General features: G+C 41.4%; 3 protein-coding genes and 15 non-coding genes across 23 annotated transcripts; 2 read left to right on the plus strand and 16 right to left on the minus strand.

Moving 5' to 3' along the window:
• Positions 1–4,794: 4,794 nt before the first annotated feature.
• mtpap (mitochondrial poly(A) polymerase) lies at positions 4,795–19,235 on the minus strand. The gene is made up of 9 exons (XM_071485674.1): positions 19,048–19,235; positions 18,241–18,413; positions 17,911–18,144; positions 16,248–16,472; positions 13,911–14,122; positions 11,386–11,612; positions 10,390–10,482; positions 10,202–10,275; positions 4,795–5,417 (listed from the first exon to the last, which is right to left on the minus strand). The coding sequence occupies exons 1-9, from the start codon at positions 19,196–19,198 to the stop codon at positions 5,079–5,081; spliced, it is 1,728 nt and encodes a 575-aa protein (XP_071341775.1). The 5' UTR covers positions 19,199–19,235; the 3' UTR covers positions 4,795–5,078.
• Positions 19,236–19,791: 556 nt separating this feature from the next.
• map3k8 (mitogen-activated protein kinase kinase kinase 8) lies at positions 19,792–26,955 on the plus strand. 2 transcript variants are annotated; one of them, XM_071485675.1, is made up of 8 exons: positions 19,792–19,920; positions 20,595–20,963; positions 21,115–21,285; positions 22,239–22,500; positions 23,375–23,481; positions 24,404–24,556; positions 25,771–26,017; positions 26,155–26,955. In XM_071485675.1, exons 1-8 carry the CDS (start codon positions 19,918–19,920, stop codon positions 26,277–26,279), a joined length of 1,437 nt encoding a protein of 478 aa, XP_071341776.1. In that variant the 5' UTR covers positions 19,792–19,917; the 3' UTR covers positions 26,280–26,955. The 2 variants fall into 2 exon arrangements, with proteins under 2 accessions (XP_071341776.1, XP_071341777.1); XM_071485676.1 differs by having other exon boundaries at positions 21,118–21,285; positions 26,155–26,427.
• Positions 26,956–30,335: 3,380 nt separating this feature from the next.
• On the minus strand, positions 30,336–30,407 carry trnaa-ugc (transfer RNA alanine (anticodon UGC)). The gene has a single exon. It is a non-coding gene; the product is annotated as a tRNA-Ala (tRNA).
• Positions 30,408–30,839: 432 nt separating this feature from the next.
• Positions 30,840–30,921, minus strand: trnas-aga (transfer RNA serine (anticodon AGA)). The gene has a single exon. It is a non-coding gene; the product is annotated as a tRNA-Ser (tRNA).
• Positions 30,922–31,193: 272 nt separating this feature from the next.
• Positions 31,194–31,265, minus strand: trnag-ucc (transfer RNA glycine (anticodon UCC)). The gene has a single exon. It is a non-coding gene; the product is annotated as a tRNA-Gly (tRNA).
• Positions 31,266–31,864: 599 nt separating this feature from the next.
• trnaa-ugc (transfer RNA alanine (anticodon UGC)) lies at positions 31,865–31,936 on the minus strand. The gene has a single exon. It is a non-coding gene; the product is annotated as a tRNA-Ala (tRNA).
• A 466-nt stretch (positions 31,937–32,402) lies between these two features.
• trnas-aga (transfer RNA serine (anticodon AGA)) lies at positions 32,403–32,484 on the minus strand. Its single transcript has one exon. It is a non-coding gene; the product is annotated as a tRNA-Ser (tRNA).
• Positions 32,485–32,756: 272 nt separating this feature from the next.
• On the minus strand, positions 32,757–32,828 carry trnag-ucc (transfer RNA glycine (anticodon UCC)). The gene has a single exon. It is a non-coding gene; the product is annotated as a tRNA-Gly (tRNA).
• A 600-nt stretch (positions 32,829–33,428) lies between these two features.
• Positions 33,429–33,500, minus strand: trnaa-ugc (transfer RNA alanine (anticodon UGC)). Its single transcript has one exon. It is a non-coding gene; the product is annotated as a tRNA-Ala (tRNA).
• A 432-nt stretch (positions 33,501–33,932) lies between these two features.
• trnas-aga (transfer RNA serine (anticodon AGA)) lies at positions 33,933–34,014 on the minus strand. The gene has a single exon. It is a non-coding gene; the product is annotated as a tRNA-Ser (tRNA).
• Positions 34,015–34,286: 272 nt separating this feature from the next.
• Positions 34,287–34,358, minus strand: trnag-ucc (transfer RNA glycine (anticodon UCC)). Its single transcript has one exon. It is a non-coding gene; the product is annotated as a tRNA-Gly (tRNA).
• Positions 34,359–34,958: 600 nt separating this feature from the next.
• trnaa-ugc (transfer RNA alanine (anticodon UGC)) lies at positions 34,959–35,030 on the minus strand. The gene has a single exon. It is a non-coding gene; the product is annotated as a tRNA-Ala (tRNA).
• A 432-nt stretch (positions 35,031–35,462) lies between these two features.
• Positions 35,463–35,544, minus strand: trnas-aga (transfer RNA serine (anticodon AGA)). Its single transcript has one exon. It is a non-coding gene; the product is annotated as a tRNA-Ser (tRNA).
• A 272-nt stretch (positions 35,545–35,816) lies between these two features.
• On the minus strand, positions 35,817–35,888 carry trnag-ucc (transfer RNA glycine (anticodon UCC)). Its single transcript has one exon. It is a non-coding gene; the product is annotated as a tRNA-Gly (tRNA).
• A 600-nt stretch (positions 35,889–36,488) lies between these two features.
• Positions 36,489–36,560, minus strand: trnaa-ugc (transfer RNA alanine (anticodon UGC)). Its single transcript has one exon. It is a non-coding gene; the product is annotated as a tRNA-Ala (tRNA).
• A 1,147-nt stretch (positions 36,561–37,707) lies between these two features.
• Positions 37,708–43,133, plus strand: LOC139625569 (uncharacterized). 5 transcript variants are annotated; one of them, XM_071485681.1, is made up of 8 exons: positions 37,712–38,312; positions 39,965–41,096; positions 41,347–41,547; positions 41,673–42,019; positions 42,097–42,358; positions 42,476–42,536; positions 42,653–42,727; positions 42,833–43,133. In XM_071485681.1, exons 1-2 carry the CDS (start codon positions 38,237–38,239, stop codon positions 40,582–40,584), a joined length of 696 nt encoding a protein of 231 aa, XP_071341782.1. In that variant the 5' UTR covers positions 37,712–38,236; the 3' UTR covers positions 40,585–41,096; positions 41,347–41,547; positions 41,673–42,019; positions 42,097–42,358; positions 42,476–42,536; positions 42,653–42,727; positions 42,833–43,133. The 5 variants fall into 5 exon arrangements, with proteins under 5 accessions (XP_071341783.1, XP_071341782.1, XP_071341779.1 ...); XM_071485678.1 differs by having other exon boundaries at positions 41,673–42,005; XM_071485680.1 differs by having other exon boundaries at positions 41,673–41,984.
• Positions 43,134–43,550: 417 nt separating this feature from the next.
• On the minus strand, positions 43,551–43,632 carry trnas-uga (transfer RNA serine (anticodon UGA)). The gene has a single exon. It is a non-coding gene; the product is annotated as a tRNA-Ser (tRNA).
• Positions 43,633–44,352: 720 nt separating this feature from the next.
• trnas-cga (transfer RNA serine (anticodon CGA)) lies at positions 44,353–44,435 on the minus strand. The gene has a single exon. It is a non-coding gene; the product is annotated as a tRNA-Ser (tRNA).
• Between the last annotated feature and the right edge of the window lie 25,274 nt (positions 44,436–69,709).

Below are 69,709 nucleotides of genomic sequence, written 5' to 3' on the forward strand. Positions count from 1 at the left end.
CAATGTCAGCTGGGATTGGTTACAGCGACCCTGAAAGGATAACCAGTGTGGCTAATGAATTAATGAACAAGTCTTATTAAATTTGATTTTAGAGTTCCATAATTTCTCAAATTTCCCAGGAATTTCATTTGAAGCTTCCTGGAAAGAACAATTTGGATCATTTGAATTTTCTATCAAAAAATCTGATCTTTGTGTACATGTGTATGTACAAATGTGTGTTGACACAGTGTTACAGGAGTATATGATTGGAATTATCTAACTGGAAGTGTTCAAGGTGAACACTGTCTTTATTTTCCTTTAAGTTAGTACAATGTTATATAATCAGTTCCAGACTTTCATGTATGCATTAACATAAGTACAGCAACAGTAAAAAAAAAAAAAAAAGCTGAACGTTGCTGTATCAAAGTCATGCTATTCATTATATTTATCCCAAGTGACAACAGTGTGTGGGAGCTGATTTCTGTTACTTTCATGTTAGCTTAGCAGATATTCCAGTCAGTAAATGCACATGAAAAAATAATAAATTTGTCAAGTACACACTTTAACATTAATTATATACTATATATGATGTGTTCTATACTATTCTATTATAATAGCCCATTCACCCTGTAGTAAGCACTTTGTTCTTTCCAGGACTCTTCCTTGGAAATAATCATGAAATTACAGAGCTGTAAAATAAAGCCTTACCATAAATAAATCTAGTTCAAGAACTAAACTCTCTCACTCTCAGTTCCTGCATCCAAATATGTGAATCACATCAGTTTCCTGACACAACAGAAGCTTTGAAAAAACAACAAAGTGCATGTTGGTGGGATAAATGCGGCACCCAGAGCTCTGGGGACTTCATGTGTCACATGTATATATGTGGCATCACACATGCATTCTCCAGTCACAGAGTAAAGGCACCCAGGAGAGCTTGGTGGAGCGCTGTAGCGCCGTTTCTATGGATACCCACCCATGTTCTCATCGCAGTGGTACAATGGTCATGTGTGCTTGTGTGTGGCCATGTGACAGTTCACCTTCCATCACAGCATGCAGCCACTGTCTCAACAGGGGCCTGATCTGGCCGGTGCTGAATGGACGTACAGACTCTGCTGTCCAGAGAGAGAAAGAATGTTCCACCCACCACGGCTGCTGACACCGAGGCTTCGGTCGCCAGTAACTCTGTGCCAGGGTCCAATTAGGCAGCCATGCATGCTACACTGAAACAATGGTGCTGTTGGTGGGTACAGTAAGTACCAGGCCTTCCCATACACCGTAAACACATAGATTATCGAGTTGGTCGCCAACAGTTTACCTCATGTTTTCATTGTGGAGGGATGTGGAAACGCAGAGATACAGGCTGCTGCATTTTCAACCGGGGCCACTTGATTGTAGCTTTCAGTGACCACATTTTTCAGCCCGTTCACACCTCTGCAGACACACAGTAGAAACTCTGCAGCCAGAGATACACACTGTGATAACCTCAGGGGCCTCGATGTGCGGCAAGTGCATTCCAGCGCTCCCTGCTCCCTCTTACCACATCCCAAGCAAGGCCAACTGTGGTGTTGATAAGTGGGAAACCTGGGAGTAAGAGGGAGGTTGGGTCCCCAAGGGGCCCGGCAGGACACTTGTCCCTCAACCATGGAAACCAGCATAATGACTTCTCACAATGCTGTGGGGACAATTCATGGAACTGCGAGGGGAAGTGCTTTGGAGATTGCTTTCTCCACACGGCTCACGGATCTTTGTTGAGCCGGTGGAGGTAAGTGGAAGGAGTGGCATGTTGATCAGAGAGGTTGATAAAATAGCTTGTGAAAGTGCTCCAACTGATAAGGCTTCCACATCAAACACCATGTTGTCCAGAAGAAAAAACATTTTCCTTGAATAGTAACAGCAACTGTGAAAGAGGGTGCTCAAGATTTTAACATTTTAGGTGGCATTCAGCCTCACATGCACACCAAGATCCCCCTCATTTCTTGTTTTCCTACCCCGCCCCCTAAACCATTTCTCCTCAAATCCCTCCCATATTTTTCAAACCCTCGGGCCACCTTTTTACATTCTTTCAGGCTCTGAAGGCACATTAGCAGCCAAGAAAAAGGCAGCAACATAAAATCTGGCCATCGCCCCGCTGAACCTCTGGACTTCCTGCAAGAGGGCCAATCCATCTTGGACTTTTCGTCAGTTTTCCTAATAAATCAGAACCCACAGTGTGCCGCCTGCAAACACCCTGGAGGGAGGTCACTGCTGGGCAAGCTTGCCAAACATAACCTTGGTCCCTTTGGAGTCTTAAGTGCTCTATCACTGGGAGACATTCGCATAAAACCTTGACTTTGTAGTTGTTGGGATGAGCTTGAAAAAAAAAAAGATTAACCTTGACACTGACCTGTGGCAACCTTCTGAGAAGTGGCAGTGGCAGAGTTTCTATCTGTCCTTGTAATTGCCTCATAAACTGTCTATAAATTTAACAAACGACTCAGCAGATTCTGAACCACCAAATACAAATCAGAAGATCCATAGTGCTGACATTCAGCTCCTTCAAACGAACCCCACAACACCCAGCAGTCCCATTTCATCAAATTCCCCTGAGGTGTTGATTTCCCCACCCACTGCCTCTCTAACCGCCACGTTTCATAACCGCTTTGTCGCTCCACCAGAGCAGATCCATCAGTCAGAAACTCACTCATGGAAATAAACAAAATCCGCAAAACCTCAAAGAACTCTGCCACTCAGAAAGGAGAGGAAAAAGATGGCTGAGATAGGGAGAGAGAGAGGTGCTGTCCCATGGGCACGTTGCATTTGAAAGAGAAATGCAAGCTAGAGGAGCAGAGGCAGGGACAGTGAGTGAAGTTCAAAGCCAGGGGAGTGCAGGGCGGTGATGGGCTCACTCCTTTCCTCCCATCCGTGCCGTGCCCCCGTGGCAAAGGGTGCACTGGTGGTAGGAGGGAGGGGGGAGGCAGTTAAAAGTCTATCTTCTCATCCCCCCCTGACCTCCCACAGCAATAAGCAGAAAAACAGCTGTGGGCTGCACACTCCCTTCTCCTCAAACACTGTCCCATGGGCCTGAGACACACATATACAAACACTCACAAGACATAACACATTTAGGTCTTTTCTCGTCCCTTATTCTCACATACATAACTTACATTATATAATTTTGAAGAGAAAATGAGGATGTGAACAACCTTTCTTACCAACTTTGGCTTGGACCACATTTCGGGGGATGTGATTAGTAGACATAAGCATCATGTAGCACTGGAAACTGAATTAAAGGGCTTCACTCTGTCTAGAAGAAGTTAAAGTGGTATGTCTCCTTTCACATATTCAACATGACACATCAACCAGTCGGTTTTCACAGAGGTCAATCCATTCTACAGACTTCACCACAGAGCTGGCCCACTTTGGTTCCAATGAACTGGGCGACCAATCTGAGGTGGTGTCTACTTCGATATAAATGTGACACACGCGAGCACTGTTATATCACCATTTTAGATCGTTTGCTGCTGAAAAATTTAATCCAGATGTAGCATTTGGCAAAATGCCTTTTCAGGATTCTTTGTTCCTTTTTTAAAATATTTGTTTTAAAAGTGATAAAACATGGAGCATTAATTAAATAGTAAAAAATGAGGTAAAATGGAGTGTAAAAAGAAGTATAACACTGGAATCTTTTCCTTAAACCTCCATTTGGTTTATTAAAAAAAAAAAAAAACAGAAAAGCATTTTAATGTTTTCCTTTACCATCGATCAGTTAATAAATGAAAACATTATTTTATTCCTCTACTTATCTTTCACTAGCTTGTTTTTAGTTTAGTTTTTCACTTAGCTTAGCTTCACTGGAGTCATTATGTGTTTTTATGACATGATGTGTGGTCAGCAGTCTCACATGGAAACACTGTTAGCTGAATATGTTAAGCACTAGCCTTTTCAGCTAACTGGTTGAAAGATGACAGAGAACTGTCATAAACATTAACACTGGCATAAACATCATCACCAGCCAGTGTTTGTCATCCACATACTATATACCACGTACCACAGTTGTCACTGTTTGAAGTAACTTGCAATTACAGGACTTTCTTGCTAGTTATCTCAGCTAAAAACACTGAACATCAGCCTTTTCAGTTATAGCTGACGCTAACTTGACACAAACTCTACACCAAAGCAAGTAAAGCTTCTCATCCTTGCTGCAAACTGCTGTATTGATGCTATATGAACTCTTGTGACAGTGTTTAGTTTAGTTTAACTTGCTTTGGTGTAGATTTATAATGACAGCTTCAGCTAGATATCTATAGTGAAAAGGCTGGTGTTTAGTGTTTTTAGGTAAGCTAACTTATAAAGTCCTGTAATTGCTGGAGTATGCTGTTCCACAAAAGAGCCACTGACAGATAACTAGAGGAGTCAAATAAATAAAGCTTTCATTTCTTTTATCAACTTACTGGAGATCAAAGGAAAACAATAAAAAGCTTTTCTCTTTTTTAAACCAACTCATTGGAGAATGATGAAAAAAGTACTAAGTATTATATTTATTTTTTCTCTATTTAACCAATTTTGCTGATGGATTCAGTTATATTTTTGCTGCATCTGAGCTTTGACTGCCTTTCGTCAGTTTTGGGGCCCCATTTTCACCAACCGCAGTGTTTTCAGTCTGAAATAAAAGCTTGATTATTTTGTACCATATTGTAATATTAACAATATACAAAAAATATCCATAGTGATTTTGTTTGTGTAAACATACATTGATAGTCAGTCTATGTTACACACATTTGGAATAAAATGAACATGTGACTCCACAGTCTTCTGCATCTGGTAGGACTTGCATCAGTTTCCACAGTATTGCCTTTAATTACAACAGAGTAGGTAAGTCTACAGTAAAGTACACAGTAACCACTCCCTTATATCAGGTCCCAAACATATGCACATGCTGCCTCAGTAACACCCTCAAGTGTTCATTTTGGGAACTACAGTCCAGCAGATGTGACCACTACAGGAGATGCTCCTGCTCTTTCCTCGCATCCTTCATGAGACATCAGACAGGAACACCAGTGCATTAGATGAAGAAACAGTGACAAGATGGAGCGTGTTTCTGAGATTCTCAAAGAGTCTTAGCTCGTCTTTTGCTGATTTTTATTCTTTAAGGATTCTAACAAGCTCTTAATCCTCTCACTGGCAGGCTCCCGTTTCCTTTTCTTGCGACTTTTGATCCCTGCAACCTGTGAGGGCTGGAGGAGGGAAGCCAGTCCCCAGGGTGTGGGAGTGTTGCCTCCCTTGAGACCTGTGGGTGTATTGGTTCCATTCTGTTGGAGTAGCCAGGCGCTCTCCTGACACAAAGCTACAAAGCGGTCTAGTTGGGCGGTGTTGACGTTCTTGCTGACGTTCAGAGAGGTTTCGAACGGGTTCTGGATGTGCAGCGGGGCCACCTCCGGCTTGTTCTGCTCTTTGCCCTGGACAGTGAGGGAAAGGGAACAATGCTGGTAACACATATCTGTGAGGAGCAGCAGCCATAAGCGCAGGCCTGTATGTACTGTATGTTATGGTCCATCTATCTTATTGGTCATGGTTTTAGCTCTTCCCTGCTCTATTTGGGGCATCCTCACCACAGGCTAGCAGATGGCAGAGGGAGAGACATGGACATGGCTCTGGAAAACATTTGGACTAGAGTCATCAAAAAGGAGAAGAATTTAGGAGGGGCATGAAAAAAGGAGTTAGGTTGATATGAAAACCTGGTCTACACACCTAACATGTTAGCAGTTGAAGCAGATATGGCCTATTCTTGTGTCTAGCAGTTGTGGCCACCAAATGAACCATCAATATATGGGTCAGAGAAAAGTCAAGAACCTTCCATGGTACTTTGCATGCTGCATCCTGCCTAGAGCCTGACAGTAATGGAGCTGAAGGGATAAAGCGACGGAGCAGTAGGGGGACGGGAGGGACAGAGGACAGCAACATAAAACCATCAATCAGAGGAGTGGAGCGAAATGGAGAATTGTAGCACAGTAAAGCAGATTTATGGCTCTTGCTCCACCGGTGAAAGCCTATAGGCACGGGTCACGGCCACAGTCTACCTGCAGGCTTCCTCCACTGTGTCAGACTTGATATTAGTCTCATATATTAGGCTGCGGGGTCTCTCTTTTCCAGCAACATCAATTCATTAAAATCCAAGACCCAGCAAAGCCCCCGCAACTCATATACTGTGCCACCATAGCATGAAAACCTACTTTATCAAATAAATTACTAGAGGGAAAAGTAATAGGTGATTAATAGGATATTATTCAATGTTACAAATTTTAAGAGGTAGGTTAATTAACTATCCTGTACGACCACAGAAGAAAAATTAGGCTTGAATACTACCTCTCTTATAAACTTTGGGATACAGCAAGACTTGGAAACAGACTTGGCTTGATCCTCTGCATTTTATTTATTTATAACTAGAATTACCGCCTCACAGTTGTATGCCCCTGCCAACCAGTCAAGTTACAGGAAATATGATCACAATCACTCCTTCCTGAGTTACAGCATTGAATAATGTGCAGAAGTTTTTTTGCACAACATTATGATGTCACAGCGAAGTTGACCTTTGACAATTTGGATATAAAATCATTACTTCATCATTTTATTATCCTGTTAGACATTTGTGTTGAATTGTATCATTTGACCTTTGACCACCAAATTCGAATCAGTTCATCCTTGAGTCAAAGTGAACATATTTTCCAAATCCGAAGGAATTCCCTCAAGGTGTTTCTGAGATAACACATTCATGAGAATGGGACAGATGTACGTACATACAGACGGACAACCCAAAAAATTATACCTCTGGCCATGGGTGTCACATGTGCAGAGAAACAAAAACTCAAAGATCGACCCTGGATGCTCTTTCGCTGCCTACAAATTGTGCCTGTGTAGTAATAGTAGTAAGTATTTCACAGGCACAAACATAGATGGAAATGGGTTTAAATAGAACAAATATATAATGTATTTGTTTATGCTTAGCATGATGGAGCTCCTAATTGGGATCTTAGCTCTTGGGCGCCATGACCCGTGGGGCTGGCATCAATCACATATGACAGGGACAGTTATCGTCTGTGTGTGTGTGTGGGAAGACACTATCCACCAAACGCTGCCTTTATTACCAACAGATTTCTCTGCTGGAGCTCAGCTCTGATGCTGGGAGGAAAAGTTGAAAGAAGGCTGAACTGGCTTTCCGTTTGTGCTGGAGCTCTTTGTGAACGCCTTTTCATCTATGGTCTGGTTTTTCAGTGATGCAGTGGCTTGATTTCTGAGTGAAGTTATCAGCCATACAAGTAGCAGGACAGCCGATGTGTTGGACGGACCGTTTTGTGAGTAGAGTTGGGTAGATATTGGATTCATGAGGGGGCTGATATAGACTCATGAGAGTTACCAAAAAAAGACCTTTCAGACAAAAACAATTAAGGATACCTTAAATGTGTTAAAGGTCCTGTATTTTACAACTTCCCAGTGTTTACAGCCTCTCTTCTGATTCGCTGACTGTTCTCTAAAGGTGAATAAAAATATAGCAGATTTCAGGTAAACACAGGTGGACATGGCTGAGAGCGGTGACTGCTTTGTTGTGACATCACAACAGAAGTCCTGACAGCTGGTTTTAAGGTTCAGTTTCTGAATACAGGCTGTGTGCATTTCTCTGTGGACTGAGGCTTTGATACTTTTACAGTATTAATATAGAACCTAGACCTGCTTTATAATAAAAAAGACATGGGCATCTACCTTTATACAATATGGGACCTTTAAAGAGGTGTGAATAAGACATTTACTGAGTTGGACCTCGTCAGTGGTGGACAACGAAACTATGGGGGCACTGATTCTAAATAATCACAATCATACCTCTGACATCTCATTACCTATGGCCCTAACATATATGGCTATAGTAACACACAAATTCATCCATCTAGGTCTATTCATGAGGATAAAATCCCATTTAGTGTCAGTCACAACAGCAGCTGCTGTCCTGTTATAATGTAACATGGAATATGTAACATTGCTAGCTTCATCTGCTAACATTAGGGCTGAATGATATGCAGAAAAAAAATCATATCGCAATTATTTTGGCAGATATTGTGATTGTGATGAGTCACGATTTCAGTTGGAATGATTGTTTTTGTATTTCATTTTCACTGAAAAAAAAATAAATGATGATGTGATTTTTGCTGGGCCCTGTACCAAAGAAGCATGTTCCCTTACATGTGGAGAATATGATTTTGCCAAGGTATCTCTGTGGCACAACAATACCTATAGTGCTAACAATGCACAACAACGTTGAAAAATTGATTTGGAAATTACACTGATTTTTGAATATTCTGATTTTTGATTATATATCAATTAACTGTGCAGCCCTAGTTAAAGTGATGGCTTTTTGTCGCTCAGACATAAGTGTGTTTTAGGTTAATGTCCCTTGCAGCTTCATCCATTTATGGAGTCACATTTCCTGCATATTAGGCAGCTGACATGTGAAAGGAAGCAGTGTGAGTTGAACAGATATGATGGCAGAAGGGTGTTTTCTGTCCCCTCACAGAGTGCATCAGTGATGGACTTTAAAACTTATTTTGCCTTCATCAGTTACCATCATGAGCGTGAAGGATGCACATCAGAGCCTCTCACAACACATGAGATGCATCTTCTCATCAGTTTAATCATTTATCAGGGCATTCTGCTACTTGTTTTATTATGGCCACCAAGATGTCTAATATAAAGAACAATTTAAACCTGTTTCTGCTTGTGACATTGATTGGGGTGAATGAAGACCATGCGCAGAAATCATTTGGTCTTACAATTATTCTTTATAGAGGAAATTTTGCTCAAGATTTGACCTCTTCTTCTTGACCATTTCCACCTTTTCTATGCACTTTGGAAGTTGGGCAAGTTGTGCCAGGAATCCCTTCTCTGTTTTACAATGTCTGACAGTGCACAAACATTGAGCAACATGATGCTGAGTCATCTCATTTTTATTGTTTAATTCCTATTTGCTCACATGCTGTATGTGGACTGTTTGGTTTGGTATTTATTTATTCATCCGTGAAGTTGGAAAGAATGAAAATGAGTGTTGGCCTCTTTATTGTTGTGGCTTTCCTCACTAGCCTGCACCACCGTAGTGTTCCATATTTTGAAACAGTTCACTGTGCAAAGACGATCACAATTAAGTGACAAAGTACAGTACTATTAAAAAGCAAACTCTAAGTGTGTTTAATTTTTTCTCTGTGCTTACCTAACCCTGTTCCACTGCAGCCTTTACATTAATCTGATGGCAGTCAGATCACTTTACATTTGTGTCATGTTGGATCTGTTTCAGAAATGTTATTAGATCTGACCGAGCAAGATTTCCTTTGTGACTGTTGTATAAAGGTGGTCTGGACGTTTACTCAAGACATGAGACCAACATTTACATAAATGTCTGTGAGGTGCAATTATATCAACTTGCCCTTAACAGAAGAAGGCTATAGCCCTAAAACCTGGAAAATAGTTGAACTTTATTATTTCCAGTTCCCTGATCCCAAAGTCTCTGGGTTTTTGGTTAGATGGCTGAAATAAGGTCTGTGGTTAACACAAGCTCAAGACATTTTCACATTTTATTCTATGACAGAAATAGGTCTGTAAATACTTGAGTCCTGATTTCTTTAAGCTATTATGTGTCCTATAAGAGGCCGGTAGCTAACAAGTGTCTAAATGAGACTACAGAATTTGTCAGGGATGTTAAACGTCATCACAGCGGAACCGAAAACAGATCTACTCATCAGTCCACCTTTACAGCCTCATTGTGTTTATACGCACACTTTTACAAACTGTTACTAACTTTGTAAGAGCAAAGGCTTTTGTAAAATAGGTCAGAGCTAAATCAAACTTCTAGTCGTAAGTTTAGTGGTGGTGATGTTTGTTTACAGACTAACATTAGCTTTTTACTTTTGGTGATTGTATTTAGGCTTCAAAAATCATAAAGTGGTGTTCATTAGATTATCCTGCAGAGGAAATCGTGTCAGGACTATGAAATGTTGTTTGACACAGAGCTTGTTTTCTGCAGTAATCCAAAATGTCCCATTGGCTTTTTTTTTCTCGAGGGAACCAGGGTCATGTTAACATTGAGGTTAGCCTACAAAAATATGTCATCCCTGCAGCTAAATAATCAGATAATGTAAAATATCATCAGTGGGTAAATTTTGTGGTTCCATGTGACTATAAGGATTTAAATAATCATATATACCTTTCTGATATTTATGGACATCCTGGTGAATGGAAACGTGGCGTAGAACTCAAAGAATCCACACAGCAGTTGCTCTGAAACAAGGACAGAAAAGTCACATCAGCATGAAGGGCCTGTTACCAGAAATGTTGTTATCAGTCAAACTGAATTGTAGCCCTGCAGCCCTGACTCCACACTCCTGTGCTCACCTAGTGTTTCAGTGTTGCTGTGGAGCTGGATCTTGCTGAAGTCGCTGACAAACGTGCAGTCGTTCCCCTCAATCACGCTCTTGTCCGCGGGACCTTGTGGGACGAGAGCGGGGATACAAGGTAAATGACTGCCTTTACACGCCGATGATGGCCATAAACAAGACACCGATGGATGGTGACTGTGCGCTCATGGAGAGGAAAACAGAGACACAGAGAGCTGGGGCATGTACATGGATCGTGTCCTTGCTTGGCTGGTTTACGTGCCCAGCGGTGCCCTTGTTACTCGTCTCCTTCACCACAACGAGACCGGTGTTGGTGTGTGTGTGTGTGTTTGTGTGTTACACGGCTGTTTAAATATCTGCTTGCGTGTATGTGTGCGTCCGGAGGAGGAGGGGTCATCGACCTTCCCAGAGTGATGGGTCTTTTATTGTCCTGTAAGCACTCTGTGTGATAGTCTCTGCTAAACGGGGCAGAGGAGGAGGAGGGGGAGGGGGAGGGTAGGTTGCTTTTGGAAGGCAATTATCAGGCAGCCAAGGTGACAGAGAGAGAGGGAGAGTGATGGAGGCGCTGCAGTGGACTCACAGCCAGACTGGTGTGTTGGTGGGTACGTTATCACAGGATAACTGGTTCCATGTTTATTAGAGATGCATACATGGTAATAAAAGACCCTTAAGTCAACTGCATGGCCAAAATAAAAAGCACTGGGATTGTAGGAAGAAAACGAAACAACTGCAGATGCTCTGAGGCTGAAGATGAAGGACACACTTCTTTAGGCTGCTTGGTCATACCTGACACTAAAATGCTGCTGTTAGTTACAGTTTTTTTCAAGTCAGGGACAGATTAAAGAGGCCTCCAATCATCCTGCACATCTTTTAAGGATGTAGAAAAAGCAAGAACAGCTTGATCATGTACCAAAACAAAGCTCCTCGAGGGAGAATAACTACAGCGCCTGAAAGGAATGACGGGACATCTCCTGAGTGAAAGGTGGTGCCGTACCTGCGAGGTCCCTGAGGTGGTCCAGTGTGGGGATTATGGGAGGGCTCCTCCTCTGCAGGAAGAACAGCACCATGACGGTGAGGGAGAAGTTGGTGATCCAGGCTCCGGGGATGCTGCTGGTGACCCCGTGAGCTCGGGCCCAGCAGCGCACAGTGAACACGAGGCAACGCACCCGAGGGTCCAGCTCTCCGTACAGGTAGAGCAGCTCTGTGCTTTTCATCGCCACCCTGAGGAGAACACACAGAATTACTACTACCACAACTACTAATACTACTACAGAGGATTACAATTAGGATTACCAAAATTATTTCTATTTGCTAAATGCCAGAATAATGAGAGAGATAATTTTTTAGACAATTTTTTATTACTTTCTTGAGAGTCAGAAGTATAACTTGGGTCAAACGTTTTGGATATGCTTCCACAAGCTTCTCACAACAGTTTGCAGGAATTTTGGCCCATTCCTCCTAACAGAACTGGTGTAACTGAGCCAAGTTTGTAGGCCGCCTTGCTCGCACATGCCTTTTCAGCTCTGCCCATACATTTTCAATAGGATTGAGATCAGGGCTTTGTTATGGCCACTCCAAAACATTGACTTTGTTATCCTTAAGCCACTTTGTAACCAGTTTGGCAGTATGCTTAGGGTCATTGTCCATTTGCAAAACCCATTTGCGCCCAAGCTTTAACTTCCTGACTGATGTCTTGAGATGTTGCTTCAGTATTTCCACATAATGTTCTTTCCTCACGATGCCATCTATTTTGTGAAGTGCACCAGTCCCTCCTGCAGCAAAACAACCCCACAACATGATGCTGCCACCCCATATTTCACAGTTGGGATGGTGTTCTCAGGCTTGCAAGCTTCCCCCTTTTTCCTCCAAATGTAACGACGAACGATCTTTGTCCCTGTGTGCATTTGCAAGCTGTAATCTGGCTTTTTATGTTTCTTTTGGAGTAATGGCTTTTTCCTGGGAGAGTGGCCTTTCAGCCCATGTCGGTACAGGACTCGTTTCACTGTTGATAATGACACACTCTTACCAGCTTCAGCCAGCATCTTCACAAGGTCTTTTGCTTTTGTTCATGGGTTGATATGCACATTTCGGACCAAAGCACGTTCATCTCTGGGACACAGAACCCGTCTCCTTCCTGAGCGGTATGATGGCTGGACATTCCCATGGTGTTTATACTTGCGTATAATTGTTTGAACAGATGAACGTAGCACCTTCAGGCATCTGGAAATTGCACCCAAGGATGAACCAGACTTGTGCAAGTCCACAATTCTCTTCCTGATATCTTGGCTGATTTCTTTTGATTTTCCCATGATGTTACACAAAGAAGCAGTGTGTTTCAGGTGTGCCTTAAAATACATCCACAGGTGTGCCTCTAATTAACTCAAATGTTGTCAATAAACCTATCAGAGGCTTCCAAAGACATGACATCATCATCTGGGCTTTCCCAAATTGTTTAAAGGCATAGTAATCTTAGTGTATGTAAACTTCTGACTTTGAAGAAAGTAATAACCATTGTTTGAAAAAATCCTTCTCATTATTCTGGCATTTAGCAAATAGAAATAATTTTGGTAGTCCTAATTGACCAAAAACAGGAAAAGTTTAATCTGATTTAATGTTAGATGGTGAGAAAAAAAAAGGTTATGTGCCTTTTTATATAGTGTATGTAAATTTCTGGTTTCAACTGTATGTCTATTGAAGGCTTGTTACAAAATACCTGCAGCTTGCATTAAACACTGTGCCTACATATGTGATTAAAACAGTCTTATTATAGTCAGTGAGCATCTGACTGAATAAGATAGTTCAAAGCTAAAATGTATACATGTGTGTCTATGAAGTTTCCGCAGTTCAGAGAATGAGATACTGTATTATGTTGACTGTCAGTGTTCAGTGAAATTAAAACTTCAAGTCAAACCAAAACCACCAGTAGAGAGCAGCCTTCAGTTTGCTACTGACTGACTTAGTCACTGCTGCTGTTGGTTTTCTCTTTCCTCTCACACACACACACCTCACGCAGGAAAGTGCTGCGCTTCAAAGATCTCAGAGTACGATATAAGAAAAGTCCCCCTCACATCCACCCACAGCGGGTGGTTCAACTCCATTTCCTTAGAAACTGCCGTGGTTTTCTGTACGTTAGCAGGTGTTTGCGTTATTTGTGTTGCCATCAGCCCAGACCGCAATTTCTTTATGGACGGAAAGAAAGAAGTGAAACACAAACAAGCCCCCTCGTTGGCCCTGCTGCTCAGTTTCATTGTGGTAGGCATGCAATGATTGCAACATGTCCTGCCAGAGTTTGGTTTCTGTTTGGGGCTTTTGAAACGCCAGTGGGGCCAAAACAATATTCAACAATTTAAAAAGTAGTTTCTGTGAAGCAAGAGACCTATGACCAACTGACATTTCGAGACATGACAGTCAAACTGCGTGAAACTGATCAATATGTTACTAAAACCTTGCAACACCAGAATCTCGTGAAAGAATCTTTCATCCTGTTTTGCTGTGGTGAAGAGGTGAAAGAGTGAATACCTATTGTTGGTTGTGAGGTCACACTGAAAGCCAGAGGGCTGGTGGGAAAAGCGGACCAGGGGGCATCGGGCGTTGAGAATCTTCTGCACGCCGATGCACCCCGGCCCAAATTGGTCCACACACTTCCCGATGACGGACAGGATGCTCTGGGTGACAGCACGCTCCGAGTTGGCCCTCTTCATCTGGTACTCAAGCAACGGACCTGATTTTGGCTAAAAACAGAGTTTAGAGATGTTTAATGACCCTAAAACACTCTCCTCTTGTTGCCTAGCGCACTGTATTACATTACAGTATTTATGCACTATATTGTTCCCTCAGTAGTGTCTATAGCACCAACACAGTTTTTACAAAATGACATGCTTTGCCTTTGATGGATAATTTAAGTTACATTGAAACAGCACATTTCAGTCATAACTCATCATGTTATTTATTCATAATCGTTTCAAATCTAAATTTATTGATTACTATAATACTATGGGACACAATGCATGAGCAAATGAGGGAGTGATTTCGGACACAGCTGTTGACTGTCTTCTTCCACACAGAGGTCAAAAGTCACGGTCATCTACAGAGCAGCATCGACTTGACCTGGTCAAGGACACATCAGCAGGGATTCTGACCCTGGGTCTGCTACATGAACTACTGCACCTCAATAATTCAGAAAAAGCTTAAGACAGTACAACTGATGACGCTCTAACAATTATTTTCATTACCAATTAATCTGCAGATTATTTTCTTGATTAATCAGTTAATATTTGGTTTGAATATATCTAAAAATATATATATTTTTAAATCCTGTCAGAATTTCCAAAAGCCCAAGATGGCATCTTCAAATGTCTTGTTTTGTCTGAAAAGTCCAAAACCTAAACATATTCAGTTTAGAATGATATGAAACAGAAAAGCATGAAGTTGACTCAGTTAAGAAACTGAACAATTAATGTTTGTCTGAAATATGACTTTAAATATCATTTGATTATAAAGTAGTTGCAGATTAATTAATTAAATGTTAAATCACTGAATTTATACAACATTTTGAGCATCAAGAGCAATTTGGGATTCAGTGTCTTGTCCACAGACACTGAACACTGAGAAAATGATTAACTGCTTAAGCTCTACATGAGACGGCAAAACACTCAACTATACAGCCATAAAAACAAATCACTTATGATCCAGATACATTATAAGTATAAGGAAGTGTATTATTCAGGTAATACTTGACTTCAACCCCTCATTTTATTTTATACATTTATAAGCACTATAAAAACATTTATTAAATGCTTCATAACATAATGTTCACTATAGGTAAACTATCATACATCCTCCTATGAGGACATTTGATATTATTCATGTATATTTTTTATATTATTATTACAGTTATATTATTATATATAGTTACTGAAAATGTATTAATTACACTATCTGCTTACAACTACATTATAGTATGTTAACAACAATTTAAAAGACATGTATACAAATTTATAAATGTATATACTGCTTTCAAAAGCTGATGATGATGATGATGATGTACAAAAACTCATCCCTGTGTCGATTATTGAGATGCCCTTTTAACACTTTCTCCTACCACCTTGTTACTTTGTTAAGAAAAGTGCCATATAAATTAAGATATTATTATTAGTAGTATAGGTATTATTAATTAATTGTATTTAATTTTATCTCTTAATTATTGACATAAATCCTGTGTTTTATTAGTATTTTAATCTTTATATTTCATGAACTGTGCTATATAAATATATTTGTGATTGATGTTTTTTAATTAAAAACATGTGTTACCATTCACCTGTTCCTTCTTACTGTGAGTGTCTTTTTGCTGTGCGTCATCTTACTAACAGGAAGGAAATAAAGTCAGTGAACTGGGAGCACAGCAACACTGACACTAATTATTATCTTATTTTACCCAGATTACAATTGATTTTGGCAATTTCAAAATATTTTGCACTGCTACTGTCATTAACTAATCACAGGCAACAGTCACTGAATCTAAGAAAATCCAAGATGATGTCTGAGTATTTAAGTACAAACTTCAAAGAAATGATTGATGCAAAGCAGTCATGTATGTCTGTGGTGTTCTCGCTCTGCAGAGCTCACTAAACTCAAATGGTAGCATTTGCTTTGTGCAACTTGGTGTGGTCAAAAACAGTAGTATACCAAAAAGCTTACATATTTTTGTAGTTGATGGGTTGCCTCTTTGCAAGATTTAATGAATATTAACTGTCTGATCAATTGTGAAAAGATAATATTTTGTCTGGCTTTTCTAATATAATGCTCCTCTGTCTACAGGTGACTAAACCAACCCACTAATGGATCCCCCATTCTTACCATCTTTACATTCCTTCCACTTATGCCATCCAGGTCCAGAAACATGTCCAGGTCAGAGCCCAGCTTCCCGAAACCGTTCACTGACGAGCCAAATGGCTTAATGGTGCATTCTGGGAAATAAGCAGCTGCAATGTCCTTGAGCAGAGAGCAGACCAGAAAACGCAGCCTGCTGTTCTCCTCTGTGAGCTGATAGGCTTCTGTCAGGGAGGTTATCTGCTGGTCGATCTGAGGGGAAATAAGGAGACAAGCAAATCCTTGAGGCGTGCAGCTTATCTTTTATACCTTAGGGCATCTATTTAAATGCAGCCCCACATGTGAAGTGCATTCACCAAGTGTTCAGACCTCTTCACTATTTGAACATTTATGTTATGTTGCAGCCTTAAGCTAAAATTGTTAAAATTCATTTTTTTCCGCATCAACCTACACTGAATATCCTACAATGACAAGTGAAAACAGACTTTTAGACAAAAAGTGAAAACTTAAAAGTAACACTGACATAAGTATTCAGACACTTTGCTATGACACTTGTAATTTAGCTCAGGTTCCCCCCATTTCTCTTGATCATCTTTGAGATGTTTCTACACCTTGATTGGAGTCCACCTGTGGTAAATTCAGTTGATTAGACATGATTTGGAAAGACGCACGCCTGACTATATAAGGTCTCACAGCTGATAATATATATCAGATCTCAGATATCAAGTCATGAGGAGGAAAGGCCTGCCTGCAGAGCTCAGAGACAGGATTGTGTCGAGGCTCAAATCTGGGGAAGGATACAAAAACATTTCTGCTGTATTGACAGTTCTCAAGAGCACAGTGGCCTCCATCACTCTTACATGGAAGAAGTGTGGAACAACTGGGACTCTCTTAGAGCTGGTCCCCCGCGCCAAACTGAGCTATCAGAGAGAAGAGCCTAGGTAATGTGGGTGAGATCCTTCCAGAAGGACCATCCCTGGTCACTATGTCAGAGTGAAGACTGAGGCCTCTCTTCAGAGAAAGTTTGCAGAAAAAAAAGCACCTAAAATGACTCTCAGATGCTCTGGTCTGATGAAACGAACAGGGAGAGTTGAGGGAAAGCTGAACAGAAAAGAGTAAAGCTATCCTTGATGAAAACCTGTGCTCAGGACTTCAGACTGAGCCAAATGTTCATCCTCCAACAGGTAAATGACCCTAAACCCACAGCCAAGGCAATGTCAAGTGGCTTAAGGACCACAGGGATCAACAAGAGCCCTGGCTTGAACCCAATCAAACATCTTTGGAGATACCTGAAAATGTCTGCCCATCGGCGGTCTCCATCTCTAGCTTGTTTTGTCATACCCAAAAAGACTGAAGGCTGTAATCACTGCCAAAAAGTGCTTCAAATAAGTACTGAGAAATAGGTCCGAACACTTATCTCAATGTGATATTTCAGTTTTTTCTTTTCAATAAATGTTTTAAAAATTCTAAAATTCAGCTTTTGCTTTGTCATTATGAAGTGTAGGTTGATCAGGGGAAAACTGAACTTAAACAAAATTACCATGAGGCTGCAACATATAACCAAATGTCAGAAAAGCGAAGGGGTCTGAATACTTTTTGAATGCACAGTATTTGTCTTTTAAATTGAGTATAAATCACTGGATTGATCCTTTAATCTAAAGTGAAATCCTAGGTATGATACCCCACTTACAGTCTCCTCTCTGGACAGTCTCTGTATGAGCTCATTGATGGGAGTTGTGGTTTGTGGTTGGCACTGATAGCCTGACTGCTGGTTTGGTGAGTCTACTGAGCTGACGTTCCTCAGTGACAGCAGTCTCGATTTAAAAGGCACCATGGAGTCATGGCTGTCGCTGGGGATGGCGGCTTCTTCAAGTAAGGAGGCAACACTGTCCTGGTTGGCAAACTCCACTACAGCATAGATTCCCTGGAGGATAACACCAGTATTATCACCATTTCATCATCCAGCCAAGTCATAGCATGACAGTGTAATTTGTGTTGGAAAAAATGATCAGACACTTACATAACTTTCGTAAAAGAAGTGTTTCTTGATATCTCCGTGTCTTGATAAATACTTGAGGAATTTTTTCTCATTGGTTCTGGAGTGGCAGCTGATGAGGACAGATCTCTCTGCTTGTTCTTGTCTCTCCGCCTGGACAACATATAATGACTTGCGTCCATCCTTTTCCTTTTCATCTGACGAGGTGGAGCAAAATATTCATACTTACATTAATAACTTTTACATTTGTCTTATACATTTATTTATTATCATTGTTCATTCCTGTGTGGTTAGCATACTGTCAGACAGTCTTTGCAACATTGACTGGTGAAGACTATATGATAAATGCGTGAGCTTCATTAGCCACAGAATGCAACGCCAAACTTCAAAGAAAAACTGACAACTTTACAGTATGTGTCACTGTTAACAGGCAAATGTATGCATACCACAAATCACATACAAGAATCCCATGTGTCACATTAAAAAGTCTTACGAACTTCTACAAATAACTCTTTAATTCGGCATACATATAATCCACAAGGACAGGATCTTTGAATGACAGAAAAAAAACACTTCTAAAGAAGACTTGACTGACCTGCAACTCCCCTGCAGACAAACACAATACCGACATTTACCGACACCCTAATGATTTCTTATGTTTATAATTTTCTAAGAAATAAGTTGCGCTTTTTAGAAGTGAGAGAAGTCTAACCAAAACATACAGATTTCTGAATGAAGTTTGGAATGGCGGTTACTCTTCAGCAGACATCGGTATACACCAGAGCTAGCATGGAGGTGAGCACTGCTTGTTTGACAGACTGATATACTAACCACTCTCGTCTTTTCGAGTCGCCTCAGCTTGCGCAGGAACAGTGTTTGTTCCAACACCTCTGTGAAGACATGTCTCGACCTTCTGTAAGCACTGAACCAGCCAGCTCCGTCCCCTCATATGTAACCTGCACACTGTTAAGGAGGACGCCATTGCTATATGGAAGAAACGAAAGGGCGCATGCGCGTGGCTCTGTTACCATATCCTGCCACTGACTGCATACACAGAAAAACATGTTTTTAGATACAGTCGGACTCATTTTGCCACTAAAATTAATTATTAATTATTAATAAATATATTTGCATGGATGGTTGTTCATACTTTCACTGTGTAGCTATGATAAAGTCGTAACTAACCTGATTTCCTATGTGACTTATTTTATGTCTAATTACCTTAAATGTCTCCAATATGTTCGTTTTACGATAAATAAAGATCATATATATTTTATTAATGCCTATGGGATTTCAAATTGTCCAATAGCTTATTCATGTATTTAGTTAAGATTTGAGTCTGTGACATGATCCCCTGCCTTTTTAGTGACTTATATCAAGTGTTTCTCTTACAAAAAGCATCAAAACACGTTTTTTTTTTCCCGCACGAAAATACCCAACATTTCTTCGGAAGGTGTTGCCCTGTGTTTCAGCACACAAGACACGTGAAATTTGTTTTCCATCTGACAAAACACAATAAAAGGAAAACGAAACCTACTAAACATGACATTAAAGGCTGCTGTCTCCACCTACGCTCCGACCGGCTGCACTTCCTGTGTTTACTTCCTTCTAAACACCGTCCGAAGTCTTTCTCTGTCAGTCGCTTTTGGATGCCGGAGATACACAATGGAGAGACGAGCTTAAGCTTCTGACGCTAAGATCATGGCAAGTACTGTGTTTTGTCTTTACTACATCTCACCAGATGTTGTACAAAATAATCTGTATTATCTGCTGATATCAAAAATGGCAGCTAAATATTTTAGAGATTGGTTGTAATATCTGTAGAACATCCCGAATTCACGCTGTCGTTATCGTTTTCGAGTAGAAGGTATTCTTTAAGGTTCTGCTAAAGAAATCTACCACAGTGGCTTATTTGTTCAGTTTTAGCATTGGGTTTGGTGGGGTGGGAAATCCCTCTGTCTAAAAAATAATTTGCAAATGTATTTGATTTGCATGAAGCAATTTATGAGCTAGATTCTTATTCAAAGACCATTTAAGAGCATTAATGAGCTTTTTTTATCTGTTATTTGTTATAAATAGATGATCAGCATTGTGGGTACTTTATAAATGTAAAATAAGATCCAAGCTTTCCCGAGGGGCTTCCCAGCATTTCTGTGAAACTCCCTCATTTGCTAGGAAAACAGTTGTCTAAGCCCCTCCCAGCTGCATATCCAGCCAGCTGAAGCGAAGCTTCATGCTTCAGTGTAGTATCAGTATGCATCCTCTGCCCCAGATGAACTTTCTAAAGTCATCAACTGGCTGATGACTGGTGGGATTTCATGCAGTCTGAGCTAAACAGAAAAAATGTCCATAAGCTAACTCCTGATATTTCATTTTAGATTAAGCAGGACAAGTCAAGCATCAAGATGGATTACAAATATGATAACGGGATAGAACTGCTGTTGGCTCACATGAACATAGAGGACATCATCAACGCTGCAGAGACTCTGTATCAGCTTGAGGAAGAGGAGGCAGAAGAAGGAGGCTTGTTCGAAGAGGAAGGTCTCTCCCAGGAGGAGATGGATGAGAACGAGGAGGCAGGGGACTCTGTGGGCTCGGGGAGTGAGCAGAAGGACTATTCTGATGGGGTTGGCAGTGTTCGGTATGGGACGGTGACAGACCTCCTGTCCTTTGTCAACCTGCTCTCTAACATGCAGGCAGCAGCCCTGCAGCACCTGCCTCAGGAGATGGGAGTCCTGCTGAATAAGGTGGGAATCAATTTTTCTTTTTGTCCTTTAACCATGACTCCATACCAAGACTGAATGTTTGTGTGCATGACAATTGGTCTATTACTGTGTCTACATTTTGATATCATGAACCAAGAAAAACTTGTATTTGTTAACTGATCTTTCATTGCAGAAGGAAATGGCTGTTAAAAAAGGCCGCTACCAGATCAACATGGATGTGCTCCTGTTTCCATGGAAGCTGACCTACAAGAATCCCGGCTCTGGCCTCGTGCCCAAGGGCTCATTTGGGAAAGTCCACTTGGCTCAGGACATTACCACCAGGAAGAGAATGGCTTGTAAACTGGTGAGTGCTGCTGGGCAATGCCTGGAATCCGTGCTATGTTGACTTCTCGAAACTATGGCTATAGGTGCCAAACATTTTACCTGCCAAGTACTGTGTGTTCACAGAGCAACTATTGCTGTGTTTGTCCTGATGTCAACATGACATTTGGTATATCTTTTCATTAAGTAAAAGAGGAAGAGTGCACTTAAAAGAAGAACTGTTTTTTTTGTAACAAAAGGGCCAAGATGAATGCAAGAATGGAAATTTAACAGTAATTCCCTCAACTCCTCGGGATGTTTGAGGTTAAATTTAGATAAAATGTGTTTATTTTTTCCCTACATGGAAGCTATTGGCACACAAGGAAGGAGTACTTTCCTACCTGGTCTGGTGCAATCATCAGAATGCTATGTTGACACAGTGTATTGTACACACTGTTACCAGTACAATGAAGGAGGCTTAGTTTACAGTATGTGCTTGGTATCTGAGTTACAACCAATTTCCTGCATATCAGCAGACATCTTCAGAAAACAGCATCAACAATTAATTTTCACTGAAAAATTGTGTAACAAAAATGCTTTAATTAGTTTAGTAAGAAACAGGCTTGTTCGCTTTCTTGCCAAGAGTTACATGAATCCGATCCTAGCCTGGCTTTGTCCCATCAGCCACCCCTAAAACCACAAATTGTTGTTGCTGCATTTCTGTTTGTGTATGGAAAAAACAGACCAGATATAACATGTTAATTAGTGATGTTTAGAGGTGCTGATAGCCAGATTTTGCTACCTGTATGCTCCTGTCTGTATGCTAAATATAAAGCTATAGCCAGAGGATGTTAGTATAGGTGGGCCCAAAGACTTGAAGGGGTAACAAGCTAGCTTAGCTCTGTGCAAAAAATTGGTGAACTACTCCTTTTGAATAGAACCACGGTGATAGTTTGTAATGATGAGTTTATTCACATCTCATCTTCACCCTCACAGATCCCCATGGAGAACTTCAAAGCGGCAGACGTGGAGTTCCAGGCCCGGTTCCGACACGAGAACATCGCCGAGCTCTACGGCGCTCTGCTCTGGGACCAGAGCGTTCATCTGTTCATGGAGGCTGGAGAGGGCGGCTCAGTCCTGGAGAAGGTGGACAGCTGTGGCCCCATGAGGGAGTTCGAGATCATCTGGGTGACCAAGCAAGTCCTGCGGGGCCTGGAGTACCTGCACTCTCATAATGTCATCCACCACGACATCAAACGTAAGAACAAAATTTAAAAAAAAAAATGTTTGTGCTGTACTGTGCTAAGCAAGTTATCTAAGATTTCCCTCTTTACGTGAAAGTCAAAGCCACGGACAGAGGCAGCTCTTATTCATAATTCTGGGTACCAGGCAGGTTTAAGGTGAATCAGTACAGACAGCCACAAACCAAAAAGACCACAGAAATCTCACACTGACAATCTTACACACTCTGACTGACAGAATTTTCTATACATTTCCTGCTCTGTATGGTTGACTAATGCATTTTTAGGAAATGTGTAAAGGCAGCCAAGTAACTCTGACTGAGACTGAGACAGTGAGTGGGGCTCAGTTGAGGTTTGATACGAGGTAGTTGGACCACAATGGCGTTGCTGTGATCAAAGCATTCTCCACAACCATTTGTCATCCGCGTGTCCTCAAAACTGTTTGCTGTCTGGAAATTCCAGCCCACTTCTCATGCTCTCAGGGTTAAATGTAGGGTCCAGAGTGGCAAGTGACTTACGACAACGGCCGGTCTGGCCTTCTGACATGTTGCTATGGTTGTTACTGTTTCCTGCCTGCGATAAAAATATGTAATTAGGCCTCAGTGAGGATTTTAAGCATGAGGATGAGCCTTTTCACAAAAGGCTTGCCCTCAAATTATCTGTCAAATTCCTTTGCTAGACTTGACCTTTTCAAGGAAGGCCCCAGTGGCCTTGTCTCAGTTGAAATCAAAGAAAACACAGCGCAAGCCACAAATTAATGCTTATTACCTCAAATGCCAGCCTGCATAGTGAAGCATTAACACTGAAAACACTGTACACAACAGCTCCTTTTAACAGATGGTGTCTCTGCAACATCTGAAAATCACAACTTCTCTTTTTTCTTTTTTTCAGCCAGCAACATTGTCCTGATGTCAGACAAAGCAGTGCTGGTGGACTTTGGCCTAACGGTGCAGATGACAGATGATATTTATATTCCTCGTGACCTGAGAGGAACAGAGGTGAGAAAATAAGCCAGAGATCTGATAAAGTCTTACAGGCTGCAGGTGTACGTCTGTAAGGGATAAATTGCTTACTCCAATCGATACTTGTTTGTCTATCTCTGTATTTGTGTGTGCGTGTTTACTAGAAAAGGCAGCAGTCTCCTTGACTAATGACTCATGACGCAGGGATTTTGACAAAGTAGTCTGAGACTTGTCAGCACTTGTCTCTCTCTCTTTTCCCAAATGATTATAGAAATTCAGTAACTGGCACCAGAGCAGTGAGTGCACTCACTGACTTCAGTGATGCTAATAATAGTCTGCTTATGCTTGGCGTTCTCGGTGCATATGTTTTAATTAGCACTTGGGAAAGTTTGGGCTAACCCAAGAGATTTCTCACAAGTCTTTTATACCATCACATATTTTCCCAGTTTTCCATGTTTTTTACCTGTTTGTATGCCAGTCCATAAAATTTTTTGTATATGCACCCTGGGCCTCTCATGGCCTGGCTTGTGGAAAGTCCCTGGGCAGACACCCAGTGATAATAATAAGTAGACAGACAGAGCCACTACACTGGGCTGCTCAGGCTTACATTAACGTGAGAGACCAGCCTGGAATTTCCAGCAGAGAGAGACAGAGAGAGAGAGAGAGAGAGAGAGAGAGATGAACTATGGTTGTCTGTTTGTTTTTCACACTCCAAAGGCCAGCACACTTCTGCATTACCCTCACCTTGACAAACAAAACATGGGTGTAAAGGTCACTTTGTACCTTTTACACTTTTTACTTTTTAAAGGTCACTTTTTTAGTGCAAGAGGCCGTTTCCTGTTTGTTGTACCCCACTGAATTGGAAACCAACAAACATATAAACCACTTTCACACTTTCTCCTGCCATTATGCAGCATTATGCAATACATCTCATTCATGTAATCCTTCTTTCATTTAGATGTATATGAGTCCGGAGCTAGTTCTGTGTCGAGGTCATAACACCAAGACAGACATCTACAGCCTGGGAACCACCATCATTCACATGCAGACTGGTAGCCCTCCATGGGTCCGCAGATACCCGCGCACTGCCTACCCATCATACCTCTACATTGTAAGTACTCTACATTTTTATTAGCCATGCTAACAGCATGGATCTATGCATAGTTTATTGCTCTAACTCTGCAACTACTGTATGAATTGCAACAGAGCTGCAACAGATAGTTGATTAATATAATTGACTGTGAAAATAATCATTATCTGCTGCTCTAGATTGTAAAGAAATGTGGTAAACATTGATGGTCCCCAGAGGGTGAGGCCCACTGATGAGGATGCAAAGCTTCAATATACTTCTCTAAAATGATCACATGTAGTGTTTTATTTTTACAGTAAGTCGTTGGTTTGCTAACATGCTAAATTGATACATTGACTTCAATCATAATAATACATTAAAAAAACTTTTCCTTTAATAACTGGACATATAAAATCAAGGGGTGTGTTTTGAGGTTAAAGACGGATATGCCTTTGAAGACTTATTCAAGGGTAGAGGCGCATGACCTGAACAATTTCTATTTGCAGCAGAGTATTTGACATTTCCTTCTGACTTTTTCCCTGACGCCACCCTCTAGCCAATTTCCACATACTTCACCACAACTGCTAAGTATCAAAAGCAAGTTCAGGATGCCAGCTTTTATCAATTTAACAGCTTGGCTAGATTTGCAATGAGCACTACACCTGCATAGCACTACTAGAACAGCAGTCGTATGTATTATTTACTGGATGTGCCAGGAGACAGAATCATGTATCTCGCTGCATTTCAAAAAGTGACTCATTTTTCCATGACCTTATTCAGGTCTTCCACAGTCTAGATTATCATGAGATAAAAAAGGTTTAACGTGACTCTTCACACTGTGACCCATGGCCTGTTTAGTCAGTCACTACTTCTTTCTTTTAAAGGTTTTCCATTACATGTGCTTTCAAGAAGTCCTGTTTCTGTTTTTGATGGTTATCAGCTCTGTTAATTTGAAACAGTTACTCACTTCCTTGTGAAACTGCTGTCATGGAGAAGTAATGTTACATAGTTGTCACGTCTGCAGACTGAGCTTTGCAATTTTTCCTTGTTCCTTTTTACCATAATCAAACTTGATTTACAAGCTACTACTCACAGTGACACTCAAAAAAGAAAACTGGGTCACAGCTGCAGGAGGAGTTCTTTGTGACCAGTTGTTTTTGTTATTTGGAAGCCTCCACCGCCTTTGTAACTTTTGTTTTTTTCCTTTCATGCTGCTGTTTTCTCACACCAATTTGGCCTCATCTGTCTCCCAACAGATACACAAGCAGGCACCCCCTCTGGAGGACATAGCAGAGGACTGCAGCCTGGTCATGCGCTCCTTCTTGGAGCAGGCCCTCGAGAAGAACCCTGCTCTACGGAGCTCTGCATCCAAACTGCTGAAGCATGAGGCCATCAACCCACCAAAGGAGGATCAGCCACGTTGCTGGAGCCTTGACTCAGCGCTAGAGGAGGCCACACACACCATACTACGGCAACAGAGCCAGCACCCAGACACCACACAGGGTAAGGACCTTAGATGCTGATAGACATTTATGGATACATTGCCACCAGCAAAAACACATGATTGGAATTGTTTCCAAGCATGAATACTGAGCACTAAATATGCTCACACTACATTTTCTACTGTTTTTCTTCTGCAGAATCGTCTCTGTACTCTGAGGACTCTGGCCACATGAGAAGAAAGGGCTCCTTGTACATTGACTTGGGGGCCTTGTCAGGTTACTGTAAACTGGTCACAGGGCCCCCCACCTCAGAATATGGCTAACACCGGACCACAACTCATCATTTTTGTGGCTGAACTGTTGTTGAAGCTAAGTGATAAATTACCTTCAACCTTCTTTGACAGTCTGACTCACTCCTCACTGTTAAGGACGGACAAATAGTTCAAACAGGAGTGGAGCTGCAGGCGACATGGCTCATCGACAAACTGAACATGTTTACAGGAGTCAAGATGACTTGAAATTAATGGAACCAGCTCAGCCTGAAATGGACAACACTGCAGGACAGTGGTTTAATGAGATCCATTGTGAATAAATTAGCATTAGCTATTGGTATAATTTCCTGGACTTCCTTGTGGGATGTCTGTACATGCTTTATTTCAGTGTGGTAATTAACACAGGAATAAATTAAATGTATTCTGTTTTTTTCCATGAAATGATCTCTTATAGTCTTCAAAAATAAGTTATTCTATCACTAAAATTGTGAACTTGTAAGCTATCTGTTAAAAGAATGTGTGCACTACGCATATGTAGATGTATGTGTCATATGTAGTTCATTATGGACTTCCTCTTGTTTATTCCTGTGGAATATTAAAAGCATCATTATGCTATACAAATTACGTTTCTGCGGAATGCATGTGCTGTCTGATTTGTTTTTTTGAAACTGCCCAGAGTTTGAAAATGTATTAGTCATTATGCAATAAAAGAGCAATAATCTGAAAATCATGTTGTCTGTGATATATCATTACTCAGTAATTGAAATTGATTATACATTTTGGATTTGCCACTTCACAACTGGGGGAGATTGATGTTAAAACATTCAGTGTATCAGTGATGATCCTTGGATGGTCATTTTTTAACTAAAACATGGGCAATGACTAAAAAACATTCACCTACAAATATCAAATAGCAAGGGGCTTTTTTCTTGAATCCTCTCATGATTTCCGACTCAGAGTTCATTTGCAAAGATTTGATATTTGACACAGATAATACAGAAGATCACTGATGAGTTTTAATGGAAAGAACAGAATGCATTTGAGTTAGTTAGGGAACATGGTTTCATGGTGACAGATGAGTGGGTGGGGGACACTTAAGTTCCCCGTTCGTGCTCTGGCTGCCTGTCTCTCTCTTAACAGTACAAATAAATATAGAAATCAGACCCAGCCGAATGTACAGCACGACCTCTGCATTTAATACACCCATGTAGACTCTGGTAGGGGACTGTAGGTCTCATGTTGTGAGACAGTTGTGTTTTAGATCAAAGGTCTACAGCCTTGCTAGCTTCTCTTTCAGTCAAATGCTAACATCAGCATGCTAACATGCTCACTTTACTATGCTAACTTTTGCTATCTTCTTATTGAAATGTTTCACTTTCACATCTGTCTTGTATTCCCAGCTTTGTTGCCAATGGCTGAAAGTAGCTTTACTCAAACTTTTATACTACTTGTCTCCACTCAATAATACTTATATTACACTATACTAAGTATAAAGTACTTCATACATTTATCTGACAGTTCATTACTTGACTCTGCTTATGCTGCAATTTGCAAGAAATATTCATACAAAACTGATCTGATTAAAAATCTGATTACTTTCTAAAATGTGATGAACTGGTCAGTGAAAAAAATGCCCTTCTTACCAAGTATATCCATCTGCAATTTGGCATTTGTTTTATTTATTTTGTCAGGAAAAGTTGTATATAAAAATACAACAGTGCAAATATTTAAAGCTATACTCAATACAAATCAGCTTTTCTATCATTCTAATGCAACTACCTGCCTCACTTTCATGTTTCAATAAACAGACACTCTTTCTGATAATTTTTAAAGAAGTTGATTTAAAGCTAAAATAGATTTAAGTTCTCATAATTCTGATTATAGGAAATAAATATCTTTATGAGAATGATGTTTTTGAATGTTAAATTGACCAAGAATTTATTGTTAACTAAAATAAAAATGCTATTCAAACATTTGTGTAAATAATTATGTAATATACAGTGCATTCAGAACATGTTCAGACCCATTCAATTTTTTCACATTTTTTTATTTTGCAGCCTTACACTAAAATTTTAAACTTTCTCATCAATCTACACTTAATACCCCATAATAATGAAGCAAATGTATTAAAAAGGGAAAAAAAACTATGACACTTGAAATTTAGCCCAAGTGCCTCCCTTATCTCCACACAAGATCTCTGGAGCTCAGCCAGAGTGACCATCAGGCTCTTGGTCACCTCTCCTACTGATCTCTGTAGACAGGCATGGCTTGGTTTTTGCTCTGATATGCACTGTCAGCTGAGAGACCCCGTATAGAAATGTGTATATCTGAGCTAAATTTCTAGTATCAAAGGGTAGCAAACAGTATATATATTATATAATATATATATTATATTTTAGTTTTTCCTTTTTAATAAATTCCTAAAAATTCAGTTTTTACTACATCATTATAGGATATTGAGTATAGATTGATGAAAAAATATATATATTTTTAATTCTAGCATAAGGCTGCAATATAACAAAATGTGAAAAAACTGAATGGGTCTGATTACTCAATGTATATAACAGTGGGACATGATGATACCGCTGTACTTTTAAGATTTTGAATGCTGGGCTCTACATGTAGTGGAATACTTTTACATTATTACCACTTTTACCTCAATAAAGAATCTGAGTACTTCTTCCACCACTGTCCATTTATAGATATTTCACATGGCATCCAAAACATTTCTTGCATGTTTCGTTGCTAAAGGACATTTGAAGTCCAAGATGTTAGTAGGTAGTGATTACATTTTCCCAACATGAAGCAAAACTGCATGACTGAAAATGTTCCTGCAACATATTCTACAGTATTTCAGCAGGAAAGAGAAAAATTGTGAAAAAACCCCAAAGTAACATTTCAGTGGAAGCTGCTTTGTGTGGGCTTTGCTGGATTCCCCAACAAGCAGCAAGGTCACATAGATTAGGTGTGAATAAAGTTTTAGCGAAGCCTTCTACTACGTTACTTTTAATTGTTCATAATTAGTCATGGGCAGTATCTACTACTGATTTTGCATCAGGGAAACCCATGTAGTTAAAATGTGTGAAGTGTTCCTCTCCTATCTGCAGCTCAGGCCCACTCTTCCTTTTTCTAAAAGTGTAACATGTGAGTGGGTAGCGAGCTTTGCTGTGGAGGGGGTTGCCTCTGAGTCTGATCTGAAAGCCAGCACTTACAGTCATATTCATTGGTTTCCACTGAATGTGACAGAATACCACCATCTGCTGGTGACAGCAGATAAAACTCTTTCTCAAGTAGTTGTATTAAACTGACAGAGGCTGCTGAATAGATAAAAACAGAAGCATTTTATATGAGGTCTGTTACAGAATTTTTAGTGACCACATTTTTAGCTTCCAATTTATTCTGACCTTGGTCTGCTGTTAGTCAGCTGCAGAGAAATTTCACCTGCTGTGCCTTCCATTTCTATTCCTTCTTCCTTACGTGAGCTGCTGACTCAGCAGAAATCATCCAGTCTTCTCACATGTCAGCTATAGTAGTACAGTTGTTAACATAGACACCCTCCATGAAGACCTGTATTTGAATTCTGGCTGCTAAGAGCATGAGAGGTTTATTTTAGAGGAGCTGTTCACATGTATTGAACATTAAATATGTTGCCATACATCTATCTGCAGGTAAGTGCAGCCCCTTCATGTCTTTTTCAAATGCCTAGGGCCAATTTAAAGTGAAAATCTTTTTAAAATGTTAAGTTGGGACGAAAGGACTAATTGCTTTAAATGTACACTGAGTTACCAGTTTTTTAGGTCCCTGTACAATGTAATTAAAATCTAATAACACAGATCTGCAATAACTTCTATCTTCCTAAATTAAAGTTATAATATTGTGTCCCACTGACAGTGTGTCAAAGGTGGGTTTTAGTAATTACTGAGATTGTAATAAGTGGTGTCGTGTTTTAGCAGCAAATCTGGATATTATCTCATCCTCAACACGTGCAAACCTGCTTCTCTTGAGTGAGAGGTACTTTGATCTCTACTAAACTTTGACATGACTGTTAAGTCACATGTTATGAAACGACAATGTGACATGGAGAGTTAGTACCAACATAAAACCACATGGAGATGCCAGGGATTGAACCCGGGGCCTCATACATGCAAAGCATGCGCTCTACCACTGAGCTACATCCCCTGTTCGGGCTGTGGATATTGTGTTAGGATAGGGTTTCTGAATAGCTGCAGCAGCTAAAATCACAGTTAATCTTCAAGTGCTTGTGTATGCATTGTGGCGCCTACAGACAGCGATTTCAGGCATCATAAGTCTATTGCAAGCCACGCTGTGCTCATTGGATCTCCACAACGTGTGTACGACTTCGAGTTGTGTGGTTGAGTGCCGTCCGACCCGTGAGGTCTGATGTAACAACGTTGTAATGACTGTGGCGTTGACAGGCATTGCACAGTTTGTGCTGCCGCCAATATTTGGATACACACGGACATCCGCATGACATAGACCGAATGAATGGGTGCTAAGAACCAGTGGAGATGTTGGGGACTATCAAAGATGCAAAGCTCGTGCTTTGCCATTGTGGACACCCAACTAGAAGAGTACGCAGAAACTACCACACGTTGTTGGCAGGAGTTGAACCTGCGCGGGGAGACCCCAACGGATTTCTAGTCCATCGTCTTAACCACTCGGCCACAACAACTGCATGCCAATTGCGTGCAGTTTGTTGTCCACCTGCATCAGTTAGCATTTACACATCTCACATTGAATGCATTATTCTGCTTTGGTGCATGTTTGAAAAATCAAGGAAGATCTGGTGGATAAACATGGATGTGGTATTCTACCTTAGGGTCCTGACGTGACGATGCCACCCGTGTGTTTCAGGTAGACAGGGCTGATCAAATGTTTCCGTCCCAGCTCATAGAGGCACAGATTGCTGAAATGAAATCCAAGAGTTAGAGGGTAAAAGACAACTGCGATGGCCGGGAATCGAACCCGGGTCAACTGCTTGGAAGGCAGCTATGCTCACCACTATACCACCATCGCTTGGAAAACAGGGAATTTTATGGAATTTTTCCGGTGAGTCAGCAGTTTACGTCAGTGGAGGAATTGGACTGGGAGAGGAGCAGTTGTGACCTTGAAATTTTGAAGTAGCAGTTAAGCTGTATCATGGTGCATCTTAACTAATACAAAGCCACAGAGGGATTAAGTGAAACACTGTTGAGTGTCACTTTGGGATACATCGGGGGGGGGGGCTATGAACAAAGTGAATTCCATGAGCTCTGTCACTGCTGTACTACTCATTTAGCTGGTTGTGCTCGTGACATCTTACAAGTGGCTGGACTTGCAACTCAACATTAAGCCCACTTTGCAGAAAACAGCGAGCCATCCAGCCAGCGAACAGAGGTATGGTTTCAGTCCATATCGCCAAACGTCCATGCTCTTTTTCTTGCCTTTTGTCTGTGTGAAACTTGTATTCCTCAAGTCATCCTTGTTTAGTCCGCAAGAGCCTTTGTGTATTATGTTAACGTTTTCTTTTTCTTTTCCGCAGCTCAAAACTGTCCAATGTCGCCAGCAGGATATGAACCTGCACAGGGAGACTCCGATGGATTTTTTGAGCTTCATTACTTTCAACCTAAAGACATTGGAGATGCCGGGGATTGAACCCGGGGCCTCATACATGCAAAGCATGCGCTCTACCACTGAGCTACATCCCCTGTTCGGGCTGTGGATATTGTGTTAGGATAGGGTTTCTGAATAGCTGCAGCAGCTAAAATCACAGTTAATCTTCAAGTGCTTGTGTATGCATTGTGGCGCCTACAGACAGCGATTTCAGGCATCATAAATCTATTGCAAGCCACGCTGTGCTCATTGGATCTCCACAACGTGTGTACGACTTCGAGTTGTGTGGTTGAGTGCCGTCCGACCCGTGAGGTCTGATGTAACAACGTTGTAATGACTGTGGCGTTGACAGGCATTGCACAGTTTGTGCTGCCGCCAATATTTGGATACACACGGACATATACACGGACATAATATCCAATATTTGGATACGCACGCATGACATAGACCGAATGAATGGGTGCTAAGAACCAGTGGAGATGTTGGGGACTATCAAAGATGCAAAGCTCGTGCTTTGCCATTGTGGACACCCAACTAGAAGAGTACGCAGAAACTACCACACGTTGTTGGCAGGAGTTGAACCTGCGCGGGGAGACCCCAACGGATTTCTAGTCCATCGTCTTAACCACTCGGCCACAACAACTGCATGCCAATTGCGTGCAGTTTGTTGTCCACCTGCATCAGTTAGCATTTACACATCTCACATTGAATGCATTATTCTGCTTTGGTGCATGTTTGAAAAATCAAGGAAGATCTGGTGGATAAACATGGATGTGGTATTCTACCTTAGGGTCCTGACGTGACGATGCCACCCGTGTGTTTCAGGTAGACAGGGCTGATCAAATGTTTCCGTCCCAGCTCATAGAGGCACAGATTGCTGAAATGAAATCCAAGAGTTAGAGGGTAAAAGACAACTGCGATGGCCGGGAATCGAACCCGGGTCAACTGCTTGGAAGGCAGCTATGCTCACCACTATACCACCATCGCTTGGAAAACAGGGAATTTTATGGAATTTTTCCGGTGAGTCAGCAGTTTACGTCAGTGGAGGAATTGGACTGGGAGAGGAGCAGTTGTGACCTTGAAATTTTGAAGTAGCAGTTAAGCTGTATCATGGTGCATCTTAACTAATACAAAGCCACAGAGGGATTAAGTGAAACACTGTTGAGTGTCACTTTGGGATACATCGGGGGGGGGGGGCTATGAACAAAGTGAATTCCATGAGCTCTGTCACTGCTGTACTACTCATTTAGCTGGTTGTGCTCGTCACATCTTACAAGTGGCTGGACTTGCAACTCAACATTAAGCCCACTTTGCAGAAAACAGCAAGCCATCCAGCCAGCGAACAGAGGTATGGTTTCAGTCCATATCGCCAAACGTCCATGCTCTTTTTCTTTCCTTTTGTCTGTGTGAAACTTGTATTCCTCAAGTCATCCTTGTTTAGGCCGCAAGAGCCTTTGTGTATTATGTTAACGTTTTCTTTTTCTTTTCCGCAGCTCAAAACCATCCAATGTCGCCAGCAGGATATGAACCTGCACAGGGAGACTCCGATGGATTTTTTGAGCTTCATTACTTTCAACCTAAAGACATTGGAGATGCCGGGGATTGAACCCGGGGCCTCATACATGCAAAGCATGCGCTCTACCACTGAGCTACATCCCCTGTTCAGGCTGTGGATATTGTGTTAGGATAGGGTTTCTGAATAGCTGCAGCAGCTAAAATTACAGTTAATCTTCAAGTGCTTGTGTATGCATTGTGGCGCCTACAGACAGCGATTTCAGGCATCATAAGTCTATTGCAAGCCACGCTGTGCTCATTGGATCTCCACAACGTGTGTACGACTTCGAGTTGTGTGGTTGAGTGCCGTCCGACCCGTGAGGTCTGATGTAACAACGTTGTAATGACTGTGGCGTTGACAGGCATTGCACAGTTTGTGCTGCCGCCAATATTTGGACACACACGGACATCCGCATGACATAGACCGAATGAATGGGTGCTAAGAACCAGTGGAGATGTTGGGGACTATCAAAGATGCAAAGCTCGTGCTCTGCCATTGTGGACACCCAACTAGAAGAGTACGCAGAAACTACCACACGTTGTTGGCAGGAGTTGAACCTGCGCGGGGAGACCCCAACGGATTTCTAGTCCATCGCCTTAACCACTCGGCCACAACAACTGCATGCCAATTGCGTGCAGTTTGTTGTCCACCTGCATCAGTTAGCATTTACACATCTCACATTGAATGCATTATTCTGCTTTGGTGCATGTTTGAAAAATCAAGGAAGATCTGGTGGATAAACATGGATGTGGTATTCTACCTTAGGGTCCTGACGTGACGATGCCACCCGTGTGTTTCAGGTAGACAGGGCTGATCAAATGTTTCCGTCCCAGCTCATAGAGGCACAGATTGCTGAAATGAAATCCAAGAGTTAGAGGGTAAAAGACAACTGCGATGGCCGGGAATCGAACCCGGGTCAACTGCTTGGAAGGCAGCTATGCTCACCACTATACCACCATCGCTTGGAAAACAGGGAATTTTATGGAATTTTTCCGGTGAGTCAGCAGTTTACGTCAGTGGAGGAATTGGACTGGGAGAGGAGCAGTTGTGACCTTGAAATTTTGAAGTAGCAGTTAAGCTGTATCATGGTGCATCTTAACTAATACAAAGCCACAGAGGGATTAAGTGAAACACTGTTGAGTGTCACTTTGGGATACATCGGGGGGGGGGGGCTATGAACAAAGTGAATTCCATGAGCTCTGTCACTGCTGTACTACTCATTTAGCTGGTTGTGCTCGTGACATCTTACAAGTGGCTGGACTTGCAACTCAACATTAAGCCCACTTTGCAGAAAACAGCAAGCCATCCAGCCAGCGAACAGAGGTATGGTTTCAGTCCATATCGCCAAACGTCCATGCTCTTTTTCTTTCCTTTTGTCTGTGTGAAACTTGTATTCCTCAAGTCATCCTTGTTTAGGCCGCAAGAGCCTTTGTGTATTATGTTAACGTTTTCTTTTTCTTTTCCGCAGCTCAAAACCATCCAATGTCGCCAGCAGGATATGAACCTGCACAGGGAGACTCCGATGGATTTTTTGAGCTTCATTACTTTCAACCTAAAGACATTGGAGATGCCGGGGATTGAACCCGGGGCCTCATACATGCAAAGCATGCGCTCTACCACTGAGCTACATCCCCTGTTCAGGCTGTGGATATTGTGTTAGGATAGGGTTTCTGAATAGCTGCAGCAGCTAAAATTACAGTTAATCTTCAAGTGCTTGTGTATGCATTGTGGCGCCTACAGACAGCGATTTCAGGCATCATAAGTCTATTGCAAGCCACGCTGTGCTCATTGGATCTCCACAACGTGTGTACGACTTCGAGTTGTGTGGTTGAGTGCCGTCCGACCCGTGAGGTCTGATGTAACAACGTTGTAATGACTGTGGCGTTGACAGGCATTGCACAGTTTGTGCTGCCGCCAATATTTGGACACGCACGGACATCCGCATGACATAGACCGAATGAATGGGTGCTAAGAACCAGTGGAGATGTTGGGGACTATCAAAGATGCAAAGCTCGTGCTCTGCCATTGTGGACACCCAACTAGAAGAGTACGCAGAAACTACCACACGTTGTTGGCAGGAGTTGAACCTGCGCGGGGAGACCCCAACGGATTTCTAGTCCATCGCCTTAACCACTCGGCCACAACAACTGCATGCCAATTGCGTGCAGTTTGTTGTCCACCTGCATCAGTTAGCATTTACACATCTCACATTGAATGCATTATTCTGCTTTGGTGCATGTTTGAAAAATCAAGGAAGATCTGGTGGATAAACATGGATGTGGTATTCTACCTTAGGGTCCTGACGTGACGATGCCACCCGTGTGTTTCAGGTAGACAGGGCTGATCAAATGTTTCCGTCCCAGCTCATAGAGGCACAGATTGCTGAAATGAAATCCAAGAGTTAGAGGGTAAAAGACAACTGCGATGGCCGGGAATCGAACCCGGGTCAACTGCTTGGAAGGCAGCTATGCTCACCACTATACCACCATCGCTTGGAAAACAGGGAATTTTATGGAATTTTTCCGGTGAGTCAGCAGTTTACGTCAGTGGAGGAATTGGACTGGGAGAGGAGCAGTTGTGACCTTGAAATTTTGAAGTAGCAGTTAAGCTGTATCATGGTGCATCTTAACTAATACAAAGCCACAGAGGGATTAAGTGAAACACTGTTGAGTGTCACTTTGGGATACATCGGGGGGGGGGGGCTATGAACAAAGTGAATTCCATGAGCTCTGTCACTGCTGTACTACTCATTTAGCTGGTTGTGCTCGTGACATCTTACAAGTGGCTGGACTTGCAACTCAACATTAAGCCCACTTTGCAGAAAACAGCGAGCCATCCAGCCAGCGAACAGAGGTATGGTTTCAGTCCATATCGCCAAACGTCCATGCTCTTTTTCTTGCCTTTTGTCTGTGTGAAACTTGTATTCCTCAAGTCATCCTTGTTTAGTCCGCAAGAGCCTTTGTGTATTATGTTAACGTTTTCTTTTTCTTTTCCGCAGCTCAAAACCGTCCAATGTCGCCAGCAGGATATGAACCTGCACAGGGAGACTCCGATGGATTTTTTGAGCTTCATTACTTTCAACCTAAAGACATTGGAGATGCCGGGGATTGAACCCGGGGCCTCATACATGCAAAGCATGCGCTCTACCACTGAGCTACATCCCCTGCTCGGGCTGTGGATATTGTGTTAGGATAGGGTTTCTGAATAGCTGCAGCAGCTAAAATCACAGTTAATCTTCAAGTGCTTGTGTATGCATTGTGGCGCCTACAGACAGCGATTTCAGGCATCATAAGTCTATTGCAAGCCACGCTGTGCACAGCTGTGTTTATATGAAACTTTGGCCATGTTTAATGTGAACAGTCTGGCATTGTAACATTGACCTAAAATAAAGAAAAACATAACAGGTCCCCTTTTAAAAACTAAGGCCAGGACTTCTCTGTTCCAAGATAACTTATCATCCCAGCACATTTTAAACCTGGTGTGATTCAGTGTTTTAAAGGGATGGGAGGAAATACTTAACATTACTATTATTCTGACTGTGACATTCACTCTGCTGTGTTTCGATGATCATGGATAGAATTTTGGTGTTAGTGTTTTTCCAAGGTGAGAGAAAGCCATGTGTAGATGGTTTCTAGTTTTCAAGTATTGGGCATTTATGAATCCTGTCATGTCTTTCTTTGCTCTGGTACAAATCACATTAAAAACTCAACCAGACCTAATTTGTTCAACTAAAATTCAATTCCACTGATTCAAAAACCAACAAAAAGACTTAGGAAGAGATAAAAGACTGTCATTACACTGTGGTCACACTAGACATTTAGGCTATGCAGTGTTTGCGCCAATGAGTGTATGTGTTGGGTTGCAACCCAACTCCTTTATGGAGCAAATACCATACTCAGTAAAGCACTAATAAGGCTATTTTGATAAAGGCTTCAAGTGAAACTTGTCGTCAGCAGGATTCGAACCTGCGTGCAGAAACCCCAATGGATTTCTAGTCCATCGCTGCACTCAGCCATGACAACCTGTTCATAGCAATGAGAATGACAGTCATTGGTGTGGACTGTAAAATTAGTGTATTATAATTGTCTACATGTAAGTGGTGGTTAAAGTGAATGAATGTGTGTACTACTACTACTTTACTTCTACTACTACTACTACTACTACCAGTAATAATAATAACAATAATAATAACAGTAATAATAATAATTATTATTGATATTATAATTATGGCTGTTTATTTATTATTGTTCCATTTTTTATTTTTTATTTAATATATAAAACGTGCAGTCTACAACAAGAAAACATATTTTACATAAATCAATATTTTGAGAAGCCTAAAGCATCAAATATTCTGCAGAGTAATAGTTATTTAGCCTAATCTGTATATCTACGATTAAGTTAAAGACTAGAACTGTTACAGCTCTAATGAAACCAGGCTTTGATTTAAAGTATTATTATTATCATAATTATTATGAGTGCACTACTACTAGTACTACTACTACTACTTCTACTACCTACTACTACTACTAATAATAATAATAACAATAATCTTATGATTAAATCATATTAAAATCGCACAGTATTTTCTCTGATTTCAGCTGATATTAGGAAGGAGCCACAGGTCGTCATGGTGATGATTAGTGACGTGTTAAGCGGCTCCTATAAAAGCAGATCCCCGAGTTTTCATTTCAGTCTGCACCTGGACGCTGATTGACAGGAGCTGAGCTCTGGAGAAGTGAGATTCTTCACCTGATCTACTGAAAAGTGAAAAGTGAGAAACACATCTGTGATAAAGTGCTAACATGTGGCAGTGAGGACGCAGCTGCTGCAGCGGGAGAACATGGCCTCCTCTGGTTTCCTCCGTGAGAAGCACCTGCTGACTCTCGGCATCCTCCGCCTGCTGGATGACCGCTATGGTAAAACACAGTCGGCCACTGTCGACTGAAGCAGCGTTGCTCTGTATCAGTATCAAATGGACCATATGTGACTGCTTCATAATAAATGAAATAAAAAGATTTATGAGCTTATGCGGGTAATTATATATTTGGTTGGTTGAAAACTTTCCCCAGAACAAACATCAGACCTGCATTAAAGTTGTTGTTTCGGTGTGAAATGAACACAGATGATTGATTTTACACTTGACAGGTGAAACAAGTAGAAATATTCAGGCAGTGACTGAGTTTGGACTCGTTTTTGGAGGAGAACAGGTTTGTCGAGTGTAACATTGACAGTAGAGGACAAAGATGGCGACCGGGCCATTTTTCATAAAATGCTCAAAGCTGTACATGTTGCACGCGCCATGGAGACGACGTCAGGTACTGGAGCGAGCCGCCGTGTGACGTCAGCGCGGCCACGCTGGGCTCGGTGTCTGTGGATGACTGAGTCAGCCTGTTTCCGCTGCTGATGCTGCGCTGAAGCATCTCGGAGCTGTTGCAGCAGCAGGGCCAGAGGCTCAGAGCTGCTCACACCACAGCGGGCTCGTGTTCGGACTCAGGACTGATGGATTTACGTTTCCTCAGAGAGGCTGAAGTTAGAGGTAGATTTATCAGAGTTAGACTGAGAAGTGTAGAGTCCGAGAACATTATAACCACTGAGATCAAATATAGTCTTTGTGGACCTCCGGTTGTGTGTATTGACGTGCTTTGACTGATCTTATGTTGATGTAGAGACAGATGTGCAGGTGATGTGTCCAGATGTTTGTGTGGGGGATTTATTGTAAAGAGGGTACACACAGTGAGTCAGTGTGAAAAAGATTTTTAATGAGAGCTTCATCTTTTATAACATGAAATATTTATAATGCAGGTTTATTAGAACAGAGCAGCAGAACTGTGACTGTAGTTTGGTTAAATCTGATGAGTCAAAAACCAGGTGGACTATATTTTCTGGAACAGTCTCTGGGCAGCATCGATGTGAGAAACAGACAGGGTGATGCAACCATGGCTTCAACAGACAGTTGTGTCATTGATATTGTAGGAATGTTAGTGTTGAATGTGAATGCAATAAATGTGATCAAATATGACCCTGATCATTGAAGTCCCCCGGTTCCCTCATTACTGCCATATTGGGCCCATATGTGAGAGACAGATATAAAGTAAATATTATGGTTTATATAAATTTCTCAGTTTGACATAAGCTGCGGTTACAGGCTGCATGAAACATGGAGCATTAATCATCTTAAATCTGTCAGCATATGCTCTTTTAAATATGACGGAAAAATACATTTTTGCTTTAAGCTCCTTAAGTTTTCAATTACAAAACTATGAATTATTAATACGTCTCAACCATGACTGTTCTCACTGTGACTGAAGCATTTTCATGTTTTGATCTGATTTCAGATGTCATGTAATAAAAATATAGAAATAAAACAGACAGTCCATCTAAAAGACATTGAAATCATGTTTTATTCATTTGCCAGAATCCAATGACAGAACTTTACAAAATGTTTATTAACAGAACTTGGATTCAAAGCTGTTTATGTTCTTCTGAGTGAAATGATGTGACCTGTGGATCTGTTTTGATTTATTAATCCAGGCTTTAACTAGTCCAATCCTAACTTCTTCTCATTTAGCTGATCTCCCTCGGCCAGGACGAGTCCTTCAGATGATCATAACCAACGTGAGGAACCGTCCTCTGAGCAGCGAGAGCATCAAGTCCATGAGCGAGTCCATCCTGAGCCTGTACCACAACCTCATCACAGGCTCGAAGCACTTCCCCATTATTCCATTCAGAGGATCCTTCCTCTCTCTTCAGACGGCCACACCCTTCGTCCACATGGAGCCGGGCCGAGGAGAGAACATCAGACCCCCTCCTCTGGTGGAAGAACCAGCAGGTTTGATGGTTCCTGCTGAAGCCTCCAGCTCTGCTCCAACTATACGGACTCCAGTTATCCCTGAGATGATGGAGGTGGGACGACTGTGGGCCGACCACAGAAACCGTGTCCGGCACATAAAGGTTGACGGCAGGACTGTGACCAGAGTCATCTCCTCTGTGTACAGCTCTGACAGCACCGAGCTGTCGAACCGCTGGAGAGTGAGCGACTACAGAGAAGACGGACACATTATCATGTCAGTCCTCTGTCAGTTTACTGAGAAGTCTAGACAGTGTGCAGAGAGGAAGAAGAGGAAGACCACTGAGGAAGAAAGCAGCAGCAGGAGTCTGTCTCCACCAAAGAAACGCCTCAGAGTGTGATGGGATGGTCCATGAACACACCAGGACATCCAGCAGCTCCTGGAGGACCTGCAGGCTCCAGACTCTTTGGTTCTTCGAGGACATTTGACCTGCTGCAGCGTTTGTTCTGTCCCTTCACCACTGACATGGTTCAACGCTCCATTCTGGACTTACAGGCCTGAAGTGACGCCTTGAAAATGTGACTGACCATGTCTGTGTCCTGCGTCTGGCAGGTTAACAACAGGGATGTTTTCACTCCTCAGAGCCAGCCTGAGCGTCTGGCCGGGCTAGTGAGGCCCCTGGTAGCGTCTTGCACCGGGGCCCATGTGGACAATATTGAGGAGTGAACATTGTATATTTGTATATATGTAAATAGATTGTTCATCATGGCTGTGGTCACAGGTCAGCGTTTTCAGTGCGTCTTGCACTGGTGCTTCTTGCACCTTTCTTTCTTTCTTTCTTGGAGCTGGCCTGTGTCTGACATGGTGAAACTACAGTGGAGCCACGGGAACATCACAAGAGGGAACAGACTGGTGAGTCGTCATTTACACAGAATCTAAAGGTCAGATAGACTGTGTTCATACTACAGTATGAATATATTGTGTAAATAAATGTGTGTAGCCAATGTTTTGTTAAATACACACTAGTTACCTTTGTTAAAAATCCTCTGTGAGGCTTGTAGAGTTTTCATTGACAGACTGTGTCGGAGAGAAGTGACGAGTGTTTCTAACATTATGTATGTTTAACATTATGTACAACGTTTTCACTGTTGTCCTCGGGGAGAGAGAAGAGAAGACCAAAGAATAGAAGGGAAGAGAACTGAAAATAAGATAAGACAAAAGAAAAGATGAGAGGAGAAAATAAGAGAAGACAAGAGAAAAGAGAAGAAGAGAATATAAAAGAGGACAACACGAGTAGAAAAGAAGACAAGATGAGAAGAGAAAAGAAAAGACAAGAGAAGAGGGTTGAACTTTATTAAAAAAGGTAAATACACATTTGATGTTCAGAATTCGTATCAATTATATATATATAATAATAGTGATCAATACTTTAACCCACTGCTGAAGTTATTAACTGTTATTCTCTCTTATCTGAAATGTGTCTTTTAGAGAAAGAGAAGAAGAGAATGGAGGAGCTGAGATAAGAGCAGGAGAAGGAGACAGCACTGAGAGCCCTCTCATTTACAAAGATAAGCAATAATACATTTATTATATGGCTTCATTACAATTTCTATTTTGTTTATATCAGTGCTGAAAGTATTACGAAATGATTAACTATTGTCTCCTGTTGTCTGACATTTTCTTCTTAGAGAGAGAAGGAAACAAGTCCAGACCAGGAGGAAACAAGTCCAGACCAAGAGAAAACAAGTCCAGACCAGGAGGAGAGGAAACAGGAGATGAGCAGAGGAGACAACATGCAATGTCAACCATCTCATCAACAAAGTTTACATATTTATGTTATTATCAGAATTTCTACACTCAACAATTCTTCTGTTTAACCCATTACTGAAATCATCTGAAATGTGTCTTTTAGAGAAAGAGAAGAGGAGCTGAGATGAGCAGGAGACATCATGCACTGAGATCCCTCTCATTTAAAAAGATATATACATTTATTCTAAGTTGTTATCATAATAATTTCACAGTGAAATATTTATTCTGGTTGATGAAGTTGTTTATTAACTGTTGTCTCCTCCTGTTTGTCATTTATCTTTTGGAGAGAGGAAGAAACAAGTTCAGACCAGGAGCAGACGAGAGGAAACACAATGCTCTGTGAATCCTGTCATTTACAAAGAAAAGTATTTGTTTATTATTTGTCATTATCAGAATTATTCATACAGTGGTCACATGATCTTCTGGTTGCTGAAGTTGTTCATTAACTTCATCTCCACCTGTTTGTTGTTTGACTTCCACAGAGAGAAGAGAAGATGAGAACAGAGGGGGGACCACACACTGTGAACTCTCTCTGTGTAAAAGGTAAGTGCACATTCATTCCATGATATGACCAGTTTCAGTTTTCATCAGTCGTTCCTCTGTTCACCTCATTGCTGAAGTCACTGTCACTTCCTCTGAATCTGTGGTTTGTCTTTTAGAGAGAGAGGAGAGGAGACAAGACAAGGGGAGAAGAAAGGAAACAGCACGCACTGTGAATGCTCATATTTACAAAAGTAAATATACATTTATTTTATTTTAACATCAGAGTTTCTGTTCTGCTCTTCATCTTTATTGAAGTAATCAACAGTTATTAACCTTACCTGCCGTTTGTGTTTTAGAGAGAAACGAGAGGAGAGTCGACTCTGAGACTCCAGTGAGGACGAGCAGCTCCAGATGTGTCCTCATCTGCAGCAGCAGCAGCATCACAGACAGTTTGTTGTCATGTTTTACATCCTCAGATCGCTTTAAATCCCTTTGGGTGAATTTAACTGTCTTTGTTCCTTTCCTTCAACAATAACAATGACATTGTTTCATCATTTTATTATAATCAATAAATCTACAAAACACCTCAACCAACACTGACTGAATATTTCTGTTGTCTTATATTTTTGTTCTTAAATAAACAGTTTTTCACAGGAAGTGAGTTTGTGTTCATGTTGATCCTCAGCACATATGAAGAAAATCAGTGACACACTGTTCATTTTAACTACAGTGTGTTTGATTAAGTGGTTAATCCAGATTAAAGGATCATAACAAAGTGTAAAATCTTAATGTTACGACTCAGTGTCACATCTCAAGTCAGTGGATAGTAAAACAGTATTTGTGTTAGTGCTTCAATAGGGAAGTTTAATGTCAAATGAATAGTAATCTATATTTACTTTAAGAAGTACAAGTCTGCAGGGCAACTCATGACACAGTACTTTAAGGGCTGTGAGTTACAATTATATTTGAAGATTTTGTGTTTCCATTTTGATTTGCTCAATAAATGGACATTTATTTTCTCACATTCAGTTTAACCACATGGACAACTGAAGAACTGAATGTACTTAAATGCATCGTTGTTGACAGGATTCGAACCTGTGAGGGGAAACCCCAATGGATTTCAAGTCCATCGCCTTAACCACTCGGCCACAACAACTTAACAACCAGCTTTTTCAGGTGTCAGTTCCTTCACTGACAAAGTTTTATAGCCTAAAAATGTACCATTATAAATGGTCAATATAGTCAAAGGAAGCACAAATGCATCTCAGCAAGAGGTAACATGAAAGTACAGCTCCTGAAGACCAACTACTGCTGGGAAACAATCAGAAAGTGTCATGAAATATTCACCTTCTAAAATAAATTAGTATGTTATCCGATTAAAAGGTGGCAGCTCATTTGTCTGTGATCAAAGACATCAAACAGTGTAACAGAAACAGCAGGTCAGAGTTCATTCGGTAACACTGACAGTTTCCTAAATGGAGCTGGTTTCAGAGTCAACACAGACACACAATATATTCACCTTGTCAGCAGGATTCAAACCAAATGTGACAGTGTAAAATCATCATTTTGACAGTTTTACCTTAATCATTCACAGATTTCGATCCAGATGTGGAGGGTCAAGCAGATTTGAGTAGTTACATCTTTGTTGCTTAATTTCCCTCCATTTATTCACTGTTTCATTTTTTATTTAGCTGGTAGATTGCTGGTAGATTAATTACATTCGAGTAACATGATTATACTGTGACCATGATAAAACATTTTATATCTGTATCAGAACTGTCACACATTATTGCTGTTTCTAGACTGAGGAGCTCCTTTTCTTTTCATCAACTGAACCACATCATATCTGACAGGCTGTCAGGAAAGCCAACTTCAGCGTTGTCGGCAGGATTCAAACCTGCATGGGGAGACCCCAAATAGATTTCGAGTCCATCGCCTTAACCACTCAGCCACGACAACTGGCCTCCAGCACCTCACTATGATGCAAATTATCAGGTAATGTTGATAGGAGTACAGGAAATAGCCTTGTCCAAGCAATTTGGGTGTTTTGTTTGTTACCACTGTAACAGGATTTGGGGGGTCTGCCGACACAGGTATGACACAGTTACATTCTTTCCAAGGACTTGAGTGCTTTCAGCAGATACTGGACCTATAACAGACAAGCAGGCACTTGGTAGGGTGCCCACTTTAGGCATCGGCCACTTAGGCAGCTCCCTTCCTCTCCACCAGCTGGAGGCGCACAAAAGAGGATCTACTTTTAAAACCATCAACATATAACACAGTCGCACAGTGTAAATATTGTCTCACTTACAAACTGGCAACCTTTCATTATAGACCATTATATACCAAAATATGCCAACCTGTCCAATGTTCAAGTGGTCAGAAAATAAAGCACATAAAGAAGTTTGTATATATAAAGCCGGGGACTCGCAGTTAACTAATATTGCAGAACCGACCTTAGATGATGTACTTTAGTAATTTATAATTAATCACATATCGTAGATATTAATCAACACATCATCTTCTATCTCCATTTTCCCCTCAAAGTTTCTGTTATGTCTCCAATATATTTCACAATAATGTGATGATGTAAAATCACAGTACAAGCGCCAGTGCCTTTCATACTTTCTCCAGCAGATAGTGCTATAGGCCCATGATATAAGTGAAACACTGGCATTCGATGTCTGTGGCGTTGCTTAAAAAAAGTTTCATTACATCATGATATAATTCAAAAAGAACACATATACCTCCTTTAAAGTAAAAATAAACATGTGCAGTTAACTTTAATACACAAAATATAATATATTTAATTGTTCACAATGAACAGCATCAAGCCTGCATTGCTCTGTGTGTGTGTATGTATTTTGATGAGTGAGTAGACTTCACACTCTGGATGAGATTAACACAAGCAGGTCGAGAAAACTGTCCCAGACGTGTCCCCACATGACGTCTTGTATGCAAGTGACTCTATATTATATATATTATATAGAATGCACGTGTATATGTGTGTGTGTGTGTGTGTGTGTGTGTGTGTGTGTGTGTGTGTGTGTGCTCCAAAGTCTTATAATCTCCCGTGATTAACAGTGGAATCCAACTGGTCACAATAAGGTCTTTGTGTTGAGTGCGGAGCCAGCAGGTGAAAACTCTGCTTCAGACCTCAGAGGGAACCTGTGATGGAGAGTTAGCATACTGTGCTAACTCTGTCTCATCTGCATGTATATGTGTGTGTGTGTGTGTGTGTGTGTATAAATGTGTGTTTATGTCTGTGCATGTGGATGATCTGCGTATAGTAGCACATGCTTGAGTGGCGGGCTGTTTGACCATAAACTTGTTTGCACTAGGATAAGCATGCCAGCCAAGATTAACCATGTTTAAACCTTTGAGGATTAAGTGATTTTTAAACTGTTCTTTGGTAAGTCCACCTTAAATGAACCATAAATCCTTTGTTAGAATGCAAAACAACAATCCATGTTGTTCACTATGATATCATTATAAAAATCTCATTTTTCTTATTTCAAGAGAAAGATTATAATTGCAACCAAACCAAAAGAATTCAAAATATTCAAGTATTCAATTAAAAGAATAAACAACAAAAGACCCATATGAAGTGGATCTGGTAGCAGTTTATAGCCAAGGCTGAGTTGCTCCATCATCACATACAAATATGGATTCTGAGCAGGGCCAAGTCTCCTCTGCCAAGCTGACAAAGCTGTGTCTGTGCTGCCATGAAGCAGGCCAGTGGGGCACAGCAGCAGGAGAGCAGCACATTCAGTCACTGACATTTCAACAGCCGTTTACATGACACTCTGCCATGAAGACACTTTTCCTTCCATGAAATGTGCAGCTGCAGATGAGGAATCTGTCTGTGCATTTATGTGGGTCATTTTCCTGTTTATGGCTTCATTCAAAAGACTATGATGTGTACATTGTCAGCGGCTATTTGAATACTTCACTCAGCCTGTTTATTTGCTCTCACCAAATTGGTTTGCTCTGTTGACTGTGACCTTTAAGTGTGTTTGAGGGAGAATTGTTTGTGTACATTTTACTTTGTGCCCCTTTGAGGAGGAAGTGGTTATAAAACCATATGCATGTAGCATGTATTTGCATTATTATATTTTTGCATTTGTGTGCATGTGCAGCATCATAGTGCAAACACAACCCCTTTTGTTTGTCTTGGCGCCCAGGGCCTCTTGCTGTTCGCCTGTTTGTGTTACCCTCCACCAGGCTGGGACCAGCACGAATGACTAAGAAGAACATGACACATATTCTCTGAGGTGAGTTTCCCCACACTTCTTGGCACTGTCTGGCTCTTCTGGCTGGGGGCCTGTGGGCAGGGATGGATGCCCGGTGAGGAACCTGGGAGGCTGGACACGGCTCCATCCCTTGACGACAGGTTGGTGGACTGGTAAATTTCAATAAGCTGAGGCCAAGTTGTTCTAATAAACCACGTGTTTTCCAGCCTCACACACACATGCACAAAAAGACATGAGTTATACATCTGCAGTGTATGAAAATCAAATCACATTACAGATCATTCTTACAGCCCAGGAGAATAAGATGACTCTCTTGCCAAGTTCCCACTCTGAATGATGAGGAGGAATATTATGGGGAAGTGAAAGCAAAACAAGAAGAGAGCTAAAACAACCTAAAATTTCATGGCCTGGCCACAGAAATGCTGCTTGTTTTCAGATGAAGCAACACTGGTGTTGCCCTGGCTCGGTCTCTGTGTTCAAGATTTAACTTTACACCCAGGGGAACAGCGTCCCTTCAAACACAATTTCATTGTCCTTTCACTTTGGGGAAACACAATGAAACAGCACACAAACATGAAGAAATATAAGAAAACAAACTTAGTGTTTTTCTGTGTCACATCCAAAAACACATGAACAGCACTGACACAAAACCTCTTTAAAGACTCAGTTTGTGGTTTTAACTGACTTTCCAGTCTGTCTGCCACCACATAGAAGACTGTATGTTGTCATTGGCAATATCTAGAATACAGCCTTTCTACACAGAGCCTACCCAGTGACACCAGGGTGACTGTCATACTGGAAAGCCAATAATCTGGATCTCTTTAAATTCAATAAACATCATGTGGGATGCAGAACAGTTTCACAAACATTAGTTGCCCAAATTACATGCAATCTCTGAAGGAATGCACCACGCTGACCGTGGGTGGTCCTTGCAACATGGCATTTCTCACTTTTCCTTTTGTATAATAGACTTTTCCAAAGAAATCACATTCAATCACTTGTGACATTTTATCAGGACTACCTAAAAATCTTTCATAAACACAACATCAGGTACATTTAGCACAGACTTGAGCTCTCCCAGTACTGTCAGGTATACCTTTCCCCATTTACCACAAAGACCCCATCTGGAGGAGGCTGACGGTAACAGAGGATGGAGCTGTTTCACTGAGGTCTAGACTCGCAGAGGTATGGTTCTTGAAATCATAGACCCCTCTCATCAAGCCACCAGTATGGAGTCCATCTGTATCACATTACTAACCCCTCGCCACTCTGTGATGTAGGTGTTCCTGCTCTGTGCTTGTTTCCTAGTAAACTCTCCAGAGCTATAAGCGATCAGAACTGCACCCCCACCACTGACCCCAGAGGAACCCCCTCTGAGATGGATATCACACTAACATACACGCTAACACAAAGCAGGATCACTATCATGGCTGACTACTGTAGGGGCCCAGTGGCTCTAATCCTGACATGATGCTGATAACTGCAGGAGTTTAAAGGCTCATTCAACATCCTGGCTCTGTCATGGACTCTTTGATAAAAAAAAGAAAGTCCAGTGAAAGCTGATGTGGAGCCACATAGCTTGTCTGTCTGATATTGGGAGACTGATAGCACCCATAACCAGCCACAGCTACTATAACACAGCTGACACAGATTAATCTCATAATGTTGTTGGTGTTGGTGTGGAACACCAGCTTACACCTCACCCTTGCTACTGTTGAAGAAAACTAAGAAAACTAAAAGAAGAATTAATAAGCTCTCAGATGGGAATCATTGATGTCATTGACAGGCGACCAAATGAAACAGACCATAACCATGATTAAAATTACGTATTTCTCTAGGTTTGAGAATTACTGGGAACATTTGGGATAAGAACTAGTTTGTAGACATTATAATGTGGAAAAGTTACATATTATATCTTTAAGGACACATAAGGTTTAGTGTAGCAAACTGACATTTTTTTTAAAACAATATTTCTATTGCACAATACATGCAAGATGTATGGTAGTATTATTATGAAATATAAAATTATTTATTGTATTTTGGCATCATATTTCTCTATACTATAACCTAGCTATAGTAGCTAAAAAACAACCAAAAAAACCCTTTAATGCAGCCAATGTATTATAATATAATGCAGCAGATATAAGCCTAACTGCACTGATGAGAACAGAAAATTGACCATACAACTATATGATAATGTATGTTCTGGGAAAGCCAACAGATTTGATTCAGTGCCCCATCTTGGCCAAACAGGCAGTCAAACTCGAACTTTCCTCTGATGAACAACATTGTTTATTCAGCTTTAATCATCCAGTGTCTCATATTAAAGATAGTTAGCTTTATGACTTCCTTTGAGTCCCTCTCTGAAATTCAAACCTCACAATTCCCTAGCCCCCTCCTACTTTTCCTCTCCCATGAAAATTCACAGAGCCAACAAAGCCAACTCACCATTTATTCTCCACTATATGAAGTGTAAGTCTTGGATTTAACAGGACATGCCAAAGTTATTTTACTGTCTCTTTAACTTTAATCCTTATTCCAGAAGACTTGGCACGCATCTAAGCTTTCAAACACTGCCCTGTGAATGTTGTTAATATAAGCACTAAATCTCAATTAACAACAAGGAAGCATATTCTGTGGCTCCCGTGGAGATTTATCTTCTATGGCGGCTGGGCTTGGGGAATGGAGAAGGAGTATTAGGGAGGATTGAAAATGGAGTCTAAACACACTGTACACATTAGAGCTCATTAAACAGTTGCTAGCCTAACACCTGTAATGTTTTCTCACTCATTCATCAGTATGTACTGGTAACGATAACAACCTCTATCACTAGCAAAAGAAAAAACAAAACGCCTCTGTTGCAAACAATAGTTGCTCTGGTTTCCTTTGTGCACTTATTGGACTTCAGCAGCGAGTGTGTGACTTTTCTTTCTTTCAAAATCTACAGCAAATAATCCCTCACATCCATTTAACAGGATTGGAAATGGTGAAATATGCCGAAGGACAAAAAGCCATTGTAATGACTAAATTTTAGAAAAAAAAATACATTCCTCACTTTAAATCCCAGTTAAGACTTGCATAACAGGATTTTGGTACATTGTAAGCCTCAGCTTCCAGCTCATACTGAACTGATTCAGATGGCATATTGTTGATGTCAGTATCTGGACGTGACTGCATCAGCCATTCGTAAATTCATTTCTAAGAGCGTGAGTAGTTTAGTAGAGTAGTTTACTTAATTGGGTTGCACAAGTAAAAGCTAAAAGGGGTCATAAGCGATGTTTTACAATGACACTGTCAAAACACTGACAATGTGAAATGCGCCGCACACAGTGATGAACCTACAGAGAATAATCAGCTGAATCTGCAGCTCCTCTCAGCTTTACAGAGCTTTATATTGAATTTCACTCACTGTTTATCTGTCTTGTCTGTAAATTCAGTGTTTTGCTTTACTCTCACCGCTCTCCTAGTGTTTGTTTTGGACTCAGAAGGCAGCTGTTTTCAGTGGAAAAGCTCAAAAAAACCACTGTACACTACCTTCCTAGCACCAGACAGTGCAATTAGAGACCAGCTGGTGAACATAGAAGATCATTTAGCGGCTAAGGAGCCAGATATGTCCCTCAGGAGTTGGTAGAGACCAAAAACAGAGCTAAAAGAGAGCAAATATCAGACTTACATTCATCAGGTGGCGAGAAACATATCTCCAAATGAACACTAAGGTCGCTCCACAACTGAAGGATGTGTAGAAAAGCAACTACTTGCTTCACCATATCAAGTTACATGTGATTTGTTTGTTAGGAAATATCTGTTTTGCCATCCTATAAAAGCAATCATTAACCAAAAATTACAGATTAAGAGTGCAATGATGTAAAATATAGCTGCTAATTCCTTGTAAATATATATTAGTGTCTTAAAGCATAAATGCACACGTGGAGATGCTCAGATTGGTGCGGCATCAGCAGTAATGTGTACCTTTAGCAGACCGTTGTGGTGAAAAAGGAGCTAAACCAGATGGCATAGCTCTTGATTTAACAGTTGATCTTCGTTCCAACCCTCACCAATGGTCATGAGCTCTGGGTAGTGACCGAAAGAATGAGATCTCGAATAGAAGAGGCTGAAATGAGTTTCCTCTGTAGGGTGGCTGGGCTCAGCCGTAGAGAGAGGGTGAGGAACTCAGAGTAGAGTTGAGGTAGTTCGGGCATTTGACTGGCTTGCCTCCCTGGCGCTTTCCTTCAGAGGTTTTCCGGGCATGTCCAACTGGGAGGAGACCCTGAGGTAGACCCAGAACTTTCTGGAGGGATTACACATCACATCTGACCTGGGAACGCTGTGGGATCCCCCAGGAGGAGCTGGAAAGCGTTGCTGGAGAGAGGGACTTCTGGAATTCGCTGCTTAGCCTACTGCCACCATGACCCGACCCTGGATAAGCAGAAGAAACTAAATGGATGGATGAAGATATATGTGTTTAAAAGTTTGTTGTTTGAAGTTCACTGTAGTTTGTGGCAAATATCAGATTATGCTAAACAAGCTAAAGTTATGTGGTCATTTCGTATAATGTTAATAAACAGCATTTTATGTGTTGGGTCAAATGTATCAACAATATTATATATACCTCTTTTTATATTCAGTCTAAATGGCTCATTTATTAGCAAGCTAACTATAGTTTGATCAGTTAGTTCAGCTTCACCTGGCAGTTTCTGGGTGTAAATATTTAGCAACAACTAACCAGTTTGTTGGGTGCGATCTGTTTTAATTTAGTGACTTGTAAATCTCCACTTGGTAAACATTTACATTATAACTAGTCTAAGTTTGACCATACTAACAGCTGGTGTGACTGGCAGCTAATCTCTGACACGAATCATTACTTTTCACCCTCACCATCTCCTTGTCTGAGATAAATGAGCATTCAGACCTACACTGACCCCAAACACTTATGGAGTCCACATTGTTCTCAGGGTGACCCGCTGCTGTTGATCCCATCCTCCTCCTCCTCCTCCCAGCCGTGCCTCTGTCTCTCTATCTTCCCTCCTGCCATCCTCTGTTCCCTGCGTGAGGGCCGAACAAACCGCTGGTTCCCTGAGCCAGGGGCCACCACCCCGGCAGTGCACGCCGGCCAAGCATGACTTCAAAGGTTGTAGCTTGTGGGCATTTCATTGGGTGTGCTCTGAAGCCTGTTTTGTATTTAAATTTCCTCCTCAAAAACAAAGTACTGAAATATTTTGCTATAAACCAGCTGAGCGGCTAACTGGCTACAGCTATTTGAATGTGATAGGCTCTATGGGCTAGCAGCACTGGTTTGCAGTTAATGATTTCAAACAGCTGTAATCCATATTTTTATTGATCACAAAACTACATTCAATGGGAATGTGGTCAAATTCTCAGAAAATTGTTTCAGTAACTTGTTCTGCTGATTCCAAATGACCAAAAAACAATTAATACTGCTTCAAGCTGTTAATGTTACACAGGAGACTATAATTTCCCACCCTTTTTAGTGTCATTGAACATCTTTATTATCTGAAAGTATAATAAAACAAATCCTTAATTTTTTGTCTACATTTTCTATTCTTCAGTTGGACACCATTGTTCTCTGAGCTGACTGTAATAACACAATGGGTCGTCTTTTTGCTGTGTGCAATGATAGTTTAAGGAACACTCTGCTAAGTTAAACATGCTACACAACTCTTCTCCAAAATACATGCGTCATATGTTTTATTCTGCCAATGTTTTTAGCTACTTAGCTTTCACTAGTATGTATAAGGTTGTTTCTGTTTATTTAGAAATGCAGTCATCACTGTCACATTACTCAAAAGTCACCACAAAAAAAGATATTCAGCTCAAAATATATTTTACAGAATACATTTAATCTAATTAGTAAAAAAAAAAAACGTATCTAATATAAATGTCCATAAATGCATCATTTTATAAAGGAAGGTAAAGGAGTTGAGCCTTTGGGGAAAAAATGTCTGGCTTGTTGGAGACGAGTTGTGCAATGTGTTTTAATGGACTTGCAGTTAAGCAGATGTTGGTCTGCACTTCACTGTGTGTGTGTTCTCAAAGGTAGAAACTGAAGGGGCACTCCACCAGAAAATATAACTGAGGTTCGATGTTGGATTGTAACTTCAGTGAACCCAAGCAGACAACAACTGGCATCCAGGCTTTGGGTCAGTATTTGATGATCAAAAGGCAGATTTTTAGGTTTAGGTTTTAGGTTTTTGGTACACATCTGAACATCGTTAATAATCACCTGTCTCTTACAGCTCCCTGTTGTTGGTCTGTCCTACAGGGCAGCTCACATTCCCTCTGCACATGTCTGTTTGCATGGCAAAGGAACTCTTTTATTGGCTTATAGTAAAAAGCATGTTTGGCATGCATGAAAAAAAAGACAATGAGAAGTGGAGCTGAACAGAACAACATGTGGATTTATGTCACTCCCTCTGACGTTCATAAAGGTATATGTCTCCATATGGTTTTCTGTGCCTCATACACATGAATGTAGTGACTGTTTGCATTTGCATGTGTGTGATCCTAATCGTTGCTCTGTCTCTGTCCAGCTTGTTTGCTTTGCGCTGACATATGGTGCCGTGGCTGTTTATCTGCACCTCAACTAGACACACAGGCTGTTAGGAATGTGTGTGGGAGAGGACAGTGCAGAGCTAACAGACTCTTCTTCCACCGTCATCTCTGTTTACCTGCCATTGTTCACAGCTTCTGTGTGGAGATGAAGAGAAAGGAATGATTTATGTGTGGAGTGACAACAACAAGTGTTTGGGCTGCAGTGGCGCCAACGCGCTTCTTTATCCAGTGTGATCGGCTGAAGCCCAGAGGCACCGACTCTACAGAGGAAACCTTTACAAAATCCTAAATGTACCACTGTGATTATTCCCTTACACGATCAAATTCAAGAATAGGGTAATTTCACAGGTAGATGAGTTATTTTGTGTCTTTTTTCTCTCTTTAAAACAACATCCAGAGGGCCAACTGGAAGGGAAGCATCTTTTCTTAATGAAGTCTGGTCGCCTGCTTGCCAACTCCCTCTCGTCTTTTATTCCCCTGTTGCCTTTCCTATGCTGCATCTGATATTGTTGATGTTGTTTTTCTTTCTTCCTTCATGAAAAATGAATGGTGGCCCTGTCACGTCGGGGAGTGCGGGGTTCTGGGTTGTCTCCTTCCTGTTGCCTGTCTTATCTTGTGCACAGATCCTGGCCTGGCCTGCCTCAGTGTGAGCCTCTGCTCGCTCCCAAGAAGTGGATAGAGACAGAATGAGGAGTTGGGGGTGGGGGAGGCTGGTGTGTGGTGCCCCTCTCTTTCATATTCATCTCCCCAAGAGTTTGGGGAGGAAAGGCAGGAAGCTCCTACCAGCTCCCTCCTCACTTAGACCATACAGGGACACTAGAGGCACCAGGTATAAAGGGGTTCAAATGGATCGAGGTAAGATATGAGATGGGGGTGGATGGGTGGATGGAGAGGCGGCTTGGTTTGTGGGGGCTTTTACTTGTGGCCCCGCCATGAGGTCTTCATTTGTTCTAGGGGGCCATTACTGTGACAGACTGTTTACAATCACCGACAGATTAGGTTTACTTAAGGATTTATGTTATTCCTTTAGCCGAAACGTATAAACACCGCTGACGCTTTTCCACCACCCTGCTGTTATAAATTAATACTGCCTGCCGGGGCTGCGGGGCTTACTCTAAGCATGATGAAAATGTGTGATTCTCTAAAGTCTGCACTGGAAAAATATGCTCTAATTCTTTCCCAGAGAGGGAAATTGAACAGTGTATAGGGTAAGCTCTGATCCGTGGTGCTACCAGTGTTGGATTTTGGTTCACCCACTCCCTTGTCACTTCAGAGGACTCAGCACCTCATTACGAAGTGGTATGTGAGTCAGGAGATGGCCACCGCCACTGGGTGGTGCACTATGAAAGGGAAGCTATGGAAGATAGTTTCTTTTTTTTTTGTTTTCTATGCACTTCTAAAATCTCCTCATTTTTTGAAACACACTATACTAGATAATTTCACTTTAACACAGCAGATACAACACATACTAAATGCTCTATAATGCATATATATATATATATATATATATATATAGTATACATGTATATACATGTATACAGTGCAGATGTAAGATTTTATAAGAAAGACTTTATGCATTCATTACCACATTTATTGCAATCATAACAACTCATTTGAAGCATTCATAACTGGTTTCTTCAGTTAAAGAAGGATTCATAACAGTGCAACATAGCTGTAATCATATTATTGACATATAATTATACACAAATCATTCGCAGATGGATGTTGCTTATAAATGCTAAATAATTGGTATTAAAACAAAGCGTCTTTGCTTTGTAGACAATACAAAAGTAATTTACATAGTCACATTTAACAAACAAAGGTGTTTTTTGGAGTCAGGAGTAACAACAAAAAAAAAAAAGAAAGAAAATTTAAAGCCATATAGAAGCGTTTAATTCTGCACAGCTGATGTCCAAATCTTTTCCAGGGTTTTAAGACACATTACAAAACTAGACAACTTATTAAAGCCTGAATTTTTTCCAAAACGTTTCTCGTGTCTCTGTCTTCAAGCCCATCCCGGTCCTGTCCATGTCCAGTGGCCCTGCCCCAGGCAGACCGCAGCTCCTCAGATCTCTCTCTTTAATTACATGTTTGAGGCTCAGTCTCAGAGGAGCTGCACAGCATGGAGTCCACTGAGGCTTTTGAATAATCAAAACAGAAAATGGCATCATCCTTCCTCCTCTGCCTCTTCAACAAAAACAACGAAGAGAAGAGGAAAAAAAAGGTATTATTTTTCCAGGCTTTGTTGGTCCTGCCGAATAATAACTTTCCAAGAGGAAATGATAAACATATGAAGCAATTATACTATATAAGAAATTCAACTCAATTCAGAGTCCCTGCTTTCAAGTTTATGATGCTGGATCATTGTTGTCATTTTCAATTTGCAGCCGGGCAAGCACTAGAAATACATATTGTGAGCTGAGCTCAGTCACAACTGTGGGAGATTCTCATATCATTATTGTTGTGGATCTATTCTGTGCTTCCTCCCCTTTACTTTGAAGTCTCATCTTGTAGTTTTTCTGTAGTTGTAGTCCTAACCACACAACATGAGGGCCTGAGTTCGTTAGTGAGCTGGCCTCTAATCCATGTTTTTCAAATGTGAAGGAACTCTGGCTGACCCCTCGCCCACCTGCATGTGGATGCTTTTAATTAATACATTTGGTTTTTCCATAGGTCTGTTTGTTCTGAAAAAAAAAAAAGGAGAGAGGGAGCAGAAACACGGCATCCTGGGCGGGTTGGTATCCGGAGTAAGGTTTGGCATGCAGCTCAGTGAGACCACAGATATTCCCCGGCCTTCCATCTCCTCTTTTCTCTTTCCTCATTAGCGTAGCCTTCCTCCTTCAGGCTCTTACACACTCACACACTCCTCTGCTAACAGTGTGGCACATTCACCACTGTGTCTTTTCTGTGCTGGGGTCGTGACCTCTCCTGACAATGCTGTACTCTCCCTTTTCTTTAGGCGTGAGCAGGGTTGTAATGCTCTAACAGAGAAGGCTGTCTTCCATTCACACTGTTTGGAGACACACACATGCACACATGTGAAAACACACAGAGCTTTTTGTCTCATTTATAAACGCAAACTACTGGGGTCTATGTGAGGCTGTGCATGATCCCTGTATCCCAGCTCAATAGATTTATCGTGTGTTCTTTCCCAAGCAAAACGAGAAAGATCCTCTTCCTGTCGTTCATTCAGTCTCTCTGCCAGAAACATTTCACTCAGTAATCCAGTCTAGTTTTCAGAGCTTAAATCAATTTTATTCAAAATATGGTGTCTAAAAAAGGAGTAAAATCACAAACAGCAACTGAAATCATCAATAACTGATAAAAAAAAAAAAAAGAACATGCAAACTCCACACAGACAGGCCCCAGGCCCAGGGTTCTACCAAGGTTTTACCGTAATAAGTTAAGTCACCGCGTATATTCCTATAGCAAATAACGCATGTTTTATGTTGTATCATGACAGTAGCAGAAATATGAAATAACCCAGAGATTATAACAGTATTTAAATCAAAATGCAAAGCAGTTACAAACTAAAACTAAAAGACACCAAAAGTTGTGTAAGTTAATCAAACTGCAGCAGAGTCTTTCTCATGTCCACAGACAGCAGGAATCAGGAGTAATATCCACATGCTAACAAGCTAACAGACTAACAAGCACTGAGTTTGCTGTCTTTTCATCATAACCATCACAGTTTAAAGACCAACGTCCTGGTTAAACTTTGACTGACTGTAGTTTACTGTAGTTGTAAGTCAAAGTTCAGACAATCTGACTAAACAGTTGGCTTGTTTATAACCTGTCTGATCATCTGAATCTTTGCCTGTTTCTTGGCTATTTTCGGCTGCATTCCCTGCTCTCAGCAATGACTTTAGTAAATACAGTGTTATAACCATCAGAAACAATGGCCAGTTTTTTTTTTTTTCAAATCAAAGTTTCCCTACATTTCATAGATTTGGGTGCTAACCCTCTCATCAAAGGCCAAAAATCTAAACACCTGTGAAAAAAAACCCCAGTCAAGCATTAGTTTCCCACAACAATCACACTTGTTTCACGCATATTTGTGTTTTTCAAATATTATTAAAAATGGACATTGGATGCAATGTTTTCTATGCTGCGCTGGTTCATCTCCCAGCCCAGGTCAAACCATCTCAGGGGATTTGTTTTTGTAAATGGTTTAACGGTTGAAAACATCCTGGGGCAGCAGAGCCAGCACACTATATACCAGATAGACAGGGTGTAAGGTCAGGTCAGGCCAGAGACAGACACAGTGATCCTCATTGAGGTGTTGAGATAAAAATCAGCAGCGATGTGGGGAAAACACAGACTTAATGATGTGTTTGATCTGCATGGCTACAGGCGGAAACCACTGCCTTGTGTATGACATTATTCAACAGAATAACACAGAGGGGGTTTCTTTCATAAAGGATGGTTTCTGCATCTCACAGAGGAAGCAGAGAGAAAGAGGGGCAGGGGACAAAAAAATGGAAAAGGCCAGATTCATGAGGCAGAGTCTTGGGGATACACAGAAACAAGTAAAGCTGTCCCATGTGAGGAAATAGAGGGAGGGGGAAGGTACTAAAAACATGGCAGTCAGGAACTCAACTGATTCACTCACATCCCGAAGGTCAGGCCATTGTGTTACGAATGCTGTGTGTAGAGGATGTGTGTATTCTTGGATGCCTCAGTTCCGGTGATCTTCAGTTGGTGTAGTCAGGAAAGCAAATTTAACTTTTTTTAGGTCAGAAAAGCCCAGACCAAGCAGAAGTCCAACCAAAAGAGGCGTCAGAGACAAGGGAACCATCCCATCCCATCCCCAAGACCCCTCGCTTCCTGTTTTCTTTCAACCAAGGGGCACCAGAGCTCTGACTGTGACTGTGTTTGTGATATGAGGAGGATGTTTGGCCCGGTAATGGGTTTTTTAACACCGAAGAGGAAACTAGTTTCAGTGGCTCTTGGGAAACATGTTTAAACCCAAAGATGGGTTGCTATTGGTAGATAAAAGTCTCTTTGTTTGTGAGACATCATGGATGCTGCTGATTCAGCAAGGTACAAACCAGGATATTTAAAGTGTTGAGGTTACTCTGTTGCACAAGAACTGACCCCCATAAAGGATGGAGCTAAAGCATAGTGGTGGGCTTGTTACTTAAAAAAAAAACACACACATACACAAGTATTTTAATGTGACTCAGATTTGACATTCAGACTGCAAACAGACAAAGAACGTCTGTTACAGTAAAAGCCACAGAAAGTGTGTCTACATGAGCACACACTGCACAAACCTCCATGTGAATATGTGTCTCCATGTGCATTTTTGTGTGCCCTGTTGTGTGTAAGGGTTACTTAGGTACTTGAACTTGCAATTATTTTATTATACTTATTTAGAATGAAGGGCTATTTTATACTATTCTAATATTACATTGTCCTTTTGCACCTGTTTCCTGAAGGGAAGCTATTTGATTTTAACTTTTAGACGGAGCACTCATGGAGTGGTCCATTTAAAGGTCCCATACTGTATGAAGTGAGATTTCCAGGTCTTTTTTGATTATAAAGCAGGCCTAGGTTCTATATTAATACTGTGAAAGTATCAAAGCCTCAGTCCACAGAGAAATGCACACAGCCCTTCTGTATTTTTGTGATGTCACAACAAAGCAGTCACCACTCTCAGCCACACCCTAAGCCCCACCCACCTGGACCCACCATCCAACCTTGCAGGATTTGGTTTACCTGAATGTGTTTACCTGAAAGCTGCTATAATTTTACTCTATAACTCAGAATTCAGTCAACCAATCAAAAGGGAGGCTCAGATCGTCTCACTGATCTGTTGTTAGTAGACCTCCAGAGAGAAGCCTGAGAGAGTAGATGTAAAACTACATTATATTAGCTTACACAGCAACATGCAGCAAACAGCAAATACGTTTTGAGTGATGTACTGTTGCAATGAACTGAAACCCACTGAACTCAGCGTAATGGTTTTCAATACAAGAGGAAGACCTGGGTGGGTCTGGTTTGGCCATACAGCTGAGGACACAGTTGAAGGGAATGAGTGGAGGTCGGCAAACATCAATCAACCCCACCTGGTCTCAGTAAGGCCTGAATCCTTTTTTGTTAAGCAATAAAGACATTTTTCATATAATTGACCTGTGGTATCCAGAAGGCTTCTCAGTAATTATATCCCTAAAAACATTTTACTGGTATTAGCTGTGCTGTGACAATATGCACTCATAACAACTAAAGCATGGATAAACTTTTTCATGGTTGTGTTCAGGCGCTCACATCACTTGGTCATAATGAGAAAGACTGAGATCAAGAGACAGGACATGTTTACTTTATTGACATTTAATCAAAACCACAATTGTTTCTTAAGCTGTAAGCAAAGAGCTTTTGTTATTTAAAAGTTAGGCACACGCAAGACTCAGCCACAAACCCTGGTTTCTGGTCTGGTAACGTTCTGGTCTTTGCATGACCACCATCCAGACCTCTGTAGCTTTTTGTGTGGCCACTTTCAAATAAGGAAGGATTCAATTCTTTTCCTAACCAGTCACCATCAGAGTGATCCATGCAATTGAGTCTCTTTTATAGACTGGCTTTTCCTCTCTTAAAATCCATGAAGCATGTTCTTATGAAGGAAAACTAGTAGGTGTTCTGCATATCATGTCATGTGATAAATGTGTAAATGGACTCTATTGGCACAAACAAGAAACTCAGAAAGTAATTAAGGAAAAGTCAGAGGAGGATAAGTAGTGGACGTGGCCTCCGTGACGTCTCTCACAGGTTTCTGAAGAGTGGTTCTGAAGCTCACAGTGGGCTGCTCCACCATCGCCATCTTGGCAGTGCCTGACTCCACCTAACTCCCGGCTTCGCTCACCCACCTGTCACTGAAAGCAACACACCTTCAATTATGCTTAACTTTAAGCCTTAAATTTGAACAAGTGAGTTATATAAAAACTCACCCCCGTACAGTTGTCATGAAGGAGGAAATTAGCTACAACACCAAAACCTTTTCTTGTACCAGACTGTAAACATGTTTATCTCTGCTGTAAAGTTTTAACATGAGGGTCTATGGGGACTGATTCACTGCTGGAGCCAGCCTTAAATGGCCATTTGAGGAACTGCAGTTTTTGGCACTTCATTGTTGGCCTCATTTGACATCCTGTTGTTCATCATTGGGTTGCATAGAAAAAAATTTTCATATCTTTTCAGAGAAGTGTTTTCCTGAAATGGTCTGAGGTTTGCGGTTTTAACTAGTAAAGGAGGAAGTAGTGACTTGTACTGTAGCTGCAACAGCACATTGGCTTGTTGATCTGATCTGTCCAGACCCTTGATCTTCAGCTCTACATACCACAGTTTGGTTTGTCTGTTGACAAGGGATAAAACATCATAGACCTTCCCTGTTGTGGTACTTCCAGTTGCTTTGCACTGACAGCTGATAAAAAAACACCATGCCTGAAACACCAAGACTCCTGTTTGGTTATGGTGAGAAATACAGAGTGTGAACCTGTGTGTGTGTGTGTGTGTGTGTGTGTGTGTGTGTGTTCATATTCACATGTGTAGATCATGGGTCACCCTCGGCTCTCAGCTGTTATACATCGTGCAGATATTCTAGACCTGTTCTGACAACATCAAACCAGAGGAATGGAGTTGTGTTACACTGCACAGTGAGTTTGTAACATGCCAGAGATTCTGTATGAAACTGGATGTAGAGGATAATGCTACTGGTCCACACTGGCTCAACATCACTTTAGTTTAGTTTTTCTTTCTTTTTTTCCTCAGCCTTGGAATATTAGGAATATTTTACTAATGCTGTCTGTTTTTTTTGCACATTGGCTTTGAGTTTTGGTAACTAGAGACAGAAAGAAAGACAGGGTTGGATTACAGACATCAGCGTTCTGTCATTAGCAAGAGAGTCACCCTTGAATTCTTTAACAAAGACATCACAACAGGGATTACTGTGTTAATCACAAAACAATGAATGTGCCCGTTATTTTAAGAAACAAGAATTAAAAAAATATGGTAAGGCAAAAAATAAGGAATTAGCTGGATTTAGCTAATTGGGAGATTATGGAAGATTAGTATTGAAGACTGTGACAAGATATTATTATTTTACTGATATTTAAATAAAACCAGGATCTTTACCCACCTTTACAACAAGTGATTTTATGGGACTGTAAGGATGCTCATGGCAGCTTATTGCTGGCAAGATGGCAGGAAGACACTTTCTGAGATTGTTGTTATGAATTTTCTTGTTTTAACAATATATTATATTCTTATACCAATTACAACCTGATAATGTCTTTATTAAGGGAAAATATATCATGACAATTTGTTATTTGGCAAAACAAATTATACATAATTTAGTTGACAAGGTTGGATCAAATGCAAAACATTAGATTTCTTTAGTCAGCCTTACAGTCAATACCAAGCGAGTACATTTAACCAATACCATTCACCTATATAATCATTTAATAACATTTCAAGCCACTGTGGTCAATTTCATAAACTATTCCGAAATGAATGTCTTCACTCAACATCTTGTTAAAGAAGGAGTAATAATCACTGTTCATAGACTGACTTCTTCTATTTTCTCGTCTTAAGTTTGACCTGTTTGTCATATGGCTTAAGGCACAATTAAACACCTTCTATTTTACATAATAACACTAATGCAGCACTCTCTACCTTGTCCTAGACCCCCGTAAAACTGGAGGTCCTGATGTCCCCCTCCCTCCACCTCTCCTGTGAGACTTTAGGGGCCTCAGTCCTGCTGAGCTTCATCTGTCCACTGCCTCCAGAGGGGTCCCACTTTCAATATGGCTTGTACACAGTGACACTCCATCTCTATCCTTATCCAGCTCACACACGTGCACGCACACACACACACACACACACACACACACACACACACACACACACACACACACACACCTCTGAAAGTCATGTTCCTGAGTGATGGAGTCAGCTGGGCTTGTCTCAAAGGCTAGTGAGTGGGGGTCTCCCCCTTTTCTATCCCAGCCCTCCCAGTCCTTTAATAAGGCCTTTCTCTAGGTGTCAGAAGGAGATGGGAGAGGGGCCCCTGAAGGGAGGTCAGGGTCACAAACAAAGGAAAGTTACACTGAAATTATTTGACAATTTAACTCTTAAACTGACTTAAACTCTAGTTGTTTTGAGTCATATTTAATTGAAACTGAACTGAACTCATATTAAAGAGACAACTCATTCTCTTATATTATTAGTTGTTAGGCATCCATCATGTACAGAGAGCAGTGACCTTTTCAAATTCCTACCTGTGATTAAACAGCAGAAACAGAGCTCAGAGGCAGGTTCAGCACACAGAGGTCAGATTATTAACATATAGGGAAAAAGTAGATGAGAGTCTGTCTCTTTGGACTGGAACGGGACTTGTTGAGAAGCTGTCAAGATGTGGTTAATGGCAGCCATTAGTGTTGCCCCAGCCTCAGGGCCAATTTAATTAAGAATACTGTTGAGGGAGGAAGTCACACTGAGGGAGAAAATAGGATTATAATACTAAAGAAGGCAAAAAAAAAAAATGCAGTGTAGGCAAATGTCAAGGATTAGGGTAAAAAACACAGTGAGCATTTTGGGGACAAAACTTTCCCACACAAGTGTGCACACACACCCAGTATGCCCACACACTTTTCTTCTCCCAGCCTGTCGCAGGAGTTAATATTAAACATTTTTCACAACTGCCGTGTTTCCACACAAAGGCTGGTTTGTCCGAGTTGTGTTTGCTCAGTTTATTAAAATAGCCGGGGCACTAAAGTGATCAAACCCCTCCGTTCGCCCTCTAAATCTGAGCAGTCACTCTAAAAATATTTAATATGCACCATCAGCGCAAAAACCAACAAGCTGCCTCTCAGTCTCCCTCACTGGCTGCACTTTAAAACAACACACACAGACGCTGTGGAATGCGACCGTATCTCCCCGATAAATCCAGTTTTAAAGCTTTTGATTTCTCTGCGATGCGTCTCGTGGAAAAATGCCCTCTCTGCATGGAATGTCTCTTAGCGTTTTCCTCGCTCATATGTGACCGATATTCCTTAAAAAAAACAAACTGAATAAAGACATTGTTTAGCAGAAGGAAAGCGAGAGAGGGAGAAAAGAGCCAATAATGTTGGTGTTGTGTTGGCCTGGGCCTCCGTTTTGCCATGTGAGGCTTTATCTTCTTCCCTCATCAGGCGGAGTCTGCTCTGGGTTATTATTGCTGACCTCTGGGACCTCCAGCCAGCGGAAAGAAAGCTTTTAACCCTTCTATAATTTCCAGATTGTGTACATCATGCTTTAACTGTGTACACATACTAGTTTATCCTGGGTTTAAGTTATGATCATTACTTGCAAGGGACCCGACTGTTTTTTGACACTGCAACTTTTCTTGTAAACACTTTCCGCTTGTGTAAATATGTCTACTGCAGAGGGCTTCACATTAAAGACTGATTAATCCCATGGTTTCCATATGACCAAAATAAAAGCCCACCTCTCAGCCCCTGTGTGGAGAAATAAGCAAAAACATCCGTGTTCTGCTCGACCTGAAAACAAACCTGACATTCATAATATCCACAAAATAAATGACCTGCTCCCTCTGAACTCCGGGGGAGCCGTGTACAGTGTAACATAATCTACATTCAAAGTGTCGGACGCACAGGCCTCCGCTCTGTCCCTCAGCGGTGCCCTCCCGCTTGACTCCAAAAAATGACACACACTCAGAGCAGCACTGTCATCCCCTTGTCCTGTTCTCACCCCCAAACCCCAACCCTTAACCCCCACCACCACCACCAACACCACCACCCAGCCCCGCCTGTCCTTTCATCCAAAGAAAGTGCCCATTGTGTGGGTAGTTTGTTGTAAAAGAGAGATGTAGCTTTGCCCAGTTGGCGACTGCTGAGTTTCCGTCTCGGAAGAGAGGACATCACTGCCTTGTTGTGATTTCAAGTGCTTCGGTTCAGTACTCAAAGGATGCCCTTTCTAACTTATCTCTGAAAGGGCTGTGTTGTCGGGAGAAGCAGAAACCTCTCATTTCTAAGATAGTGCAAAAGTGTTTCTATCTATAAATCTATAAATCCTTTCTACTTAGAATTTTCTAACTTCAGTATGTGGCAAGTCTGTGTTGGTCTGACGGCTTTTATACATTAACAAACTAACCACAGTCTAACAGAGGTCGAAATGGAAGCAGTACAACCTTTTAAAAATATTACAAACTCGCTCAAATGCTGTTTGACTAAGTTTAGCTTGTTTCAAAGCAACGGTAGAAAAGTTTGGGAAATAATCTGTCACATAAAAAAAAATGCAACTTGTTGTTTCCAGTTTTTCCAGTAGTTAGCTAACCTAACTGGCTGTAGCGTCATTTAAACACTATAGACATGAGAGCGTCTCTGAGTAGTGTGGTTCATGATTGGCGCACAGATTGTTCAATACTGAAAATCAGCTTCCAATTCACACACATACTCACTATATTGCCGGCACTTGCTATACACAGTGAACTGCTAAATATATGCTGAAGAATAACTGCAGGTTATTTTCAACAGTTTTCAACAAGGTTTCAAAGCTCAATAAATTTGTTAATATATCTGAGTCAGACTATTCCTGCCTGCTTGTCCAGTTTGCTGACACTTCTCATGTTAATGTTAGTAATTGTTCTGACCATTATTTAAAATAACTGTGTTTCAATTTATTTCATATTTCTGCTACTGTCATGATACAATATACACGAGTATTTGAATAGACCTCATTAACTGTAAAAATATTTAAAGTAGAATCAATGAAGCCTTTAAGGATAATGAAGCATAAATTGCTAAACTGACCGTCCTCCTGTAAAAAAACGAGCCCATAGGTTGTTTGTGCAGCAGGTTATTATGACTCATAGTTAGGGTTAGGGTTACGTTTTGTAATAATTATGACAGGAGCAAAGGGAAAAGTGCACATCAGCAGGAGGTAGGGGTGGATGGATGGGCCAACAAAACACAGGAATATGACACAGGAGAGCGGTGATCGATTTCAATATGAAAAATTAGGTTGATTCTTTTATCCATGACTGTTCTTTGTTATCATTTTAACTAACAAAGATTGTCTAATGTTGAGTAGTACTTATTTTAACCCAAATCACCATCTTTTCCTAAACCTACTCAAATAGTTTTAGTGCCTAAACCTAACCAAGCCATGACCGTTACGATAGTAACCATGGTGAAGATAGGTAAGCTGCTCTTGGTACAGTCTGCGTGTTTGTTATTGTGACAACCATGATCATGACAACCAAGGTCCTTTATGCCTGTTGCCATAGGGACACTATTTCAGGAGGCACTCCTATGGGTCATGTCAGAAGGTTGAAAAAATTGACCTGTGCGGTTGTTTAGGTTGGAGGACTGGTTGACTAAACTTTCACTCAATACCCTTTTAAATTGCCTGTACTCTTTGGCCTTAGTGGTGCACAGTTTCTATACTCAAAAACCTGACCTGGTACACACCAGACGCACATAACACTGAACTCTCCCGACACTATTCTCAGATAGACCATTGTGTTTTTTTTTTGATTCCACCCTGGGATTCAACTTGTAAAACCTTTTTACAAGAATATAAAAGCACCTCCTTACATGAGTTGATTCTTCACTCTTTTATTTTTCCCCTTTTTCCTTTCCCTCTGGAAAATCCTCTTCAGCAAGACACACAAAGCCTGTCTTCACCGTGGAGGGGAAGGAAGCTGCGGGAGTCTGGAATACCAGGGCGCTCCACGTCAGAGATTCAGAATGGAAAGTCATTATAATGGCCACTGAGGCGCTGGCATAATATTTACAGTGTGTGTGAACACAGTGGTGCCCGGGGGCTTACTGTAGGAAACACTGCCTGTAGCATCTTGGCCCAGAACAGGATGGATCAGGTCCCATCAGGGTCCCACGGCGCCATGTGCTGTCAGCTGATGTTGTCATGGTGACAACTTGTCATTTTTCCATGACTCCAGTGCAAGTGCTACACCACTCCTTTCCACAGCATCCTCAGGTGGTGAGCTGGCATGTCCACTGATGGTGATCCCTAGGTTGAGCAGCACAATGTGTGTTGTTCTCTGTTCATGATTTCTGAGTATAGTTCTGTCAGTGGCCCATGTCATCTAATCTGGGATGCCATCTTTCCCCCTTTCCTCGGTCTGTATTTTCTTCCTGGTGGTCCTGACTGGGAGAGGACCACTACAGGAGAGAGATGAGTTCCTCCCTTTGAAGTTGAGCGCCTTCTGAAAGGAGGCCCGACTCGGCCTGAGTGACAGAGCCCACCCTCCTGCCTGCCAGACTCTCTTTCTGTACCTCTCAACCACCCATCCACATCAAACTTGAACTTTTTTTTGAGCTTGTAATTAGAACCAGGCCGGCTGCAACAGAGGTGAGTTGTTTGGGCTACAGACGTGCTGCTGGGGTCAAAGGCCATGTCGGGTTTGAAACTCCTTTTGTGGGAAGGGACTGGCCCCTGACAAAAAGGGCACAGACTCCATGTAGGATGGAAAGATGAGAGGAAGATGATGGTGTTGAGGAGGAGGGTCATGAGCTAAATCCATGTTGTGCATAGAATGAAGTGTCACAGAAAGTCTCTGTTCGTCATATTCGTCGGGTAAAAGAGGAGTCCAAAGTCTGAAGACACTTTTCATAACTTGGATTCTTCCTAAACTGTGAAGAACTCAAAGTCTTGTTAAACCTACCAGTAAAGTTTTTGTGTGACCTTAGTGGTCCACCGCATAACACTGAAACATCTGAAGTGATGACTCATGTAAAAGCCTTAAAAAGCAATGATGTCGACATGAGAAGTTATAGGGCAGGATCAACTAAACAGCACTTGTGTCACTGACTTTTCTGATGGGTAAACTAACACTGAAGGAAAAACAAAACACACTCATCCTCAAATTGAACCTTTCAGGAAATTTTATGAGGAGTTTGTTAACGGACTCCATGTTGTGCCACGCATCCTTGTGTCCTTTAAGTGCTGGCGGGTAAACAAAACCAAACTGTCCTCGGGTCTTTGTTTGTTCAACTCGTTAAAACATGACGTTTATTAGCTTGGTGTTCCTTTTCATTGGGGCTTTTAGCTCCATTAGCCCCTTAAGTTGCCCCTTTATATTTCTGAGGGTGTTTATCTTAACTATGTTGACTAGGGCGGACAGAGGGAAGTGCGGGGGGGGGGGGGGGCAGATGAAATGCAGCATGCCAAAACTAGTCACTCAGCAGTCTATCAGTGACAAGCCATCCAGTCTGAAATGTCAAAGTAAGCCTTTTGGCTGTGACACACCCACCCTCCTCCTCTCTCATCAGCTCCAATCTCTACAAACATTGGCTGGTTATGTTCACTAGTCCTCTAATTGCTAATTTGCCTAATGGATGTGAACTCAAGTGTCTATAGTTATCTGGCCTAGGGGGGTGCAAAAAGAGCAGAGGGGTGGAGGTCACACTGGAGAAACCCCCTCGGGGGAATTTCTGCTCCGTCTGAGCACTTTACAGGATTATTTAGGCTAACTTTCATCTTTGTTGCCAGGGCTGGGAGCTCGCAGAGTGCTCTGACCTCTTGACCTCTGCCTGTTCTCCTCTCTCTCTTTGGAAGGAAAATTCCAGCATGTAAAGTGTCTCTCCTAACTGCAGACTCATAAGTATCATCCCAGCTAAGCTCACTGCCAGGTTTGTCCCACAGACATAAGTCGGGGTGTCATTACAGGAGTAAGCACCCACAAGGTCAAGTTTGCACAATGGCCTTTTTCAGGGAGGTTAAGAGCAGCTTCTGCTGAGCTGGAGGACCGACTCTTTCTCTCTATGTGGTTGATGATAGCAGGATGCAGGGTATAGAGAATTTGCAAGACTTGCATGCGTAAAATGGTTTTCTACATCAGTCCTCATGCAGACTTTGTCAAAGGTTAGATTAGTCTGAATGTTGCACTAACTTGTTAACATATGGATGTAATCAAGTCAGGATTTACATGACTGAACACTTGACATATATGCAATGATACATGAACTCCAAACATCCAATTTACACAGTTTAGTGCAGTAAATGCGATGTAAGTTCATTAAAGCGTAGCTTTGTATAAAAAGTTTCCCGATGCCTATGGAGAGACAGAGTCAACTAATGACCTGGGTAAATGTTGGAGATCGGCATGCAGCCCCTTAACCCCTGTCTCCCACCGCTTACGTCCCTATGAAGGAATGTAATTGTATTTTGGCTGGCCCTTTCAGCATGTGTATCAGATATTGAATTGGTGTGGGAAAATGATGGGTGGTGGGAGGGTCCTAGAAGACTAAGCCAGGGGTGGCTAGTTGATGAGAGCCAATCACTTTGGTTTTTAATGCCAAAGAAATACTGGGGATTATTTCCAGCACAGGTACAAGATCACAATGCTAATCAGTCTTGCCAACTTGGGTATCATCATTGTATTAAAACCGTTTCAACAACGCAAACTGTGAGATCAAAAAGACTGAAAACAAAGCTACTGGACTGAAAAAAAATTTGCAACATTAAGTGAAAATTTGCTCTGTGTGTAGTATGGTGGATACATCAGAAAACAACTGTCCATTCGTAGCAGATTATGTACAGTAAATGATGTTCTTGGTACAGCTCACCCACAAAGTTTCATGAGAGCCCAGAAACTGTCCACTACTTTGTGTCAAGAATTGTGTCGCAATTCAGGGCTGAACCAAAAACAGATGTTTGGCCTATGGAGGATTTCTTTTTCCTTACCAGCTCCTTACTGTTGTGTCACAAAGTGCCACTCCTGTCTCCTAGCAACCTTGACAGCATGTAAAAAACTTGAGGTTTTAAGGTTCCTGGTTTTAACAATTGTACTGTTAGTTGTTCAAGTGAGCTGAAACCCAATACTCTACTACTCTACTACCCCCAATACTTGTACTGCCACATTATTTTCATTACCTGGTGCACAATGAATCTTGAGATAGTTTGGGCCACGAAGGATCCACCTGTTTGAGCCTTCATTGCCCTGGAAAGGAAGGACGCAATCGAAGGACCCTCGAAGTGGACAGCCTTGTCGTGCCGCTGTGACGCAATTGTTCTTCAAATGCAGCCTCCGAAAGATGCGGCCACTAATTTGGGACACAGCTTATACATGTGAATACAGGCATGTACAGCTTTTCTTGCTCTACAGTGCCTGTGTCTTTCTGTGTTTTGCTGAAGAGTAGTCCACAGCGCCCACTGCAATATCAGAGAGCAATGGCAACTCCAACACGGATGGTAGCTGGGCTTGTGCGAGTACAAGGACAGTAATTGTTGCAGTCAGTGTGCACTCACCGGCAGAGGAGCTGCGATCAGTGTTATCAAATGTATGTGGTGTGTTGAACAAATGGTGCAAGAGTTTATACACCAAATATGTGTAAAAAAAAATTATATGTAGAATTTTATAAGCATCTATTAAAACATTTGGCTTCAATT

The sequence above is a fragment of the Trachinotus anak genome, unplaced genomic scaffold (genome assembly GCF_046630095.1).
Source record: "Trachinotus anak isolate AG129_WGS33_773 ecotype Australia unplaced genomic scaffold, CSIRO_AGI_Tana_v1 ptg000009l, whole genome shotgun sequence".
Classification (NCBI taxonomy): Eukaryota; Metazoa; Chordata; class Actinopteri; order Carangiformes; family Carangidae; genus Trachinotus; species Trachinotus anak.

What these genes read in the sequence shown, in the direction of transcription:
- LOC139625569 (XM_071485677.1), top strand. Translation starts at nt 38,237, where the DNA reads ATGGCCTCCTCTGGTTTCCTCCGTGAGAAGCACCTGCTGACTCTCGGC. An exon ending in CCTGCTGGATGACCGCTATG is followed by an intron (nt 38,313 to 39,964) that starts GTAAAACACAGT and finishes CTTCTCATTTAG; the next exon opens with CTGATCTCCCTCGGCCAGGA.
- mtpap (XM_071485674.1), bottom strand. Translation starts at nt 19,198, where the DNA reads ATGGCGTCCTCCTTAACAGTGTGCAGGTTACATATGAGGGGACGGAGC. An exon ending in GACTCGAAAAGACGAGAGTG is followed by an intron (nt 18,414 to 19,047) that starts GTTAGTATATCA and finishes CCACCTCGTCAG; the next exon opens with ATGAAAAGGAAAAGGATGGA. An exon ending in TGTCCATAAATATCAGAAAG is followed by an intron (nt 5,418 to 10,201) that starts GTATATATGATT and finishes CTCACTGTCCAG; the next exon opens with GGCAAAGAGCAGAACAAGCC.
- map3k8 (XM_071485675.1), top strand. An exon ending in AGAGAATGGCTTGTAAACTG is followed by an intron (nt 21,286 to 22,238) that starts GTGAGTGCTGCT and finishes TCACCCTCACAG; the next exon opens with ATCCCCATGGAGAACTTCAA. An exon ending in GCACCCAGACACCACACAGG is followed by an intron (nt 26,018 to 26,154) that starts GTAAGGACCTTA and finishes TTTCTTCTGCAG; the next exon opens with AATCGTCTCTGTACTCTGAG.